Consider the following 72089-nt stretch of genomic DNA (forward strand, 5'->3'; position numbering starts at 1 on the left):
GAGGAAGGTGCAAAGGATTGAATTCAGGGGTGCTTTGCCACTGAACTACATCCCCAGATTCCTTTATTTTTATTTTGAGACAGGGTCTTGTTAAGTTGCCCAGGCTCACCTTGAACTTTCAATCCTCTAACTTCAGCCTCTTGAGAAGCAGTATTATAGGTGTTCATCACCATTATGGTTCGAAATCTAATTTTTGAATACAGAAGGAGAAGACTTCAGAAGATGATAAGCAAATATACTCAGCAACACATGGTTAAACCTGAACGGATTCCCATATCACAGATGTTGAATTGTATTTATCCAAATGATGAAACAGAGTTCTCTAATAGTAGTTACAGAGCAGGCTGTCTTTGTTTCCCAGTGCATATTATGACTTTTGCACATGCAAAACTTCCTTTAGTCCTCAAAATAACATTGATTGATGCTGTAATGTAAAAATTTCCATCCCACTTTTCAGATCAGGTAATGGAATTTCTGAGAAATATTTTAAAATGCCTGTCCTTGTGCCCTCCATTAGTAAGTAGCAGAGCCTTTGTCTGTCTGATGCCAAGGTCTCTCCTTAGCAACACAATATACTATGTATATAATACTCAACTTATGTATATGTCATCAAATCTCATAAAGAAATCTAAGCTACCAATATCATTCTCAATATTGTCAAAATCCACTTATATGCTCTATTGGCTTGTAAGTTGATTCCCTCATTGACAAGGGCCACCACTGCATGGTCAACACATATTCCTACTTCCATTATGTGTAATTTTATTCTACTGCATTTGTTCAAGAACCTCATTGAGACCTCCAGTGCATTGAGTGTAGCATGTTTTTTCTATCCATCAGCTGCTGCTATCTTCACTTCTTACTTAATAGGTTTTAATTCCCCTCATCCTTGGCCTCTTTTCTCTTGCTCCCCTGACATACCCAACACTGGAGCAACCAGTCATCCCATTTTCTATGCCTGAAGCTGAGCATTGCCAGAGAGTCAAAGCAGGCTGAGTGTTACCACTAGATATTCTTGACCTTCATATGCAAAAGGGACCACAACACACCCAGCTAATTATACATAGAACAGTTCCATAGCAATTTTGCTCTCATTTTTTGCAATAGTTTTTTTTTTTTACATTTTCTTGCATTCTCCATCTCCCTCTCTTATCTTTCCATTTACATTCAACTTACAAGTTTGCCATATACTTGAAGAAATTAGAAACCATCATACACTTGCCTCCTTGCTTTCTTATTCCTGTAGACAAGGCTATGCACATTTTTAGTATTTTTCTTTCACTTATGAAACACTAGATTAAGTTTACTTTCTCATGTGCTTTAGATGTAATGCTTTTCCTGCTTTACTATAATTTCTGATGGTGAGTTATTCTCTTTCTTCTGTATCATCACTTGCTCCCATTCTCATCTATATATGCTCTCCTATGGAAAGCAAGAAGGCTGAATTCTTGTCTTGTTCCAAGTTGCATCTCTAGTGCCTAAAGTCAGGCTACTCAAAGTGCAACTGGTTTTCAGCACATTGGCATAATTATGGAGCATTCAGAAATGCAGAATTAGTCCTTGTCCAATCCTAGCAAATTAATAAAATGCACAGGTAATATGTAGGTATTCACTAAATATTTGCAAAATGAATTAGTGCCCATATCTTTCCAATATTAAAACAAACAAATGATCTTCATGTCTTTTTCCCCCTTGATTGCCAAAGTCCTTAAAAGGGCTGGCCAGAAACTTTGCATCAATACTTCAATCCCTACCCATTATTCACTCTTTCCTTCACTCAGGTTCCCCCAACCCTCTTTAATGTGCAGACTTTCTTGTCACATGAGCATACTCTTTTTATGGCAGGGATACAAGAATCCCTTTACTGCTTTCTGCTTCTGGCCTGCTACAATTCATTCTGCAAAGAAAGTCCAGATTATTCTTATAAAAAGCATAAATTAGATCGTGCCATGCCTTTCACTTAAAGGTTATTCAGTGATTCCCCATTACAACTAGAAAAAAGTGCACACTTTTCAGTAAGATGTGCCTCTCCCCAGCTTTATGGGACCTACATGTGCTCTCACCTCTCCCTTCTCCCCACCTGGGCCACTCTGTTTTCCAGGTGTTCTTCACCTGAGCCAACCTCTATCCCAGAACTTGCACACCAGCTTCCCTCAATCAAAAAACGCTCTGGACCCAATATTTGTGCCTGAATTTTTTCTCAGTTTCTAACCTCAGTTAAGTAGTTACTTCCTCAAAGAGGCATATCTCTAGACTATATGTCCGAGTAGGGCTTCCCAAGCCACCTCCTTTACATGATCATTGCAGCAATCTTCTTTGTTCAATTTGTTTTCCAATGGGAGGTCTGTTCACTTTGTTTATTGCATATTGATTCAATCAGGCTGAAAGTTCCATGAGGATAGAGACCATAACTCTCTGCTCAGCATCTTAGTAGTAAGAGTATCTAGCAAATAGTAGGAGCTTAATAAATAGCTTTTACAGAGGGGAGAGGGGCAGAGGGAGTAAATTTATAGTTGTTATGGTTCCCTTAGATGTGATAGGATGTCTTTGCATGCTCTCATTCTCTGTCGTTTGCCTAAGAACAGATGACACTTGAAGGCAGGCACTGAATATTTTGATGGGTTTTGTTGTTTTCTCCATGTTGACCTTTGTCCCCTTGGGAGACAAAATGATCCATTCAAAACACACTCTGGATTTACAGAGTGACTTAAAGACTTGAAGTAAACTAGCTCAATTATTCATTCATTATTTTGTTCAGGGAGCTTTCTTTTGCCTTTCTGCTAGCTTTTCTTTTCATAATTCATGTTTTGCTACCCTATGCTTTCTCTCTGTTACCAACCTAGAAGATCTCCTCTCTCCTCCCCAGCCAGGTGGGTTATGCCTTCTTTTGTAGCTGAAAGCAATTCCTGATTGCCTCATAGAACCATCTCTTTATGTAAGACACCCCTTTTATTTCCTCTGAACTATCCCCCAGTCCACTGCCTCATGTGGGCTGTGCAGAGAGTGAAGTTTCTCTCTGTATGCAGGTAGAGCTCTCACTGTGCTTCGGGAACAAGAAGTCTATATGGGGACACAGTGAGTACTGTTCTGGTGAACTCATATATCATCGTTCATGGCTGAAACCACAACACATCATCATCCTGAAGCTGATTTTCTGCCTCAGGTGACACTGTTTGCACTACTGTGTGGGGTTTCAGCTCCTTTCTTTTCTTCAGAGCTCTCACCCTGTATGCATGTGTGAATGCTGCCTCTGGAAATATCTCTTCCACTTCACACACATGCACGTGCACACAGACACAGGAAAGTTCACCCTTTCTATGTCCTAGTGCGACGTTCTCACTCCAGCTGGTGTTAGAGCAGCACTGCCTTCCCTGCAGAACAAGCTGCAGATGGCACATACATACCAGCCTTCCAAGTCAACCTCTTGTACCACTGAAATATTTTTTTGCCATACACTCTCTAAGCAACTCTTATCCCTCACCATGCTTCTGCAGAGTCTTTCAGATATATTCTCTACCGATATCTTATCAGCAAATATTAGCTCTAGCAGAGTTATTACTCCAGTTGAATTTCCGACTATCTGAATCATAAAGTTTTCCCTTACATAATTTAAGGTCTTGTTGATGCTCTACAGTTGGCTCTATTTATAACTCAGGAAATAACTGAGGAGTTAAAGCCTCCCAGGAGAACAGCTTTTGCAATTTAGAATGCCTTGGGAGTTGATCTAAAAATATTTCATTTTGGCTTGCCTATTCTCCTTTCCTTTAAAAAAAATCATTTATTATTGCTCTATGAGTTTTCTAAAGCAAGATCTTCTTTCCATTTTTTGAACTGGCATTAATAACATATTTTGATAGATTGTATCAAGTAACATAGTAAGATTTGATATATTAAGATTCTTCTTAATGGAAATTCACTTAGGTCTTGATTTATGAAAAACAGCAAATAATAAGACAAAAAAACACTAAAGTGTGTTAGCAAAAGAAATTCAGAGAAATGCATTTCAAGACTTTCACATTTAACTCATCATCTTTATCAGTATTTCTTAAGTTCAAGACTCTATAGAAGTCCATTTTAAAGACAGGGACTGGAAATGGGAAGAGAGATGATATTTTCATAGATTCCTAGTCTAACATTTTAAAAATTTTATATACATAAAATCATAAAACTAGGTATCAATGCCTTAAACTCATAACCTGTGTGACTCAATTCTGAAAATATAAATTTTATACATATATAATCACTAAAATTTAATTTTGCAACTTTTATATAATGGACCAGATGATGTTTTATTGAAAATTAAATCTCAAGTGGCAGTGTGAACATAGCACTGACAACCATAGGCCATCGCTTTTTAATTTAGCACAGGCCATACTATTATTATGTCCTCCTTCCCTGTGGGCTCATTCCAGTTCTTTGGGGCCTTCATTACTATGGCAGATCCAGCATCATTCAGCATTCACTGGCAGGAACATACTACTGACACAGCAAGTCACCTCTATATTTTTTTTATTAGCCTGAGACAAATGAAAGGAGCCCCCTCCCCACCAAAGATAATGTGCATGAGTGCAAATTTGAATAGTTAAATCTAATTGTTGTTACAGAACTTCCAGAATATGCATGTATTACATGTTTTTAGATTATAATAGAGATGAAAGCATTACATTTAAAAAATAGAGATCTTTTGATCTTGTGAGTGTGTGTGTGTGTGTGTGTGTGTGTGTGTGTGTAGTGTAAAATTCACAGGCAGGCACATGTATAGTTATATTCTCCATTGTCTACTCAGGCAAAGGGTATGCACCATATTTTAGGTGTTATTCCAATAACAATGGCAGAAATATAAGTATATTTTCATGAATTGCCATTTTTCCAAAATATCAATTAACCATCCTTTCAACATTAACATCTACAAATTTATAAATACAGCAGGAGATGATTTGTCAGCTAGTTTAAAAGACCTGGTTCTCAGCTATACAAATTACCTAAGTGATCTGTGCATATGTGTGAGATGTGACACTTATTCTTAAGTTACATGTGATTTTCAGTCATTCATCTTACTGCATTCAGATTTAGGATTGTCCATATTCAGCATCTGGCACACAGGCCACAGCAGGGAATTTTCTGATCACTGTGTCCCAAATATGCTCACCGTCCGCCGAATAGCTCTCTCCATTCCTTATCCTGCTTTGTGTTCTATCAAGTGTCATTCTCTGAATGTTTCATTGTCTTTCAGTAGGTATAGATTCATGGGAAGGGAAATTGCTTGTTCCCTGCTATATTCTCAACTCCTAGAGAGTTCTATGGTATACATTAGGTGGTCACTAAACATCAGTTGAATGAATCATAGCACTTTTTCTGTTGCATTTTTGAGACAAAATACAAAAATAAAAACAAAAATTAAGGAAATTTTAAAAACTTAAATCTTTCTGATTTCTTTTCAAAGCAATTTATTATTTTAATCAAAATTTGAACTTGCCTCTTGTCTGATTTAAGAAGTGAGTAGTTCTCAAGAAAGCATCCCCAGATCAGCAGCATTAACATCAGCTGGGTACTTGTCAAACACGCAGATTATCAGATCTCCTCCAGCCCACTGACCAGAGACTCTGAGGGTTGGGCTCAGCACTCTGTGGTTTTGATGCACACCAAAGTTTGGCAACCACTGTTTTCTTTTTTCTTTTTTGGTACAGGGGATTAAACCAAGGGGCACTTAAACACTGAGCAACTGAGCCAAATCCTCAGCCCTTTTTAAAAAATTTTATTTAGATACAGGGTCTTGCTGAGTTGCTTAGTGGCTCACTGAGTTGTTGAGGCTAGCTTTGAACTTGTAATTCTCCTGTCTCAGCTTCCCAAGCCACTGAGATTACTGGAGTGCACCACCATGCCCAACATGTGTTAATACATGGATTTCCCCAACTGCATCTACTCCTTTAAAAGTAAAAAACAAACACAAAAACAAACAAAAAACAATAAATACAACAGAAAATAGCCCACATCTTAATTTCTTATTCACTATCCAGTGGAGTGCAAAATAACACTTTGCCTCTCTGATCCTTTAGATCTCTGCCTTTGGAAGTCTTTTAGGCTTTTCTTTGCTCTTCCAGACTCTTATTTCTACCGTTTACCTTCATGTGATTCCATGGGGTTTAAAAACTTGTGAAAGTCACTTCTAAATAGCTTTCCTTTTCTTGAGTTATTTTATTATTTTAATAAAAAATAAATAAGTATTAATAATTTGAGCAAAACTGAACGATACCAGTCGAATCCGGTTGGTCTTATTTCTTAGGTTCTCCTACCTGATAAGTACAGGAACTCCAATCCCAGGATGTTACAGAGGTTGAATCCCCTGCTATGATTGTATCTGCTACAATATTAAGATAATTACTGAATTATTCTGTGCCTCAGTTTCCTCATCTGTATTATATGGATGTTATAAAACATTTATCAATGGGTAGTTATGTGGAATGAGCAATTTGATATATGTAAAGTTCTTATAATTTTTCTCGGGGCAGTACAAGAAATATATAAGTTTAGCTGTTGTATGTAAGAGTTTTAATGAGTTTTATATTATAAAGGATCTGTAGATAGAGTTGGCTTTAAAAGTAAGGATTTAAAATCTCTGAAAGAGTTCTCAGGAGATCAGAAAGTTTTCATTAACCTTCTTCAACTTGCCTCTTGGCTGTCTTCCTTAATATCAAAAATGCCCCATATATGTTTCTTGTTAAAGGGAATGCAGGTTATTGCCCCAAACAGCAGGGAAAGAACAGGTTTAGAAGAACACTTAAGCAGACTTTTAAAGTCCTTCCCTGAGTTCCTTCTCCTGCTGTTCATAGGGCTATAGAAGAGTCCTATGGTGTAGAAGAAAACAAGAAGCTATGAAGCTACACTTTCTTCTCCAGCACAGAAACATCATGAGAACAGTAACTCTCCTCGGCCAACATGATTGTCCATAGGTTTTGTGAACTGTATAAAGTTAATGAACCATTTTTGCCCTATCACAGAGAGGACTACACAGCTACTCCTTTCTATTTCTCTCCATGTCCACTAATGAGGTCCAGGGTTAAGAGCTATTTAATTGGACCATGACCATTCATCTGGAGTATTTTATACTAAGGAGTACATAGCCATGCTGGGAGCTATGTGTCCAGGCTTACAGAGTGTGCTCGCCAGAGATAATATATTTGAACTGATATGTTCCAAAGCCATCATCCCCTTCTGGACCCCATTATAATTTGCATGTGCTCCATGTGCTCAATCTACAATTGTTCATTCTCTACAAAAGTATTGTAAGCTTTAAGGAAATGTATTTTAAGATCTGAAACTCTAAAATTGCTCTGCTTGAGACATTCCATAAGATTAGTTTTGAATTCTGCCTCTCCCTTCTAACAATTCCCACATTACAAAATGTCCAAGACACAATATTCCTTGAATTTTTTTTTGTCAAATCCATCATCTGCCTATTATGTACAGTATCACTTTTTTGTATTCATTTTAGTTATACATGACACTAGAGCCAATTTTGACATATTTATAAAAATTTGGGGTATATCTTATTCTAATTAGGATCCCAGTCTTATGAATATACGTCACTCTTGTGGGAGAGTCCTACAAAAGCAAGGCAGAGAAGCACCAAAGACAATGGTACAGCACATTATTGCATCAGCTCATTGCAAAGCCAGTGAATTCTCTGTCATCAAATTAGAACTCAGATATCAGAGATGTTGTCTTATTGAAGATGGATTTAACACATTAATATAAACAGTATTCTGATTTCCCCAATATTACTGAGTGCTTTGGGTTAAACAAGGTTTTCCAGGTGAATGAATGCTCAGTGTTTAAGTGCCCCTGATGTTTTATAGTTATTTAATAAGACCTGGGAAGGTATTATGAGTATACTTTTCAGATTTTAAGAAATTGAATGAATCCAATATTAGGTTCAAACCTGTTTACATATCAGGTATTTTCCAATTCATTGCTTTAAAAGAAATTGAAAGAGGAACTAATGGAGTTGTCAGCACTGAGATTATTAAAATAATTTTTGAAATTATATTCCTATGTGTTTTTTGGTATATATCTTGGGAGGTATCTGAAGAATTGAGTGTCATTGTTACACAAAATTTTAATTTCCATGTCTGTGCTTATGTGAAAAGGTTTCTTTAAAAGCAAAAAGAGAAATAGAATTTATCCTAAACTCCATCTCATTCTAGCAGTATGTGGTATTTTTATTAATGATATAAAAAGACTTATCAATGTAATTAAGAGCTATATTTACAGGAAAAATTAACTTTTATATGTCTGATTATTACTTAAAATGTGCAATATATTTTTGTTGCTTTATCTATTTTATGTTTGTAATCATAACTCATTTTAAAAGCAAATATTATAAATTGGAAGTTTATAGTCATATGATATAAAAGAAATTTAGATTTCAATCTCTATACTTTTTGTTGCAAATCAATATGATAGGTGATCAATAAAAGATTTTCAAGTATAAAATATATTCTGCAGGGAACATATAATGGAAATATAATTTTTTCTTAAGTTTAAAAGAAAATAATGCACATTTTATGACTTTTAAAGCAGAGCTTTTAGATGTATTTTGAAAGTGGATAATCATGAGTGTCAATCACTATGGTGTTTAAATTTCATTGAACACACAGATGTTCACACATGCACAAGGAATTCTGTGATTTTTTACATTTTAAAACGAACATATTCTCTACTGGCCAAGAAATAAATCCTTTGAAACTACAATTTAAATAAATTTTATGCCAATTTACACATGTGCAATGGGTTACATAGCTAACCAAAATAAAAATTTAAAAAATATTTGCACATGTATGGTACCTGAGACTGGCAGGTGACCCTCTTTCTTCCACTTGTATTATTCTTCCCTTACCCCTCTAAACCAGTGATTTACCCTTTAGGATAGGAAAGAATCATTCAATGGCACCTTAATTATCAGGTTCCAATAATGAATGCAACTGGACCTCCAAAACTCACCTCACTGATCGGAGAGACTTGCCTGGAAATGATTCAGAATTAGATCTGTAATTAGAGTTTCAATAGGAATATAAGCACATGAATGTACTTCAGGTGAAAAGCAAGCCAACACAAGCCCAATTTTTCATTCACTTCTAACGCTTGCCCATTCCTGGAATTCTACTATTAGAACTACATTCTTTTGGAGGAGGTATTGAAACAGAGATTTGGTCTTTATGAAAATATAAGCATCCTTAAGAAATCTTTTACATTAGTCTCTATTAATCATTGAAAACTGAGAAGGAATAATTTTATTCTTTTTTTTTCTAAGAAATGTTTTTGAAAGTGAGGAGCAAGGAAGATCCATTAGGATTTCAGTTTTTGTAAGGAAAATGGAAGATTGATAAAGAATAAAGAAAACTGAGCACAAAAATACACTAGGGCCCCAGGATATGGAGGTATACCTAAACCAGTGATTTATTTATTTATTTCTTTTTCTGTTTTTTTTTGTTGGTTGTTCAAAACGTTACATAGTTCTTGACAAATCATATTTCACAGTTTGATTCAAGTGGGTTATGAACTCCCATTTTTACCCCGTATACAGATTGCTGAATCACATCAGTTATACTTCCATTGATTTACACATTGCCATACTAGTGTCTGTTGTATTCTGCTGCCTTTCCTATCCTCTACTATCTCCCCTCCCCTCCCCTCCCTTCCCCTCTTCTCTCTCTACCCCCTCTACTGTAAATCATTTCTTCCACTTGTATTATTCTTCCCTTACCCCTCTAAACCAGTGATTTACCCTTTAGGATAGGAAAGAATCATTCAATGGCACCTTAATTATCAGGTTCCAATAATGAATGCAACTGGACCTCCAAAACTCACCTCACTGATCGGAGAGACTTGCCTGGAAATGATTCAGAATTAGATCTGTAATTAGAGTTTCAATAGGAATATAAGCACATGAATGTACTTCAGGTGAAAAGCAAGCCAACACAAGTTTTATACATGTGAATAAATGTCTATGAGAATATGTCCATGAAACAAGAACTTAAGGGCACTGCAAGTTGATTAGGAAGAAAAGACAAGCTTGATTTCTTTTGTGATCTTTGTATTATTATACACATATATTATTCACTTTATGTTGATCACATGTTTAAACATTCTTTTTATTTGTTTTTATGCTTTTATAGTATGGAAAAATAGAAAAAGGATTTAGTAAAGAACAGTTTTTCCTTACCACAGTATGAAGGCACCACCCCTATGAAAACCACTCCATCCCTACTTCACAGTCACCAGTACCTGCAGAGTGACAGGTGGGCTGGGATGAAGAGAACACTGGTAATTGGAGGCTAGCATTATTTTTATCTCTTTTACCAGTGAGGGAGAGGACCTTTCTTGACCCCTTCAAAAAAAGTTGTCTTTTTGGTTTTTCAAGACCCTGGGTCATTCAGGCAATGTCAGGTTGGTCTCTTTGCCAATGCCTGCTCTTTGGTGTTCTCCTATTTCTGAACCTTATCTGAAGGATCTCTGCTGTATATTGAGTGATAGATCAGATATAGTGAGTTAAGGCCTTTTTGTTCCCTGGAGTTCTCAGATTCCTTTCCGTGCTAGGTCATTATTGCTATTTGTCATTGCATATGCCTGTACAAAGCCACGGGTAGCAAGTAAGCACACCAGGGTCCTTCAGAGCATACCCACTTTTATAAAGGAGTCCATTTTCTCCTGTTTCTATTTTCATGTTCAAACTCCTATGGTACATCTGCAAATGTTCTTCCCCACCTGCAGGTACATTTATTTCTGCATGAGGGTTGATAGCCTGCAGGTCATACATATCAACAAGCAAACTCCATTTGCATATATAGCCTGGGCAGAGTCGGGGGTAGACTCTCCACTTTGAAAATAACATTCTTTTCATTCTTAACTGGGCAGAGGGAAAAGTATATAAAGGAAGGGGTGTGCTGTTGATAGTTTCTGTGTTCCCTGCCCTAAAATATGAGGCAATGATGACTTTTTCAGAAAATGTTGGCTTTTCCAAGGTGAATTTTACAATCTCTGTAATAAACTGTAGTTCACAGGCTTTGGGCAGCTTAGGGGTACAAGGAGATTATCAACACCTGGGAGGTCTGGAAGTAAATAAGTTCAAATTTTGATTAACTAAAAGTTAAGTATTTGCTTTGTGGATTATCTGTGACCTATTTGAAATACTGATCCACTTTTGCACCCCTGTGCCTCTGGGCCATTTCTCCCACAAGATGGTAAATGTGCTCAAGAAATATAAACTAATTTTCATATAAGCCTAAGGGGAAAATAAGAGGGAAACCAAATGCGAAATGAAGATATTCACATAATATGTTCCTACATCAAATAGAAATGATTTTGCATCATCAGTTCTTCAGAATGATTCAAACCTCTCTTACCTTATACTTAGGACTTTTCATATATAATTGATTGTTTCCTTGTAGCACTGTTATGTAGATTCATTTACTTCTTGAGATACACTACTATATTGATAATATAATTTCTTATCATCTCTCTCTTTCTCCTTTCTTCCTCTATCTTTCCCCATCCTATCCCCATGTCACTCACAGGTGTACCATAGATGATCTGGTCACTCGGGTGGCCTGGCTAAACTGCAGCACAATCCTCTATGCTTGCAATGACAAGTGGTCCATAGACCCTCGTGTGATCATCTTAGTCAACACACCGACCCAGTATAGCATCATGATCCAAAACGTGGATGTGTATGATGAAGGTCAGTATACCTGCTCTGTTCAGACAGACAATCATCCCAAAACTTCCCGGGTCCACCTCATAGTGCAAGGTAAGTCACACCTGGACCAAGGGCCGGCATTCTGTTCAGTGATGGCGGGGAAGAGGGATCTTAGTCTTTGTTCTGTAATGTTAAAAGGCACAAAAGTTTACTTTGTTGAATACATAGACTGAGCACTGAATATCCTTTGAAATTTTTTTAAATATATTTTGTCTCTAGTCCTTCTGTTCTCAGTAGTAAATTATTTTGTCTTTACCAGTTAAACCTCTTCAGTAACTTAGCATGCTAGAGATGGGGAATGATATATTCAATGATATATGAATGCAGTAGCACTCAAGACACTTTTTATTGCCTTTCGAGTATTGTTTTATAATAAAAGGCTAATGTTGATGTGAAATCATGTGACTTAATTTTTGCATAGCTGCTGGTTGTGCATATTCTGAGTTGGACTCTCATGCTGGTCAAAAAGTTTCTGCCTGGCATTGCTGCTATGTTTAAACTCTTTCATTTCTACAATGGAGCCTAGAGCCAAGAGGGGCATTAGTCAAATATCTCCATGTCAATGTTGGAAGCAAATACATGTAATTAAAAAAGATATAGGACATGGGTAGAATGGCTTAGCTTGTTCTCTTTTTTTAATTGATTTTTTTTTAAAATGACAGCGGAATGAATTACAATACAGTACAATTTTTCATACCTCTAGTTGTATATAAAGTATGTTGACACCAATTTGTGTCTTCATACATGTACTTTGGATAATGGTCTATCATATTCCACCATCCTTGCTAATCCCCTGCCCCTTCTCTCTTTCCCTCCCACCCTTCTGCCAGAGGGAGCATGGGAGGAATAGATGAATTCTCGTTCTCTCTTTAATTAATAATTAGTATAGATCAGGCACAGTATCATGTTTGCTTTTTAAAATAGTTTTAAATTTAAGTTACTCTTCGTAGCATAAAAACACAGAATTAAAGAAATGTCATAATCTCAGATATTAGGTACTACATATTAAGAATTAAAAATTCATTCAGGTAGAATTTGTGAGAATTTGAGAACCCTTTGGAGGCAAGGCAGCAATCAAAATGAACTTATTTTCAACTGATCCAATTGCCATCACTGTGCAAAACATTTTCTGAGATACTGTCTCATGGTAGGGATTAAGTTGCAAGCAGACAAATTCCATCATCTAGAGGGACATCCCTCCTCCACCAAAGGAGAGGTTTAGATGGACATTTCTCAGGGCATCCTTGGTTGACATCTTTGGGACATACGCTGAGCTCTTAAGATCTCCTTTTGTAATTTAGTTTTTAGCAACTTCCTTTTATAACATCACATCTGCCAACAAGTCAACAGGTTTTTTTTTCTTTAAGATTATGAGAGTGTACCACATCTTTGCTTAAAAATTTCTTCATCTCTACTTTTTTTTAATATTCTATTCATTTCAGTTGATTTCATGGCAAGTGATTGATTAGGTATTAGTATCTATTCACATTCAGTCACTTCCACAATTCAGAATGTCCATTTTTTTCTTTGAACAGAGCAACTCTTTGCTAGCACAGCATCCAGGTTTGCCTCTGTGGGCCATTTGTAATGGATGTGTTGGACCAGGGATCCGTTTGCTGCAACTTCTGTTCCCCAGCAGTCCCTGGTACAGCCCTATTGCCTGAAGCATGGCACCCATCCATCCTATGAGTCCTTTTCTCACCCCCACATGCTGTCAGATACAGACACTGCCATATGACAGATACTTCTAGGTGCTTCTTGTGCCCATTCTCCATACATGTCCCATCCAGGGGAATAGCTGGGCAATGATCACTTTTGGGGAGCTACAAGACTGCCTACTATCTGGAGATAAAGACAACAGTCACATCTGATACATCTCAAAGGATGGGGGAGGCACTTGGTGGGATAGTTGTAAGAGATGAACTGGAATGTCTGCAGAAAGTTTCTGAGAATGTAGGAAATGGGGGAGTTCTAGCTACTCCACCTAACACCTGGGCTTGGTTCCAGAGGAGCTGAGATTCTCAGCACTGGAAATGACATGTCAGTGGCACTTCTGTGTCCTGGACAACAAAGTCATCTTCACATTCAGGAAATGTGGCACTGAAATAAAAAATAACTGTCAGGCACTGTGGAGAAACAGACTCAAATAGAACAAAGCTATTGCTTTCCAAGGAATGAGACAGACTGTGTAAGCACATCAAAGTCAATACAGGCCATGAAGAGTTTGTGATGTTGGGCTTTGGGGGATGATGTTCTTTATAATGCACTTTGAGCAATTCTTTGGACAGGAATGAGGAAGCCTATGGTATCTCTCTGGAGGCCTCCCAGCCTCTGGTCAGAAAGAGTGTGAGGATGGAGGAGATTCAGGGCAGCAGTTTCTTCTAGCCCAAAGGTCAGCTCTTCACAGTCTTCACATTTCAGATTCAGCCCTCCTTGACTCTGGCCATATGAGGCAGCCTATGAATCACAAAAGCAAACATCGGGTGAGTAGAGGTGGAAGGGGAAGCTCTGCTCTTGGAACACTAGACAGATAGGTCTTTCTCTTTTCAAAGAGGAAACACCGAAGGAAATTGGGAGCTGTGCTCCCTTCTGTCTTGGTAGCACTGTGACAATGTGTTCTCACATTAGAAACCAGTTGAATTACAGAAATGGATGCAGAGACCCCACTGCTCCATGAGACAGAAGCCCAAGCATTCTCTTTCCTCCCAGGAGTTATCAGCTTTTGTCCAGTCTATAGATTAATTTTTTAGACTTAGTGTTAGTTCAGGTTAGATAAAGATAATGAAAGTTTCCTAATCCTCTTAAAGAAGATTTATCTGACTGAGTAGAAAGCTTTTGGAATACAATAAGGTGTGTATAAAACTGAGGCCTAATCTTGCCTTTAATTTCAAACTGCTGATGGATATTGATTTGCAATGAGAAAAACTGAAAAATTTCTGAGCTGCAACTTGTCTGTTTAAAAAAAATGTTTATTTATCTTCTGTCCATTTGAGAATGTTAATATCTCATAACTTCTGCCAACTAGGTGCCATTAGCACGAGGAGATAATTCCCACAGGACTCCCAGCTTTATTTTCTTTTTCCTTCCATGTGAGGAACTGAGAGATACTCTGTGGCTAACCTCAGTGCCTGTCCTTTACTGTATAAAGCAGCCTTTGCCACATATCTGATGAATTGATTTCTAAGTCCATCTCCTTGCAAGAAGCTGTCTTCATTAAAATCTGATCACTAACACCTGAGGTAATTTTGCTACTGAAAGGATCATTTCAAGTCACCATGTGAGCATGTGTGGTAATGAGATTAGAAGGCATACACAGGTGTTAAGTAAACCCAGAATAAGGGGAGTGCCACTGTGATCAGGCCATTCAGGATAGGAAAATCCACCTGGCATTTGTCTGGAATGAGCTGGAGGAACAAGGAACAGGTTACTCCCACCATCTAAATGCTGTGATGAGAGTGGACTGTGAGTCCACCTGTAGAAATAGAGAAGTGATGAAGAGATATTCTCCCAAGGAAATGGAGAACATTAATCTCAATGCCTTTAAAGAAGAAGGATTAAATGATATCACCCATATTTTTGAGTTTGGGGTAATGTTGGTGGTCTTGGTAGCAACTGGGGAGGTTGGATACTGTGCACTCAGAAAAGAACAGTCTTTGGCTCACTGGGTTTAGGGATAAAGAAAACACAGACATCACATTGGTACTGTGGAATAAGGACACAGGTTTAACTTAGGGGGTATTTAAGACTCAACATGAATTTACTAGTTTAAAAGTAGGTAAAGTTTCTGAGATCAGCTATTTCTAGAGAACAGCAAGAATCATAATTTATCATATCTATCCCCAAGATTTAGCATGCTGTGTGAGGCAGTATAGGCACTCAGCAAATGTTTGTTTGTAAGGTCAGCAGAAGAATGGATTGATTCTGCCACTGTGATAGCACACTGGCATGGTGATCATGACACCTCTGCAAGAAGGCAGGGGTGGGGGTGAGTCTGATATTGTCCCCATGACTTGGTGTAGACAGCAATGGGGAAAGTTCCTTGGAGGGAAGGAGGTCTTGAATGTGATGCATAAGGAGGTCTTTTATAGCAGGGATAACATGAAACCCATGCATTTATTTAGCACTTATAAAGACAGTCACAATCTCTGTCTCATTTGATCCTCACAACAAGCCCTGGGAGGTTGGAGTGTATTGAATGTTCTCTCCATTTGAAAATTAGATAACCACAGCTCACAGAGGTTAGGAGACCCTCTAGGGCCCCTAGTGAGAAGTAGCAGAGAAAGGTCTTGAACCACAGCCATATGACTCCAAGGTTAGTGTCTCTCCAGCACACACCAATGCCCTCCTCCTTCTGCTCCAGATTGATAGAAATTTCCCAGGTTTTCTGTGAATTCTTTTCTTTCTCTTTTTTTGGCTATTGACATTGCATTGTGCCAACAGAAATTAAGGACAAAGCTACAAAGTTCAACAAAGGGAATTAACCATGAGGGTGGGACTCCAAACCTACCATAAATGGTATAGCAAGGCTGAGAGCAAGGAAGAAGAAGATAATTAATTTTCTAGTAGCTCAAGCCTCCAGGGATACACATTTTAAATGTTTCCACTTTATCCTGTGTAAGTACTGAAAACCCTGGCTCCTTTGAGGATCTAGAATCTAATTGTCATTCTAATCATCATTACTTCTTCAGCCTTCTGAAACTACACAGAGATCTATGCCTGCCCGTGGTGTGTTGCTGTTGCTAGTGTTTGTTAGGGAGGGCTGGATGCAACAGGAAGGCCAAGTCTATCTTTGTTCCTCTAATGTTGATATTCTCAATCTTCTCTCTTGGCTAGGTTAGAAATCTATTTACTGTGAGCTCTTTTTTTTCATGGAATGGACACCTTTTATGAAGTCCAATTTTATTCAGAGGGTTAAAAATGATGCATTATTATGAATTCTCACATATAAGACTCCACAGCAAGCTTATGCACTTTCCATATATATGGAAGACTTTGGGTCTTTAGAGTCGGTTCATGGGGAAACTGGGTGTTACGCCAAGTTTAGTTTAATACGTTAAGAAGTCTGATTTCCCAACCAGCCCAAACCTAGATTTCCCTGAGTTCCAGCCAAGTTCTGCATAGTCACATTAAGTATAATAAGCCTTATCTTAGATAAGGCTTACATCTAACCTTACATCTTGCATCCTTACATCTAGCCTACAAAATATACATCATCTTCACATCTTTCAAAAACAGAAACTGAGGCTTAGAAAGATTGAAAACTTAGCTAGAGGTAATGAAACTACTAAGTACTTTAAATTCACTTCACTCCACTTATCCAGTTAAGTTTTTGTTACTAGGAAAAAAGCTATCAAACTACAACAGTCAATAAGGCACTTTACATGCATTATCCCTTTGGATTATTTTTCACAAAAGCCCTGGAAGACAGAGCAGGAAGTCACCAGGTCATAAGACAAAAAATTGAGATGCAGAGAGTTGAAAATGATTTGGAAGAATCAGACTGGCTAGAAAGTAGCCAACCATCTTTTCAATGCCAGTTGTTTTTACTCTATATCCAAGCATTATGTTTTGCCTGTACCATACTACTAATTCAGAGCTAAGTAGATTGACAGGCAAATGTTCCCCTATGTAGGAAAAAACAAAACAAAAAAGTTCTAGATTGCTACAGAGAAGAGGGGATATCAAGGAGACAGTTCTGGAGTGGGGGCAGTGGGAGCCTGCAGTGTTTATAGTAGGGTGAGGGAGACAGAAACACAGGGCTTTTCTTTAGGGAATTAACTATTTTTCAACTTTTCTTTTGTAACAAGTCTTCTCTCTCTCTCTCTCTCTCTCTCTCTCTCTCTCTCTCTCTCTCTCTCTCTCTCTCTGCCTCCCTCCCTCCCTCCCTCCCTTTCTTTGCCAGTTATTCAGTTATTTCCACTTCTCCCAAATATTAGAGAGTCATTTAAATTAACATGTGTAATTATGAGCTTAAAGAAAAGCAAGCAGTCAACCTGAAATAAATTTAATTTATTCAGCCTCTATTTTATATTATAATCACACTTGTTCTTCACAGAGGCAGGTTAGAAGAGTGGAAGAGAACATGTCTGGGCGTGAGGACACTCACTCCACAGCCTGAGCTCAACTTTGAGCATCTCAAGCCTGTGTCTTCAGGACATTGCTTTGCTAGGCTTCTTTTCCTGGGATGAAGAATAGAATTTAATATAATTGGTTTTATTTATGTGCATATGTGCATTCTTTAATCCTGTGTGTATGTGTGTGTATTTCCATTTGGAAAAAAAATATTTTGACAAGGGTCTCTAAGCTGCAAATTCAATATATATGTATGTACAAATAAAACATTATGCAAGCAAAATAATTAAAGAACTTATCTAGGTTTCATTTCCATGATTTTCAAATGTAAGGGCTGAATTTATGGTATGGAAGTTCTTTCTAGGTATACCATTTTATTTATTTTAAACATAAATTGTATTAGAAATTTTATGTGACCAGGATCTTCTACCGTTTATATCTTCTACCTTTACCCTCTGGCAGAGCAATGAGAAAGTTGATCTTAATCTCTTTCCTATTTGTGTTTTCTCTAGGGTTCCTAGGATTTGCTGATACTGCTAGTTAGAGGTGACTGAGCATTCTTGGCTTTTTTGGTTAGTGAAGTTGGAAAAATAAGACATCTGTCCTTCCCAGTTCCTCTCTTACATTTATAAGCTCCACAACTTACATCAAATGTTTTTACTTGTGTGTGTGGGAGGGTGGAGGGTGGGGGGTGTATTGTGTGTGTGTGTGTGTGTGTGTGTGTGTGTGTGTGTGTATGTGTTTGTCTACTTATTCATCCATCCATCCATCCATCCATCCATCCATCCATCCATCCATCCCTCCACCCTTTATTAAAGGGTTAGTGTAACTAAGGAAGCAACTACAACATATAAGGACTCAAAAATGCCCTGTTGTCTTCAGAATACCCTCTGCATCCTATAAGAAAAGATATCTTGAGAATCTTTTTTCACAAGAAGAGCATCCCCCTGCAGGCTCCCTCCATGCCTGTCCTGTTCTCCTACCCTCAGGTAGAATGAGACCCTCAGTCTAGTACTCTGGACAACCATCTATACCTGTTCTCACATCATATTACTCAGCTGTTACCTAAATTTGACACCTCCTGTAGCCAGCACAGAATTGATGTTTGCTGCCACCAAATCTCCTGGGTAGCAATACCTTTCGTGATATGTTGTATAGTTGGTGACAACATAGTTCAAAACACATTTCTAAAAAAAGATGATTTATCCTTTTATCAGTCATCTTCTCTCATTATTGTAAGGAGAAATGTGAGACTGTTCTGCTCTGCTTAGGCGCTAAGCCCACACCTACATGCATGTGCGTGTGCATGCGTTTGTGCGCGCACACACACAGACACACACATATTCAGGTTTTCACAGGCCTCCTGGCTATTTCTTCTGTAGCTTCTTGAATTTCATCCCACCTTCCACTAAACATGTAGGTTCAGCCTCCAGCTATAAAAGAAATGGGGGGACATGCTCATTTTATAACATTTATATTCTATTGATTGTAAGACTAATAAGAGATGATATTTTCCAAGGTGAACAACACCAAAACAAAATTTAGTGTGGGATAAATTCCTTTCCATGGCTGACAATGACTGGTTCTAAATGCCAAGAGGAGAGCCCTTCTGTTTGAGAGTCCTGGCTTGGAAAGTGTGTGGGCTTGATTTGAGCAAAAGCAGAAATTCTCTTCAACCTGATCCAAGAAGGTGCTGCCAGTGATTTAGTGATACATATACAAGCCAAAAAGAGAAGTGTCAAGGCCTGGGCTTGTCATCTGCCTTCTTTGCAATACAATTAAATAAACAGAATACTAATAATAAAGCTTGTTCTCAAAATCATCACTGATCTGGAGATGAAGGAAAAATTAAAATGCCTGTTGCAGTTCTGCTCAATTTACATGGTGATCTGAGCTTATTTCCTAAGAAGCCAGTCTACCGGTAGGTCTGGTAAATACAGCAATCTGATTTCACATGTTCCTGTTGCTGAGAGCAAAGGAGCAATTTTACCTTAGAAGAAGGGTAAATTAGTAAATGTCTACAAAGTCTTCTAATGTTTAGATGAAAGTTCAGCATGACTCTCATATCATAACATATGTATCATTGTACCATCAATAGTAACATATGACTATAATAACAGTCACATAGTATACTTCACCATTCACAAGTTTGGTTGGTCATAGTTTAATATCAAGACTAATGGAATCCAGAGTAGTAATGTTTACCTACATATAGCAAGTATACACATATTTGGGAAATTTGACATTTATGCTTAAACATAGTGTCTTAGCAACAATAACTGTCCATAATTCTTGTTCCTATTTTGGTTCTTCACAAGCATATTGAAACCCCTTTGGCTATTCTTTCACTAATAATTCTCCTCTCTAGGTAGAGAAATTGAAGAGCAATGGAAGTGAAGTAAGATTATCATAGGAAAAGTATTCAAGGATTTATTTTTTAATAGTCACAAATTATGGTAATCATTTTAGAGATATTACCCAATTCCATTTTCAGGGTTTATTTGCTTTACTGTACTGGGGATCAATCTCAGGGCTTTCTTCAGCTAGGAGCTAACTCCCAGGACCCAATCATATTTTCAAGTTAATCACCAGAAGTTGGGATTCTTTTCCCTAATTTTCTCCACTCATCTCTTTCCCTCCCCTTCCCTCCCTTCTTCCCCTTCCCCTCCTCCTCCTCCTCCTTATTCTTCTTCTTCCTCCTCCTCCTCTTCTTCTTCTTTCTCTCCTCCTCCTTCTTTTCTTCTTCTTCTTCCTCTCCTCCTCCTCTTCTTCTTCTTCTTTCTCTCCTCCTCCTTCTTTTCTTCTTTTTCTTCCTCCTCCTCCTCCTCCTCTTCTTCTTCTTCTTTCTCTCCTCCTCCTTCTTTTCTTCTTCTTCTTCCTCCTCCTCCTCTCTCTCTCTGTGCCAAGGATGGAATCCTGCAGCACTTTACCACAGTCCCCCCCAACACTTTTTAAAATTAGTGCTTGTTACATATTTGTACATGCACACAATATCACAATATAATTTGGTCAATATCACTCCCCAGCAATTACACACTCACCCCTCCTCTCACCCACTAATCTCTGTTATTCATTTTACTGATCTTCCTTTGATTTTCATGAGATCCCATACACACAACTTTCTTTTTCTTTTTCCTCTCTAGCTTATACAAATAAGAGAAAATATAGCAACCTTGACATTGTGATTTTGACTTATTTCATTTAACATAATGATCTTATATACCATATGTTTTCCTGAAAATAACATAATTTCCTTTTCCTTATGGTCAAATAAAACTCCATTGTGTATATACCACATTTTCTTTATCCATTCATCTATTGGTGAACACCTAGACTGATTTCATGATTTGGCTATTATGAATTGTGCTGTAATCAACATGGGTATATATGTATCATTGTAGTGTGATGCTGAGTTTTTTTTTAATCTTTTCTTTTCCTTTCTTTTTTCTTAAGACAGCATTTTGCTAAGTTGCTGAGACTGGTCTCAAAATTGTGATGCTCCTGCCTCAGCTTTTAATTCAGTGTGGATTATGGGCATGCACCACTGCACTTGGTCATTTTCTTTATTTTTTGAATTAGGGAACTGAGGCTCAGAAAGACTAAGGAAATTGTTCTAGGCCACCAGGTTATAAGTAGAGGGCTTGATCCCAACTCAGTCTACAATGAAAGCCTGCCCTCAGCCCTTTTGCTTCCATTCCATACCTTTAAATGAACAGATTCAGAGTGACACATAGGTAAGCACTCCTTGTCAGGTTATCTCTGCATAATAAACGTCTGTCTAGTTTCTTTGCATTGTGGTGCACATACTTCTAATCCCTGTGACTCAGGAGGCTGAAGCAGAAGGATTACAAGTGCAAGACCAATCTCAACACCTTAGAGAGGCCCTGAGGACTTAGGGATGTTGCTTAGGGGTTAAGCAACCTGGGTTCAATCTCTGATACAAAAAAAAAAAATATCTGTCCACCTTAAATTTTTTACTCTCCTTCCATTTTATTTATCTGAGTAATTATACATTTTTTCTTATAGTTAATATCAGCTCTGGATCTACATTCCCAGTCCTTAATTTCTTCCCAAATTCTATTATCTTATTTCTAATTCTGTCCTGAGCTCCTCAATCTGTATATCACAGTGTTATCTTAACATGTTCCACACTGAATTTGTCTTCTTTACTCCAACCTGTTTCCTCCTGTTTTAAATCACGTTCCAATTCATGGAAACACCATCCTCATGTAAAACCCAGGCTTAAGCTCTGATTCTTCTTTTTCTTTTGCTTCTCGGTTAAAGCAGATGCCATGTCCAATAAAATCATTCTCTTCCTTTCTGTTCGCACGACCACTATCATCAAGTGCAGGATCTCATTCTCTACTGTCTTTTCACTGTCACAACCTAATTGACACCCAATCCTCAGTCTCTCTCTCCTATAATTCATTTTAACAACGTTGCTAAAGTATTACTGAGGCATACATCTGATCGTGTCTCCTCTCCTCATGATTTTTAAAACATATTTCTTATTTTTTAATTGACACAGTAATTGTACATATTTATGGGGTGCAGTGTGACATTTCAGTATATGTAAACAATGTGTAATGATCAGATCAATGTAATTGGCATATCCATCACCTCTGACATTTATCATTTCTTTGTGTTAGGAACATTCAAAATCCTTTTGACTAGCTATTCTAGAATATGCAATTAATTGTTAGTGACTCTCTTTTGATAATAAAATTGTCAAAACCTCTTAGATCATCTTTCCAGGCACTGAAAAACCCAGGGCCAATCCTGCTCTTTCAATCTTGGTTTGTGTTTCTCCATTTTTGCATGCCATACAACATATAGTTGCATTTATAAGAATACAGCCCCTCATATCCAATATCCTGGATTATTTTCTATTTCTTACACAATTCATCTGTCTTGAATATTCTTCTTTTCTCTGGATTTCCAATTCTACCTAAGGCAGCACTGCTCAATAGAGTTTTCTGTCACGATGAATATACTCTAAATTTGTGGCTTTTCTGAGATTGAATTATAGCTAGTACAAATGAGGGACTGAATTATCAGTTTTGTTTAAGTTTAATTAATTTGAAATAGTCACATGTGGCTAGTGGCTATTGCATTGCACAACACAGTTACTGAGCTGCTAAACCACTCAAGCTGCTAAGTTTCTTTGAAATTCCACTTGCTGTTTTACCTCCTTACTGCTTTCTAATACCTTTAGCAGCAGCAGCTTCCTTGCCACAGCCACCACCACTATTGCTGCTGCTGCTACTTCTTTTTCTTTTTTGAAAATTTCAGTTATTGCTCGGTCTAACTTTCTTTTCCCTCTAGATTACAACTTTCTTGAAGGCAAAAACCAGAGATGGCTCCATAATTTTTCATAAGGCACAACTCAGGGACAGCAATCTGAATTAGCATGGCCACAAAAATAGCTCTTTAAGACGTTTACATTACATTTTGCAAATCTAGAACAATAATACCAATATGCCATAAATATATTTTTATTAATATTTTCTACAAAAATCAAGAAAAAAAATGTCAACCATTCTTAGGAGATAAAAAGCATCTCAAAGACAGACTTTACTGGGAGAAATAGTGGAGATAAATGGAGACCATACCACAAAAAGTAACATACAGCTTGGATTTATTTCCTTTGCTTCCCTGTGCTTAGGATAGATTGCTGTACACTCTAGGCATCAAAAATATATCTGTTGAATACAGAAGTTCTTAGTGAAACCTGTAAAACGAGACTATAATTTAGACCTTCTGGGGAAGAGTTCCTTCAGTGGTGTTGGAAATCAACTCAAACTAGGTGCTCCCAATGTAGCCTGGGCAGGTGAGTTGGAAGTGCAGGAACCCAGGCTGTTGCAATCAACTTAATGGGATGGATTATGTGCTCCGATTGGCCAGCGAGCAGACATTAATGACCAGTTAGCAACTGTGTTCAGGTCAATTAATTTATATTTGTATTTTGCAAACTAAAAGTTGCCCTGTTAGATTATTGATTCTTTGTTCCTGTATTCAATTTGTTTTTAATTGCACCATTGCTGGGCCAAGCCCTCCCTCCTGGAAAACTGGCAATAAATCTGCCACCATCTCAACAATCAACAATAAATGTGTCTCTTCATGTCATTATTAATATGTCTCTTGGATTGATTCATTACCACGGTTAACAGTTTATAAGAGCTGGATGGCATACTGCCAGGAGGATTCCGTTTCCCAAAGGCTATTTTGTCATGATGGGGTTGATGTTCTCAGGCCAGAATGTATCAGAAAGAAGGTGTCTAGGATTCAATGTAATATTGCTGGGATTCCAGCTACCTAATCTTCTTTTTATCATAAACAGCTTTAGAAGAAGATAGTGTTGAAATACAGGTTTTATCCTCTCCCAATTCTTCTTCTTTTTTCTCACTTTTCTTTTCCTTTTTAAAGTCTTAATTCCTTTTTAATTTCTGTTCAGATAGATTCTTCCCCTTCAAAGACAACAGAACAGCTACTTGTTGGTGATCTACAGTCACCAGGCAAGTGAGCCATGCATCCTCTGAGAGTTGGAGTTTTATAATGGGATTTTTGTTAGTTGAAAGCAGAGGGGAATTCCTTTTGCTTGATGTATGAATGGTGATTAATAAAGCTACAGATATACAGCCCTCAAGATTCCACCTAAATTGTGGTTAGTACTTGGAAAGAATAAGCTTTATAGAGATAATCATGAACTGTGTAATTGTTACTGGCTCTTTTTAGTTATTAGAATTTTTTAAGGGGGGAGAACAGATTGTAAATAAATTCATAGGCTGGTAGAAGAGATCCTCTGTGTTCCAGAAATGTCAAAGGGTAAATTTAAATGGAACTAAGTTTTGTCTGAAAACCCCTCTGTGGCCTGGGATCTGATCTCAGTGTGGAATGTGTATCATCTCCAAAGCACAAATTGTTTGAGGACAAAATGTCTGGTCTTCAGTGACAAAGTTAATGTTCATTTTTTTTTTTTTTTTTTTTTTTTTTTACCCAGGATAGAGATTTTGTACTCAATCTATTATTAGCAAAACATCCACAGTCCTTGGCACATAGCTCTCCAAAAAGTTAACACTGAGCTTGTTCAATAGAGATGTGCGGGGGGGGGGGGGAGTTTGACGCTGGATTCTACTGTTGATAAGAGTGTAAAGAGCCCAAGGATGCAGAGCAGGGAGGGTTGGGATTGGAAGATATAGCAAGGAAGGAGGAGAGTAATGAGATGGAAGAAGATCTTCAAGATGCCTGCAGAAAGCCGCAGAGCTACAAATGGAGGATGAGACTGAAAATGAATAGGGCCAAGAAAGGAAGAGAATGTTAACAGAAGGGGAAAGAAAAGACAGGGGCAGTTAGCACATGGCCTGCTGTTCCCTGGTCACCTCCCTGAATGGAGGAAGAGAAACTATTCCCCCATCAAGAGACAAAGAAGACAACTTTGAGCCAAAAAAGAAATAAACACTGAGTCTTTTATCAAAGCTTTCTACAGAGGTTTTATTTTCCTTAGGAACCATCCTTCCATCTTAGCATCAGTATGACCTTATGTTATGAAAAAAAAAAGTAGAGACCTTTGCATTAGCACATGTTTTAGGGTCCACTACTACATCCTAAATGGAATCTCTTTATTTGGAATTAATTCCCCTTATCTGACATTACATCAAAAATAAAATAAGATTCAAACCTCTTTCTCGGTTTTAAAAGGAAAAAAAGAAAAAAGCTCTGGCCACAGCACACACATCCCCAAGTGCCCACTTTAAACACCCCATCCATGTGAGTGTTGAATGACAAGCCCTGAGCCCTGACCATGGCTAATCCAAAGCACCAACAACTATTAACAGAATCAGAGAAGGCAAAATAGCTACTTGAGGAATAAAGCTTCCCAGTCCTTGGTTCTGCAACAGCAGAGTAGAAAGTGAGGGGACAAGAAAATCAAAGTCCCTTTTTAAAAAAAATTATCACACATAGAGGCAAAATGTCCCCAAAGCAGGAAAGAAAGTGGAAAACACACCAAATCAATCACCTTAAAAATAAGGCTTAAAATCTTCTACTGCATAAGATGTAGGTAGGGAGGGAAGAATGGCCCCAACAGCTTGAAAATGTTTTATTAAACTGCATGCTGACTGCCACAGCACATACAGGAAAATGCAATTAAGGTCAGAACATTAAAAAGACGCCCAAGGATAGCTCTGAGAAAGTCCAGGGGGCAATCAGCAGGAGCCCAGGCAACTTTCAAAGGAAACTCACTTTGAAAAAGTGCCAGGCAGGAGGTAGAAGTACCTCACACCCAAAAGCCCTGCAGAGAGATGCTGCCAGAAGAGGTAGCCATGGAAGCTGTAAGAAGGGAGAAGAGTCTGAGGTGAGAAGGTCCTCTGATGGGATGTGAGTGGGCTCTGGTCAGCAACAGAAATCTTGTTCTGTGCATTTCAGCTGCATTGGCTTTGACTCCTGTTTTGGCTAATATGTCCCCAATAAATACACATTTGGGAGTTTATAATATGTCAAATCCAAAGGTGCTTCACCATCATACAGGGCACAGTTAGCTGAGTCAGGCAGTCTTAGTTGTCTCTGAGACAAAGGCCCACCATGCACCTCCACCCTTTACTATCTGGGTGATGCCTGCAGACTGTGAATTGGCCGATGTGGAGCTGACAAGGTGGCTGCTCAGTGAAGGGACCAATGAACGGCTTGTTTTCCCATTATAAGGTTCAGAACAGAGGGTCAATGTGCCATTCAGATGTCATCCTGTTCCTGGTCTTCACCAATGTGCCCAGATGGTCATGGGGGGCCTAAGGTCATGTGGCCATGTTATAGTTGGGACCTTGGTTATCTTCCAAACGGCCATGTGAAAATGGCTTAGTGTCCAGCCAGGTGCTCTTGGGAGGTAGTGGAAACTTTAAAAGGTGGGACCTAGTGTAAGGTTTTGGGTCACTGGGGTATGTCCTCAAAGGGGATTGAGGAATCCCATTCTTCTCATTTTACTCTTACCTTCTGGTCATGAGGTGGGTAGCTTTTGATCTGCTACATGCTTCCTCTACAGTGTGTTGTTTAGACACAGGCCAAGAACAACAAGGTCACTGGCTCACAACTGGACCTCTAAAACCGTGGGCCAAAATAACACTTCATAAGTTGATTATTTCAGGTGTATTTCAGGTGTTTGTTTTATTGACTGAAAAGTGAGGATCCCAGATCATTCCCTCTCTCTGACCTTCATGGTATCTCAGTGACACACTTCTGGCTGCCTAGTGCAGGATCCTGCTTTTATCAATATCTGAACATGCTCTTTGAGCTCAGGCTTTCAAAGTTCCAAAATCCTAGCAATGAATGACTCTGTCATACCATACTGTAACCTCAGTGATACTTGTGTGACTTCCCCTCCAACATACAAACTTCACAAAGATGGTGACAAAGTCATTACCTCCATGTAGACCAAAATGTTTACCCCACTGGGCATGGTGGCACACACCTGTGATACCAGTGGCTAGGGAGGAGGAGGAGGTAGGAGGAGGAAGTAGGAGGATCAGGAGTTCAAAGCCAACCTCAGCAATTTATTGAGGCACTTATCAACTAAGTGAGAACCTGTCTCTAAATAAAATACAAAATAGGGTTGGGGATGTGGCTCAGTGGTTGAGTGCTCCAGAGTTCAATCCCCAGTACCCCTCTCCCTGCGAAAGAATGGTTAACCTCCAATGTATTCCTAGGATTAACATGTATTAGATGCACAAAAATGCTTATTAAATCAGCCTGGCAAGTATTCAATACATGTTTAGTTATAAATGGGATAAAAATATTATTTAAAAATGGAAGCAAATTGATTTAGACACATATATACCTGCAAAAATAATGTAGAATCACCTATTATATAGCTGGTACTGTAAAGTGTTGCTGGTGTTACCTTAGAATCCTTTCTTACTAAACTGTGAGCCAATTCTATTTTTTGTTTTCTTTTAATTGACACATAATTATTCTACATATTTTTGGTGTACAGTAATGCTTCAATATATATGTAGTGATTAAATCAAGGTGATTAATAATTCATCACCTCATATACTCACCACCTTTGCTTTAAGGGAAAAGTATTCAAAACCCCTTCTAGTTGTTTTGAAATATATAATACATTATTGATAACTATTGTCACCCTCCAACGCAGTAAAACAGCAGAACTTATTTATCCTCTCTACCCATACCATTGTACCATTGGTCTCTCCATTCACTCTTCTCTTCCTAAGACCCTGGCAACCATTATTCTACTCTCAACTTGTATGAGAGATCAACTTTTTACAATTCTACACATGAGTGAGATCATACAGTTTTTGTCTTTCCATGTCTGGCTTATTTCACTTAACATAATTCTTGATTCATGAGTGGTAAAGACATACTCTTGTGCTAATTCTAGTACTCCCAATTCTTTCTTCCATCCAGCAAGCCAGCCACCAGCATTTACAATCCCACCCACACTGCTCATTGCATTTTGCTAGAGATGATGTGCTAATCACTGGGGTTTTCAGTGCTCAGGTTTTAGGATATCCATCCATTTTTCATCCTTTTCACTTTCTGCTACAGAAGTCTGTGGGTACACTGGCAGGAAAGTTCTGCCAGAATGAACAGATTCTTTTAAGGTTTAGCAGAAACATCAAATATCAAGTCCTTATTGTGGCTGTAGCAAGAGTGGTTTTATAGACTTCTCTAACTTTAGGAAGGGGAACCAATATCTGGATATTATGCAATGTGTAACATGCTCCCATTGCTCTCAAAAACTATTGCCTTGCAGTGATTTTCTGTCTCATGTGAGTAAATGGTCCCCAGGCTCCAGCCACTGCGGATAAAAAGAAGTGAGCCAGGTTGGGAGGGCTTTGCTTTTTATTCATGTCTTGCTTATTTACACAAGGATTCTGTTTACCTGTTCTTCCCTACTTTATCACTCTCTACAGTTACCTGACCCCGTCTCTTCTCCTACCAGTTTCTTTATCCTTCTCCCTCTAAATGGGCAATGCTCAACTTTTACAACAAGGAAGGCCTTTTTGGAAGGCCTGAGGGCCAGCCTACTTTGCCAAAGCATTTGCATATATTTACATTTAGTTGGCCTGTAAACATGATGATTATGCAAAGTTCTGCTCTTAGTAGTGAAAATAATCTGTTTGGATTCAGGAACAACTTTCAAGTTCCATACAACAGAACTAGGTAGAAGGGCTGTAATGATTGCTTTTCCAGAGTGGAATGACTGAGCATGATTTATGTTAATGAGTGATGGGCCCAGGTGTCAGAGGGATAGCTCCAAGTTAGAAAGTCATCCAGCTGGGCTTCTGCCTTGCTGGCTCTCACATCTCCCCAAGTGTCACCTTGCACATAGTTAGGTGAAAAGTTGGGATGCTGCTTCTCAGTTTTGATAGCATGCCCTCTGGCAAGCTACTGGAGCTTTCTCCTCAGTGAATCAGTTTCCTAGGTACCTCAGCTCTCTTTTAGTAAATTCAGTACATCTCTTTGCTAAAATGGGTCTCAGACCAGCAGCTAGGCTTCTGTTTCCTTCTGTGTTGAAAAGGTACTCTTACCAGCAATGCAGTGTCCTGAAGTGGCATCATTTTGCCAGCATCCTCTAAATGCAAGAGTCCAGAGCTCCCTTTGTAGAAAATAATCACACAGTTAGGAGATGTGTTGTGAGTCAAAATATCTAGAAAATGACTCCAATATTCATTGCTTGTGCTAACTTAGAACAAAGAATAACTTTCCAATATCTATTTCATACTGTATAAGATGAAGGTGTAGTGGTTTCTGAAATTTATTCCTGGTCTGAAGTTCTAGATTTTTATTCTTAAGAGTAGATATTTTCTTGTACATTATTTTTCAACAAGTGGAAAGATAATAAACATTGCATTTATAAATATAAAAGTATACATGATATGAAGATTAATTTCACAGTTTATCCATTATCTCATTTGTTTATTCACCAAATGTTTATTAATATCTATTATGTGGCCAGGTGTGGTGGCACACATCTGTAATCCCCATGACTTGTGAGGCTGAGGAAGAAGGATCACAAGTTTGAGGCCAGCCTCAGCAACTTAGCAAGACTATAAGTAACCTAGTGAGACACTGTCTCAAAGCAAAAAAATAGTACTGGGGATGTGTCTCAGTGGCTAAGCACCCCTGGGTTCAATCCCTGGTACCAAAAAAACAAAAAAAGTACTATATGAAAATATATTCATTGAGAATTCATTGATCATCATCCCTGCATTAGGCTCTTTACTACATACCAAGGGTAACCTAAAGAACCATCATCTTCCTTCATAGGATTTTTTCTAAACCTTCTCACACTGTATGTTAAGCACTTGGAGGACAGATTGGTTGTGTCCACCCAAGCCCCTGAAGTGTGCCATATGGATAATAGCTGGAAATAATGTTTCCTTAATATAATTAAATTGAATCCCACTATAATGTTTGCCCTTATTTTTATATTTTTAATGGGAAGCAAGGAGATTGGCAAAGGAGAAGGTAATCACAATTATTGAGTTTTCTTTTTCATTAAGAGTGAAAAACACTTTTATGTTCAGAAATGCTGTTGCAGATGAATGACTGGACTATTAGCACAGCTTTACCCTAAACATCCTAAAAAAATTCTGGGCAGTTCTATTCTAACTGGCTACCCAGACACTTCTTAAGAAATCAATTAAATTAGCTATTTATTTATGCTGTTAGAAACTGTGGGGTGTATGAAGAAAAGTCCAAGGAGATTTTCATTCTTGAGAGGGGATAAATCAAATATTCAAAAAATAATTAAGAAAATTTCTTCAACTGAAAAACAAGTCAAATACACTATGAAATGCCCATGTCTATTTGCTTTCCAGAGGCTGATTTGATAATTTCTCTTGAGTGTCTAAGGAGTACCTCAAGTCAACACCTCCAGAACTGAGCTCAAATCTGGATTATACCCAGTGTTCCTTTCCCAGTGATTAGAAACTCAATGTATCTAGGAACACGAGTCAGAAGCATGAGCATTTTCCTGGACATCAACATTCCTTTTAGTCCCTTTAGCCAATCACAGTCTTCTCAGCCTGCCATAACAGAACACCACAGGATGGGTGGCTTAAACAGCATTAATTTTCTCACTGTCTGGAGGCTGGTAGTCCATGATGAAGATCCTGGCAGTTTCTAGTGAAAGCATGTTCTCTGGCCTTGTCATCAATGACTGCTTTTTGTGTCTTCACATGGCCTTTTCTCTGTGCATGCAGAAATAGAGATCTGTGTGTTTCCTTCCTCTTCATAGAAAAACACTATTCCTATAAAATTAGGGAACTTATGCTATGACCACATTTGACCTCCATTACCTCCTCTAAGGCTCCATTGCTAAATACCATCACATTAGGGGTTAGGGCTTCCATATATGAATTTTGGGCAACACAATTCACTCCATAACAGATACCATGTAAAGTAAATCAAATGTTTGACAGCTCAAGATCTTAGCGGCTTAATGCAATTAAGCTCTACTGCTTGTTCATATGATGGGACCATAGGTGCAGAGAAAAAAGGGACAGACAGGCTCCATGGGGTCATTCAGAAATGAATGTTCAAGGAGGCTCTGCCATCTTCAAAACATGATGACATGGTAACAATATCAACTTCGGTCATAGACAGCAAGCAGGCCAACTGAAAGTAGATAAAGCCTGAAGAAAAAAGGTAGTGATTTTTTTGGAGGGAAGAGATTTTATTTGCTTCTTTGTTTTATTATGGGCCAGGTTTCTAGCCGAAGGAGCAGGCCACTACATTCCTTTGATTTAACTCCCCAACAGTCTGGAACATAGTCCAGCTATATATATGCACGAGAAGAAAAGACTAAGGGAATAAGGATTGAACCCAGGGGCAAATAACCACTGAGCCACATCCCCAGTTATATATATATATATATATATATATATATATATATAAATTATTATTATTATTTTTGATAAAAGTTCTCACTAAGTTGCTAGACCCTTGCTAGGTTGCTGAGGTTGGCTTTGAACTCGAGATCCTCCTGTCACACCATTCTAAGCCACTGGGATTACCTTCATGTGCCACCAAGATTACCTTCATGTAGCCAGCAAGATTAAGATTCTGGTGAATAATTTGTCTATTGCTGTCATACTAAATACTATTCTTTAAAAATATTTTACAAATCTTTAAAAATTTCCCATACCTTTCTAACTTTACTACTCAACAGTCTGGTATAGGAAACAATTGTCACTCATGTGAATTACTTCAAAACCTATTTAAAGTGTTTTTTTTTTGTTGTTGTTTTTAGTGAAACAGTTTGCTAATTTAACCATTTCTAAGTGTACAATTTCATGTCATTAAGTATATTCACTGTATTGGGCAACCATCCCCACTATTCATCCCTAGAACTTTCCCATCATCTCAACCTCTATACCCATTAAACAATAACTCCCCACCTTTTCCTTGCTCCATCCCCTATTAATGATTTCACATCTTAGCAACCTCGAATTACCCCTGCAAACAGGTTGGTATCCTTAAAAAGTCTAACGATTTAACCATGTTGCATGTGCACCCCCTCCCTACACACAGAAAGAACTTTGTCTAGAACTTATTGCTTCTAGTAAGACTATGATCTCCCTTATGATGGCCTTCACTCATCAGAGCTGTGACTCACAGCTGGCTATCTGGCTGGTACAAAGGAAACAGCCCTTACATATTTTGCACTCCTCTCAGCCCAAATAGTCCTTTTTCAGAGCACCATGATTCTTAAGTCCTCTCCTTCTTCAATGTCTACATGTTGTTGTTTCCCTTCAATGTTTTTCCAACTCCATTCATCTAGTTAACTATTGATATTTTTCAAAAGCCGATTCTGATAGGCTTCCCTCTTTATTTTTCAAAGCACTTTTTCTATTATTGCCTATGTTTTCCTAATTTTTGGACAAATGTCTCTCTGTACTGGACTCAACTTTCATAAATTCAGAGGCTGAGCTGTTTATGTTCCTTGTGTTATTCCTAGGACCAAACCTATCACCTAGTGTTTATTAGACACTTGATGAATAAATAATGACAGAACTGATGAATGCTAACAGCACCGGCAAAGGGTTGCAATCAGAGCTATACAGAAGATGGCTTGGAAGAAAAGAATATGAAAACAACAGTAAAAATAGCCTAAAACAAAGAGAACTAGGCTCCCATCTGAGTGAAGCAGCGTAATTAGTTTGTCATTTTATTATTTATTCATTGGGCATCAAGTCCATTTAATATGTCACCTATAAAATATCTTACTGATAATGGAATAATAGAATATCATTGATGAAAATAGTGTCTTAATTTTAGAACATGCTTTTCTTTAAAAGAAAGATCAAGAAAAACCAATATGAATGGTAAACACTAGATAAGAAATTCCATATGATAGCATACTTGTTATTACTTTTCCCTTAATAAGGTATTGCTGACATTTCTACTATGTCCTTGAGAGCTTTAACAAGAAAATGAACCTGAGTATGAGCCACAGAGTAATGCATTGTAATTCACAAGTATAAAAGTCAGACTAGAACATGGTCACTTAAACTCTCAGGTAAGTTGTTTTTCTCACTCAGTCCTGGTAATGAAGTTAACACACTGGTTCTTCTCTAGAAGTGCTAACCTCCTCTCTTACCTAACACATGTCTAAAATTTAAAAAGACTGACAATACTCTCTTGATGGATAGATCGGTAATATTGACCAAATCTATTTAAGATCTTTTTTTTAATTTTTATTTTTTTAGTCATACATGACAGTAGAGTGCATTTTGATATATAATACATACATGGAAAGTACATACATCAATCATATTGTCTATTCTATTCTGCTGCCCTTCCTATCCTCCCTACTCCTCCCCTCCTCTCCCATCCTTTTCTGTTTAAGATCTTAAGAAATGTTTTAACAAAGTATCTTCATTCTAATAAATAGATCCTGAAGGAATAATTAGATGCTGATGTTAAATTGGGAGAAAAATCCCAGGGCAGAGAGAAAGAAGAAGAGGATGAGAAGCAACACACAATGATACCTTCTTGATGCTGCAGAGCAACAGTGGACCACGAGGAGACTCAGCAGGCAACTTGGCAAGCATTTCTTCTCAGCCATGCAGGAAGTCTACAAACAGGCTGTAAAGAAAGAGTGTGCCTTGAAACCATCCATTGTCAGGAAGGATGGAGAGAAAATTTGTTGACCTTGTTCCCTCATTGCATCCCATGTCTTCCTTTGGTGTAAGTTTTCTGCATAGATTGTGACTGCTTTAGACTTAACAGGGACAGTACATGGCCCATGCCGCAACCATTATTGAAGCCAGATTACATGCCCTGAAGTATTGCATTTCATCTGAGCTTGGACATAGCAGAGGATGATTTCATCTGAGGGCTCCGCTGATCACTTCAGATGATGGAGTTACAAGGTCAAGCACAGAACTGTCCAGTTTCAGTGGCAGAGGACACTAAACAAACAGTCACAGGTTCAGGAGTCAGGGAAACCAGATGAGTTTAAGGACCCACTTAAGATAAGTGTGATACACAATAGTTTGGAATATTGGCATATTTAATATAGTTAGCTTTAAAATTCTAACCTTCTTTCTTACCTACCAGATGGTTCAAATTTAAAAAGACTGACAATACTGTTTTGGTGATAATGTATCAACTGAAATATTCAAACATTGCTGCTGGGAATTGGCTCAACTATCTTAGAAAACTCTTGGATTATTTCTATTAAATCTAAAGTCTTCACCTGTTTCATATCTCCAAATTTAACTTCCATGTATTTTCTCAAGAAAAATTACTATATGTATATTTATAAGAAAATATAAACACAAATGTTTATGGTACCTTTATTTAAAATAGCCCCAAACTGGAAACCAGCTAAAGTCCATCATAAAAGAATAGGAATAAATAGATTAAGGGACATGCATAATGGAAAACAGTGACAAAGAACACCATTATGTTATTACGTGTTTGTTATTATCAAACACATAATAACATAATAACATGGAATAATAGAAAATGTATTAAGTTGAGTGAAAGAAGACAGAGTACATTTATATGATACTGTTTATATGAAATTCAAGAGGGTCAGAATTGGGGTAATCTCTTGGGAAAATATTAAATAGCAAAGGACAAAATGGAAGCTTCTAGAATGATGGAATGTTTTTATATCTTAATCCATGTGGTAGTTAGGTGAGTGAATACCCATGTAGAAGTTCATCTTATTGCACATTTAAAATCTGCCTCTTTTTCAGGATGCAATTTTGGTGTTCAATTACACACAAACAAAAACCTAACTACTCCCTAAGATTTTATGAAGTAAATATTAAGGTTGTCATGGAAACATGTGAATGAAAGCATCACAGTTTTGGGATTTGTCCATTGAGCTATTATGTTTAGGAATCATGGAATCAGTTTCCCCTCTATGGAATCTGTAGAAACTACAAGAACGGAACTGGTTTTCAATTACTAGAAAAGAGACCAGTCATTGTCTCCTCCCATCTCTAAGCCCTGACAGTTGCAATTAAAATAATTGATTATCAAACAAAGAACAAATGTTTAGGCCAAACACAAGCTGCCAACTGAATTCCATAGATTGCTAAACAATATGTGACTTTTTTACACCAAGAAAAACGATGAGGGGGGAAAAAACTCACAAAGAAATCATAGAAAGATAACATAGCTTCCAGTCCAGCAGTAAAGATCAAAATTCAAGTCCATCCAGTCACGAGAGAAAAATCTCAGGGAGAATAACAATGATCAGAGGGGAAAGGCATCCTCAAAAGAGGAGTCAAACAACAAAGACAAGCAAAGAAAGAAGGCCTATTACAAAAGAGCCAAACATGAAAAGAGGAGAGAGAAGCGTGGAAATCTATAAAAAGGCCACTGAAAAAGTGAAATGCACCAAAAAAAAAAAAAAAAGGGGAAGGACTTGAGATGAAAAATAAAAATAAAAAAAGATTAAAAGGAAGGGGTGAAATAGCAGAGAGAGAGGAACTAACCAATTGCTCTGAGGAAAAACACAGCTTTGCTAGAAAATTGATGTTTTCGCAGCGGCAGGAGGCGCCATCCTCTTTGTTGGCCTTGGCTAGCCATTCCTGACAACTCAGTAACCACACAGGACCCCAAATGGAGAGGAAGCCCCAAGGAGACAATGAATGTGCTTTTTGGATTTTATGGTCCTCGAAGGAATACTAGGGTGCCAGGAAGACAGCTCTCTCTCTGGCCAAGGTAGCATGTTTGGGTTTGCAGGCTATTATGTCTCTGTCTTCTGTGGATCCTGTTTGAAAGCATTAATCAGTTTTAATCGACATGAGAAAAATATCTTCCTTCAGTGGACCAAGTGAAGGATTTGGAGTTGGAAACCTGGGTTTGATATCTAGTTCTTTTGCTTGTTGTGTACCCTTAGGCATCTCAATTTCTCTGAGCCTCAATTTCCTCAACTCTAAATTAGAAATAATCTCTGGCAATCATGCCAAGGAGATAATATTCAACAAACATTTCTTTCACAGAAAAGTACTACATGAAATTTAGCAATTATTATCATCAGTTTTTGTTATTGTAGGTTGTTGCAGACCTTGGGTCCATTGCTAATAAAGTTAAAGGAGAAGAGCACATATGTTCTGATTGGATGTGTTGGGCTTAATGTTTGCTTCACTAGGAAAAGGTTGCCTCTCTCTCAGAGTGGTAAAACCCCCGAGACAGTGTGCATAAACCCAACTTTATTGAGAAGTGTGACTACCTAGGAAACATGAAATATCCTGGGCGCTAAGCTTCATTTCTCCTAAAAAACTTGAAATGACTCTTTCATTGCCCATAGCTGTGCCTATCCAGTGCATTTGGAAGAACTGAAATGTTAAAAATAACAACAAAACCCAGAGTTGATTAATTATTGTAGAAGCCGTTTTTCGGGGGTGTGGGGGAGAGGTAAAAAGTTGTTGTCCTATTATATTTCTGGAAAAAAATATGAGAATTTTATTGCTTCTACAAATTGCTCCCTGGAAAGTACTTTCATTTTCTAATTGTTCATAAATTTACTGACAGGTGGTTACACAGTAGGTATAACATCGTTATTTTCATTTTATTATATACACTGTTTTAACAAGAAAATCTGGAAGGGCTGGATATCATATATCATCTGATGTACCCTGAAAATGTGTGGGTGGGCAGGCACAGCCCAAGGCTGCTACTTTCCCAAGAATGCCTAGGTCTGGCTTCCTTCACATAGGGTCAATCTGGACAGCTGTGCCTGGTTGGAATACATTAAGATGATGACAGTAAAAATAAATTGCTTTCCTATGGTTACTTTTTTTGCTTAAAAAATAAGACTCAAGAATCTCTTTCACTTGTACTGAAAGATCTGTCAGAATTGTTCCTTACTAGGGACAGAACAAATTTTGTACAGGTACACTAAATACTTGATATTTGATGACCACTAGAGGTCATTACTAGTGGTCACTTGATGACCCCTAGTTGAATTGCTCTTTTCAGACTAACATTTAGACTTTTAAATCTGAAATTAAGGCAGTTAGTCTAGGAATTATTTTAACATAATTTAGCTATATCTTCAGTTCTTAGCATTCCTTCTAGATCATAATAGATACTCAGGAAATATTTGCAGTTTACTGTCCCAACAATTATTTATCATTTATTTGCAGAGCTTAATATATTAATTAATAAAACTATCCTGTCATGGAAAACATAACTATGTGATTTACCTAAAGACAACTACAGGCAAATGAGTTCATTCACCAGGTTTAAGTGCTTATGAGAATTGAGGAGGGGGAAAGAGCATGTTTAATTGGCTTCTAAATCCACTCCTACAGAAATTGCTCATATCAAGGTTACCATTAGCATCCAAGTGACTGATATTATTTCTTCTTATAATTCATCTCTCAATACACTTTAAAGCTATTTGTTGTTCTTTCCCCATGGAAATATTATCTTTCCTTGATTCTATAACTCCATGCACTCCACAGTCTGTGTGCATCTCTCCACTACTTCTCATTCTCTTTCAATTATATTTTTTCCTATGTTCAACCTTGGATGATAGGTGTCTTCAAAATTTCAACCATGATTTCCCCTGCTTTCTATATGCACATGTTCATGTTGACCTCCTCAGTCCAAACCCTAGTCATCACTACAACAGCCTGGACACATTTCCTGAGCTCCTGAGCAGTTGTCTACTAGTCACAACACCTGAGTATCCTACAAGAGGCTTTGACCCAACATGTCCAAAGTGAATCTCTTAGTTCTCTATACCTACTCTTGGGCGCTTTCTTTTCTGTTCTCTATTATCAAACAAACCACTATTAGAATTTCCAGGTTTAGCAATGAAAACAACAACAAAAACAAAACACCAGAGTATCCATGGAATTTGAATTTTCTAGATTCAATATTTAAATCCAAATTTAATTAAAGCTGCTATTTTTTAGCTTGGAACCAAATACTCTAGCCAGTTACCAAAGCCAACTTAGACCCTTCTGTCTCTTTTTTCGTATAAGCGCAATATGTTTTTTAAGTCTTCTACTTTTAATTACCTGAATACTTTCCTTTATATGCAAAATTATGGCTTTAATATAAGTCTTAGGCTTCTCATCTGGACTCCTCTATGTGCCTCCTGGGTTTTTGTTGTTGTTTGCCTTTTGTTTTCTGATGATTTTTCTTCTGCTTCACCTTCCTTTTGTCTGTGTGGCACAAGATAGCAAGTGACCTTTGAATGTCAGGTTATGTAATACGAAAAGTGACTCACAACAGTGCACTGCCAGAGGATTTGCACAGAGTGGTGGCATGCTTGTGCTGGGAGGGCTGTGGCCATGCCTGCCAATGTCTTTCATGATTCCTAATTTTCTTGGGTCTTAGGAGTTTTGCAGGCCCTGACTAACATGAAATGTTATGATTAGAGCTGTTAGAGCAAGCTTCTCTGCATGTCGACCTCATCTCTATGGCAGCATTTGTTGTACTGTATTTTATTTTTATGATTAAATGCCTGTTACCAGTTAAATTTTTAGGAAACTGAATTTCTCCTATGAGTAAAGCTCCAGGCCACATGTAGTCCCACTCTTCAAGGTGCACACTGCACTTGGTATAAATAAAACAAATAACCATTAATAGATAAAACACCTCAGGTAATATTAATAGATGCTTGAAGAGAGTACAGTGGGATGTAGCAGAGGAAGTTGTCATGCCTCTGTGGGGACAACTGGAAACATTTTATAAAAGTCTATAAGATTCTGGAAGGATGATTAGGAGCAAACCCAACTGGCAAGGGAGAGCGGGGTTTGCAGGCATGCATCTGTGAGCAGCACAGCCTATTCAAGATTCTCTGGGAGTGGGGAGGACTGGAACACAGAAGGGCAGATAAAGGTGGGCAAAAAGGAAAAAGTAAGATACTATGAGAAACTATATATGAAGATAAGAAATTTGGCGACCAGCAAAAGATTTTAAACTGGGAGAAAAATGTGATTAATGTGACTAGATTTTGATTTAAAAAATACACATATCTTAATATGAATGCAGATAATGTGCACAAAGGATGAGGGAAGGAGCTGGTAAAAATATGAAAAATCAGCTTATCTATATGAATAGGCCTTCCTCTTGGACATAGTGATTCAATCGGGGCATCTTGATGTGGCTAAATAAATGGCTCTACCATAATAAGAAGCAGAAGCAGTTCTATAATTCAAGCAAACTGTTCATTGATCTTTGGTATAGATTGAAAAAAAATTAAAATGTACTTACTACTCAAGCTTCCTGGGTTTTGGACTATATACGCTTTCAGATTTATTCTTTTGCTGAAAATACCTCTTGAATATAGAACATTTTAAAAAGAAGTTTCTAAATATATATATGTGTGTATATATATATGCACACACATATGTATGACTTTTTTTAAATGACCTTTTTTGCAATATAGTCAAATGATGAAACATCACATCTGCCAACACTGAAAGGCTATAAATAGAGAATGAAATATAAATCTAGAGAGAAAAACATGCAGATCCATTATATATCTATTGCAATTAGAAGAGTATTTTGGTTACAGACTAGAGGGAAATGCTTATTAAATTGCTTCAAAAACTTAGGAACAGGAGATATAAGATAGATAATGGCCTAGAGGTCACCTGAGAGGACCCTGAGGTCACCATATTCTTTAGTTTATGACATGTCAACTTTTGTCTGTGGAAGTTTGTTCCAGTTAAAGTCAAACAGTTAAGAAAGCTGGAAAAAAATATTGATTGCAAATGTTAAAAAGGGAGTTAATATTATGATTCTGTAAGTAAGCTATAATTATTGATTTAAAGAAAATAAAAGCACTAGTAGATTAAGGAAATAAGAAATCAATACGTATTTCAAATAAAGATATAAAAATTATTAATCCAATATATTTGCAAAATAATATAATTTACTTAAGTATGAATATACTACACATTAAAATGTCACTTTCCAATTACTATGTTGGCATTTAAAAAATAGAACATTTAGTAGTGGGAAGCTGTAGTTAGAAAAGACACTGCCATGCATTTTTGGCATGGCATAAGTTATTTGAGAAAGCAATTTGCAGTATATACCCAGGGCTTTTGAAATGTTCTGATCTCTGAAGCCAGTGATGATAATCTGCTAAATTTTTATAAGGAACAATTAAAATTTAGCATTTCACATATAAAAAATGTTCTTCACATTGTTTTTTATGACACTAAATAATAATAATAAATCCTGTTCTAGTTTGGAAAGAAATGGTGGCTAACTGTACTGCCATTAAAATTGCAAAGAACATTTGGTAAGATGAAAGAATGTGTATGTTACAATGATAAGTTAAAAGAGCAGGACACAAATTGTGTGTGTGTGTGTGTATTCTCATAGTTGAGAGAGCAAATACCACCAGCACCTGTTAGAATAGCTAAAACTAAAAAAACTGTTGAAATAAAGTATAAACGACAGGCAAAGTAATTGTGATTCTTGCAGGTGGGCGTGAAAAACAGCAATGTTTTTTAAAACATTTGGTAGTTTTTACTAAATCTCAACATGCATTGCTATCATGATTCAGCAATTATATGCCTTGGTATTTACATAAGACAAATGAAAACATATGTCCACAAAGAGACTTGTACAATATGTTTATAACAAATTCATTCATTAAAGCCAAAAAGAGAGGAAACAACCTGGTATACATGAAGGCATTGGTAAAATAAATTGTTATATATTCATAAAATGAAATACTATTCAGGAAAATAATTAAAACACGACTGTGTAAGCATTGCAAAAAATTTTAGAAACATTATCGTAATTTATAAAACTTGATACAATGCATATATGCTATATAAAACCATATACATAAAGCTTAAAATTAGGCAAAATGAATATATGGGGATAGAAATCAAAATGCTAGCTGCTTCTGAAGGAAAGTTTTAAGAGATTGCTCTAAGGAAATATTCTTTCTGGTTTTGGGTATTGGTTTATTGAGTACATAAATACTTCAAATATCATCAAATTATACACTTAACATCTGTGGTATGTAAATTTTATTTCAAGAAAAAAAATCCAAATGAATTAAGAAGTGGGTTAAACACTTAAATGTTAAAAAAATGAAAGCAACCTCATATGAAGTAAGGTATAATTCATGTACATATACATAAGTTTTTAGCATATATTTATCCATAGGTTTTGGGAAATTTATTTTTTAAACCAAGATAAGCATCCTGAAACTAATTTAGCAACAAAAATATATTTATTTTTAACTCTGCTTATTAAAAACTACTATAATAAGATAAAAATTTTACCAAAATTTCAGTAGATTAGCAATATGAGGAAATATATTTAAAAGTAGAAAACAGGTGGCACACACCTGTGGTTCCAATGATTTGGGAGGCTGAGGTGGAAGGATTGTTCCACCTCAAGTTCAAGGCCAGCCTTAGCAAATGAATAAGATCATGTCTACAAATAAAATAAAACAAAACAAAACAAATATTCTAGTGATTGGTGACTTAACTCAGTAACTCAGTGGCTTTAATTCCCAGTACCTGAATAAATACATAAGTAAAATCAGAAGATATAATATTTTAAAATGCTATGTGGAATGTATCATGAAATATTTGTTAAAAACACATGTCAAATTAGTAACTCTTTTGTTGTTTTTACCTTAAACAATCAAAACTTTGAAAAGTTTTTAGAAGGCTATTGAATTGTATGTAAGTTTTGTCTATATATTCAGATTACTAATAAAGCACATAGTTGGAAATGAAAATTTAGCAGTCATACTGACCTGGCTGTAAACGTGTTTTCTGCCTGAATGAGTCCCTTCTGTAAATGTTCCTAGGAGAGAGAATCAGCATGGTTGTGCCACATGAAGAATTAGGCAGTATCTTGTTAAGTCTTCAGACATCCTTGTTCTAGTACCCTTTTTCAGAGCAAGTGACAGAGTAGTAGCATGCGGAGAGTCAGGGAGGAGATTGAAATTTGCAGAACTACAATCAAATCATTATCTGACATTTATGTAATATTTTATGATTTAAGCATTTCATTTGCATTCATTAACTCATTAGACCTTCACAAGCCTGTGACATAGAAGAGCAGGCAATACTATTTCCAGGCTAAAGATGATAAAATTTATATTCATAAAAGTAAAGTAATTTTTGTAAGGTCAGATATCTTTTAAGTTATGGAACTGAGACTTGAACTAAGGTCTGTCTTTCTCTAGTAGCTATATTACTTTCAGTATTTCATCCTCTTTCTACTATGACATAAGGTAGCCTCAAAAGAGTCTCTTCCTAAATGGTTCCATGATATTTATCCTGAATGTTTATTTTTTTCTATTCTTTTTGTTTGTTTCCCCACCTTCAGCAAGGCTAGGTAATCACTTTCTCTCTCTTTGATATGTGAAGTGTATATCTCCCCTGTCATATCCGCCTCTCAGTTGTCACGTAGCCAAACTGTGCAAATTTGATCATCTCCACATCTCCGTGTAAGTCATTGCCTTCAGCATAGCTGTTGTTCAAAGCTGGATTCATTCCAACTCTTTAGATGGGCAGGGAGGAGTTTCTTCACCAGAGAACATAAAGAAGCATGATGGCTCAGCCTTTTCCATACATCTACGACATACCTAACTAATGATGTTCTTGCCATGTTGTAAAAAAAAAAAAAAAAATCAGGATGTCAGATCTATTCCCTGGGTGCCTTCATGACAAGTGATAGAGTTATTCAGTAACCAGGATTATACCAGATCTGGGTTCTGAACAGAATGACTAAAGAACCTAAGGAAATAAATTTTGACTTAAAGGTGGTCCTTGTCTATTCAGAAAATATGTGCAAACATACCAGAATGTTTTTTGCTGAAAACAACAAAACACACAATGGTTAAAGTTTGAAGGGCAATCAGTAATATCTCTTTGTACTGCTCAAGTTCAGAACAGCCTAAGAGATATAAATGGAGAAAATAGAGATAAAAATTGCACCTTCATTTCTGATAAGAATAAAAAAAGTGGACTATGGTTTGTATCTTCAGGCATATGGGCTTTCCAATATTGAATGTCAGAATCAGATACCCATACCTCTGGTCACAAGAAGAGCTAGGAGAGTTCAGGCACCCAAGGGAGGCTGGTTTCTGCCATCATGCAGCACAGGTCCAAGGTTTGTTTATGGACCAAGAGCAAGAAAGGGATTTATGCATGTTGCTATTCCATCCAAGATCACTCATCAAATTAAGATATTTCTCCTCTCCTAATGATGAGGGATGTAAATGAAGCTAGAGCAGAGTGGGAGTTGTAAGACAGTAAATGAAGATGATGAGAAAAGCCCATAGTATTGCTTGGTAGTTTCTCTCAAGTAAAAAAAAAAAAAAAGATAGCATCAATATTTCCTACCAACACCAATTAAAAGGGGCTTTAAAATGAAGATACTACTTCAAATTTAGGAGAAGGGTGGAAGTCAGGACTGCAATTATAGTTCTGAGACTTAAATTCTTTCTTGTTTTCTAAGCATGTGTGTTGAACCATAAGAATAAGATAGTAGCAGCTGTTTCAGGCAAACATGTGGACATGATAATATTTAGGAGAATAATAAATGAAAGGGAGACTTTCTCCCATGCCTCTTTTTCTTAGGGAGAGAAAGCATCTTCAGTTATCTGCCATGCTAATTAAAATTTGATGATCTATCTATATCCCACCTTCAAGGCAGCCTCAGAAAAATGAGTCCCTGGTGTTTGAGCTCTTTAGAAGAAACTGGCCTCTGTTGTCTAGAAAGAAAATTGCTATTGGTGGTGGGAATAGCTATTGAAAAGAGAAGTGATAATATCTGCTGTGATTATATATGAAAGTTTTTCAAAAACATCTACATGAATGAAATAGCTCACTATAGCAAACTATAGACCAGAACCTCTAATAATGTCATACATTTTTTAGTTCTCCTTATTCTGTCCAAAATAAAATGAAGTAAAAGAAGACTTTAACTTAAATATTATTGTCATACCTAAGCCCAAGTTTCAATAGTTTTTGCTTTGTGAATAGGGTCATCAATTTAACAGATATATGGTATATTAGTTATGGACCTTGATGACTATTTAGTCCTGTTTATTCATCTCTGAAGATGTCCAACCCAGTTCTTAGAGAGTGAAATAGCTGTTTTCCACTATCGCCCAATTTGTTAGTGAGGATTCACTAAGCCCATACACTCAGGATCAGAACCCAAGATTCTAAGTCAACTTTATCTGCAAGCTAAGACCTTCCTACTCCTTTACTGCATACATGATCATCTGTAAACAAGCTTAGTTTCAGAAAGTAACATTTTCCAAAAGATCACAGTGGTATAAGATATGTGCAATTGTATTTGGCCATCCAACATTATTTTTTTACTGGGAGAAAGAAACACAGCATATGGTAGTCCTTTTGGATCATTTTGAGATCTAGAATGGTGACAAGCAATTATTTAGAGGTCCCCCTTCTTGGAAACAGTTGAGTACACTGTGAATATTTAAATTCCTCAGTCTGAAACTATGGGATCAGTTCATTTTTCAAATAAAATAGAGGTCTTCTGCCATTGCATAATGAAAATTGGAATAGATATGAAAAGTCTTAAAGGACACTTAATTTATTTCTAATCTGCTTTCTCTTATCCCTTGTTCTTGAGGCAAAAACAAAAAAACAAAACAACAACAAAAAAACCCAAAACTCAAAAAGAATAAAAACATATTCAAATGCTGATAAGGCTTAGGAATGATTGATGGCTTATTTAAAAAGTCCTCTTTGAAGCAAATAAATTGGGGGGAAAAAGACTCATTTTTTTCCCAATACATTTTGTCATGATTTTTTTCCCTTTCTAAAATGGAGCTATATTTAGAGATAAAAGAAAAGAATTCATAATGCATGCCTTGCCCAGCAGAGAAATTTGACAGAAAATAAAATTTGTTGACCAAACTCTTACTGTCAAACATAACTTAATGTATTACTTGATAAAATCAACTTCAAGGAAGATCTCAGATTGTGCTGTCAACAAAATTGATTTTATCAAACAAGATAATCTTTGCCATCAACAAGCAGTACTTTCTTAAAACTTAACATTTTTTCGAGTCACTCTAGTCCACTGCCTTTGAGTCTTATCTGGGTGAAAATTTCAAGCCTATGAGATACATTCAACTGTCCCTTTAATGATGTGCCTGTTTCCTCCCTATTTCAGCATTTTTCCTAATCCTTAATTCTTAAGCCTGATTATCAAGACCTGTCAACCTCACTTTTTTATGTTGACCTCTCCCAGAGCCAGGGAAATATCTGGACTCATGCCAACCAACCTCTAAGTGTATATCAAATTATTCCTGCTGACAAGGCTGGTCAGGACTCGGAAATCTCCATCTTTTGGTGGCTTCAGTTACTACCTTTGAATTTCAGCTTCAAAGAAAAAAATATTAGTCCATGGAATAAGTAGTTGCCCTTGTTCAGCAAGATTCTGTCCTTTGTATTTGCTGCAAGCTTACTCTGAAAGTTCTCATTTCTGCATGTTACTGGCTCTAGAGTGGCATCTTAGATTTTGGCGTTTGCTCTAACTTCTGTTCATTGATTTAAGCTCTACCATAAATAGAAAGATATGTAAATATTAGGTCTATTATTTTTTCATATTTCCACAGACATTCATTAAATGCTTTTGAGGTCCCAAGAAAGCACCAGGAGTGCACAGGACAGTTAGGCATTGGCCATATGGAAGTTGCTTGAGTCTAGATTCATTTCTACTAATGGATTATATACCCATGTTTAAAGCCAGGTTCTTCAGGGTCCATGAATCACCTCTTCTGCCATATCCTACTATCTGTTGATTGCTTTTTGGAATGGCCTCTATCTTCAGGAGATTTCTAATCTGGATCTGGTATATGGGGCAGTATTTTGGAGAAGCTGCTTGTGCCCCATCCTCATCATTGCATTGAAGTTGGAGAAGGACTTTGGCGCTAATAGTATCTCACTCTAAACTGAAGAGTGGCCTGAAGAACAATAAGTCTCTACCTTCATTTTTTATAAGGGATTCTGGGAAGAATAAGGTTTAGACAGCAACTGTGATCACTTTCTTTCAAAAACCTCAGTAGCTATAGAGTATAGTGTTTGATCTGGGATGGATGATACTCAGTTCCTCAGAAAACATTTATAGGGTATCTTCCATTGGTCTTATATGAACTGGAAATACAGAAACAAATGTAACAAAATTTCTATTTTAAGTTTTTAACAATGTTGTAAGGTAGATTGACACATATAGTTATATTGTCACATTTAAGGGGCTACAAATGTTATTCACAAGAGTTTCTTGGTCAGTACAAAGTCTTACAAAGGGTGGAGAATATAAGAGGCACTCAAGTTATAAGCCATTTATTTCATATTGTAGAAATATAAATATCAGATTGATTAGATCTCATGAAAATTGCTTGCATCCACATTCACCCACAGAGATGGACATATTTGTGTTCTAAGCCAGGTTCCTTTCAGCATCCATATGTCACCTGCTCAACCGCATCCTACCATCAGTTGAGTCCCATTTAGGATAGACTTGTGGGGCTAATACACAAACTACATAATAATCATGTACTAATACTGTGTTCAGGCTCCTACATTTAATATATATATAATGGAATTAACTCTGCTGGCAATATAAAGAGAAGTCATGTTCTGTAGCTTTAAGACACTATATTTGAGTAGTCAAGCTATGGATTTTTCTTATCAATATGTGCATTCTTAAGCAAGTATGTATGTATAAAATCTTAACCATATAATGGCTGGGTGAATTTTGTTTTGCTGCTTAGGATATTTGTGTCCATGGATATTTCATATAAAATTTTTGTTTGTTCTTCATCTCCAATTTTGAAACACATTTTGAGCTGGGCATGGTGGTGCATGCCTATAATCCTAGAGAAGGATGTTGAGGTAGGAGGATCACAAGTGCAAAGCCAACCCTAGTAACTTTGTGAGCCCTAAACAACTTAGTGAGACCCTCTCTCAAAATTAAAAAAAAAAAGTGCTGGAATGTAGCTCAGTGGTTAAGCACCAGAACAACCAACCAAACAACAAAAACAAAACCCCCACACTTCAAGCCATGCCTCCAAAGAGGAAGAATGAGAGAAGAAGTGTAACAAAACATTTTTAATGAGTACAGGTAGCATTACTCTGAGCTGATATCTCAGAAACAATGTTATGTGTAATCTCTACCCAAATTGGTGTTAAGAGAACCAGGTAAACATAAGCAGACCACTTCTTCAAGTGGAATTTATATTCATTGACTCTTCCTCTCACTTAAATTAGCCTTTATACCAATTTGTATTGTGGCTTTTGCACTCACTAATCCACTTTTCCCCCCCATCTTTCTTTATCTTTGGTTATTCACTTTCTGCCCACAACTAAAATGTACCTTTTTCTATAGGTTCTTCCTAAAACTAATAAAAACCCATGTCCATTGATTTCCTGCTAAGAAATTTAGGAGGTACTTTTCATGTATTGCTTCATTCAACTCCTGCATTTTAGGACAAAACCATTATTAGCTCTGTTTTACAGGAGAACAAACCAAGGTTTGGAGAAAAGCAGTTTCCCCAGGATTCCTCAACTAATGAATGGCAGAGTAAGGACTTATTTAAGTTCTGATGGATCTTGTAATTTATGTTCTCTTCTTTCTTCTGTTATAATGATTGTCTCAGAGACCACAAATGCCACATTTGTAAATCCTTTGCAGGAGTCATTATTCCTCTTGCCCTTTAAAAATTTTAATTTTGTCTTATCTTCTCTGCTGTGTCCTATACCTTAAGCACATCTAAAATAAATTTAAAAGTTGATGAATTAAAAGGTAATCATCTTGAGGCTCAAAAACTGTTTTGCCAATTTTAAAATTCATTATAGAATCTAAGTGTTCTTGACGAAAATATATGTGCATTATTTATATGTGTGATAAATGTGTCAAGTTTTAATATTAATTAGATGCTACACCTAATTAGTCCCCTGGCAATAAAAGCTGTCAAACACTCAGTATGGTGGTGAACATTAGGAAGTACTTGTTAAAGTAATCAGTGTTAAAACAGTTGGTGATAAAAATGTAAAGTTCAGTATATTATTAGACTTATGAAAATGTCCAATAAGCAAATATTAATGAAAATGGATAGTTTCCATATGCATACATTTTCTCAGATATGACTTCTAGCTTTTAAGATCTCTAATAAAACTTTATTGGGGAAAATGCCTATTTTATTATCAATGCCAACTCTCAAGACTTTACCTTTGAAAGCGTTCGAGAGCATGATTTGTTTCCTTCTACACTGTTCAAATAAATTGATTCATGTGTAAGGCTTTTCTGTATTTTTCAAGATTCATCATTTTGGGTAGTGTACATGGTATATGTATATAGGTAGTATATTTGGGGTTTTATAGGTCGTGTATGACCACTCCCTCTCAAGCCTGATTAAAAACTCCTTATTTTGCTTTATCTTTCAACATGAACTTTATCTTTCAATTCCTCACTAAGATAGGTTATGCCAGGAAGTGATAGAAACAGCCAACATTTCAATATCTAGTTCCTTGACTTTCTTTAGAGTATTTTTACCATTCAGCAGAGGAGTATCTCAAGAGAGTTGTCTTATAGGTGAATAATTACATGTATGGAATCAATTAGATAGTTTTGTTTTGTAGGCATGTTTGAGTTTTTGCAGTTCTTGCAACAATCTGAAAATGTAGCTGTCTTTGAGATTTGCTGGAATCGATTCAGTGTTCAATGAGGATGTCCTAGTTCAGATTCTTGAACAATGAGTTCCTACTTTTGTAAAAGGGTGTGTATCTGTATGTAAACTGGGAAAATTTTATCAGGGTGCAAGTTTGTTATTTTTATCAGGAGCAAAATTATGATATATTTTGTTTTTTCTCCAGGGTAAGAGCTATCAGTCAGTCAGGAGACCTAGATATGGATGAAGCGGGAAATCCCTTCAGAGCCATAGCCCAACCCATGCCATTTTCTTTGCATAAAAAAGGGATTTTTTCACCGTTTTTTCAATCCATTCTGCCCCATCTAATTTTAAATCACCTTTTAGTAATATGATATTGTCTGGGAATAAGCCTCTAAACACATTTCTTAGTCACAGATTACCTCTGACCATCTTCACATTGGCTATCTAGATAAAATGAGGTTGTGAGTGTGAATACTATGTGAAACTGCTTTTAGAGCTTTGATGGTACTCTAGAGGTAGAATTTCCTGCTCACAGAATAAAGAATTGAAGAATGAACACAGCAATCTTAGCATCTATCAAGATTGTTCAGGCCCTATGCAAATATGTGGTTGTTTGGTCTGTGAGTGAGAAATTCTTTGGGCCCATTCCATTTTGATTTCCTATGGTCTCTGTACCTTCCAGGGCACCATATGTTTCTGGTTTAACCTTATTTGGCTTCTGAAGCTTCTGCTTCTGCTGTGACTACTCATTGCCAATTTGATCCAATTTCATCTTACTTGCTTTGTCTTCTGCCCTTGCCTATTATCAACTCCCAGCTTCCACTTCTGTTATACTCTCTTCTCCCAAATTCTCCAATTCTGATAAATAATTGAATTAGCACATTGAAAAGATCCTTGGGATAAAATGAGTCTCAGAGTATCCTACTGATATAAAACTTGAGAAAAATAAGATGAGTTATGATTGGCTCAGTTTGCTACTTGGGGACAAAGTTGTAAGTAGTATTCATTTTATTGTCTGGTTAACATCAGTTGTTTACACAATGAGAATAAGTGTATGTTCATTGCTCAGTACCAAGAAAATTCTCTTAGAAACTGTCACCAAAACTTTCAGTTCCAAGGGACAGAAAAAGACTTTGTAATGTGGATAGTGCATAGAATAAGATAATGTTTTCCTCAATCATTCTTGATGAAATGAAAGTCCATTTAATAAGTGCTTCTGTAGCCTTTGGCAAATAATGAGCAGCTAGTTGCTGTTAATGGTGTCCAAGGCCAGAAGCCAAACTCTAGGGTGCCTTAACAGACCAGATCCAGCTAGTTACCGCCAAAACACAATGGAAAAAATAATGGTGATGTAAAAAGGAATTTATTGAGTATAGCCATTCTGGGAAGAATTAGAGGACAAGCATCCTCAGCCCTGACTTTGACAAGTTAACAAGACATTTAGGTTCATCTAGGAAAAGGAACAAAAATGGGGAGTCAAGAAATACACAAGGCCAAACAGTCTTGGTCAAAATGGTCTGGTTAATCTTTGTCTGAGCATAGCCTTATAAGAACATTCCCTGGAAAGAGTCACAAGATGTTTATCAATGAGATGTGTTGTTTCTGGAATCCAAGGTGACTGGAGAAGAGAATAACAGAGAAAACAAAAAATCAGAAAGGCAAGGTAGAGTTCCTTCATGTTTAGGACAATGACTAGTCTTCTAGACATTGCTCTGATGGTCTGGAATATGCCATTGTAAAGCTGTTGGTTGACAATCTATTGTTTATGATGTTCCAGAAAATCTTGCCTCAGCCTTGAAGAGGAAAGATTAATATATATATATATATATATATATATATATATATATATATATATACACACACTCCTAAAATAATTAACATGTATGCAAGCAGAATTGAGAAGGAATTTGACTCAAAATTTAGTGTAGCAAAAAGAGACAGGTGCCATTTCAAGGCAGAAATGCCATGTTGTTGTTTTTTTCCATTTTTAGTTATCCATTGCACATCTGTGGGCCCAAATGAAGAGTCAGTTTGTAAGTCCTTATTCCATTACCATTCCTGTTAATAGCTATAGAGATTCTTACAGGAAATAATTATACAATTTTTGGCAGTACAAATTGAGCCCCACAGTCAGAAGCTTGGGCTGCAAGTTTGCTTCTTCCAAGAATGGAGCCTATGCATAAACAGGAATTCTATTTTCCATATCCTATCTTTAAAACACTTAGAAGTTGAACTGCAATCCTGAGCAATGGCTGCTCTCCCCTCCTCAGTGAACAGATAAGCAGTTGTGACCAGTGTGGGTTTATACTGCTCTTGTGCAAGGCAATGAAGCAAGATATCTAAAAAAACATTGGCCAGCCTTCAAGCTCTCAGGTTTCCAAAGAGCCTGCTTAGAACAAGAACTACTGTCAACCTTGATTTCTATTCATTTCCCAACATCATATACTCCTGGATGAACTGAAAACTTCAATGAACAAGAAAGGAATCCATTTTTCCAGGCAGTGGATAGATATTGAACTAATACTTTCTCTCTCTCTCAGGGCTGTTTATGGGAATGTACAAGAACTAGTATTAGCCATGGTACTGAAGTAAAGTGTCTAAAGAGTCTTCAGATGAATCCAGACAAATGACTTACTAGCCTCTTTGCCCCTGTGTTCCATTCCTCCTTTCCTTATCAAAAGGTGTATGTCGTACCCTGACCTATCTCTGTATAGCCTCTCTTTTTTTTTCTAATCTCATGTTCTACCACAACCTTGAATATACTTTATGCTAATGATTCTAGTATGTAAGGTACCTCCTCAGAAAAGAATACCTTCCCCTGGCCATGAATAGGCTATTGTCCCTATGGGTTGTCCCCTCCCACTCTATGGTAAATCGGCTTCAACCTTGAGCAGGATGACCAATTCCCAAGATATGCTAGGTTTTCCCATCCTGAGAAGCCTCTCAGTCCTGGGAAGCAGGAAAGTTGATCACCATAACCTTAGTTACTTCTTGTTCTTCCAGTTACATTATGTTTGGATCCATAGAGACCTTGAATTCACTCATAATACTAACCAATCATTCTCTGCTTCAAAATGTATTCCTCCCCTTTCTCTCCATTTACTTCCAATTAGAACATAAATAATCTGAGGAAATTTGTTCTTTCATTAATGTAATTCATATTTTAAGTGCCTAGGGCATGCTTGTCTTTGGTGAAATACAAAATTTGTATTTTGTACAGCTTGATCTCAAATAACTTAAAAACTAAAATTGAGGAGAGAATAAGAAAGAAACTGACCACATCCCATGCTTGTTGACTGTCCATGGCATGAGAATATTGTGGACATTTGAAGGACATGACTATGTCTGGTTACCATGGGAAGCTCTGAGAAGAAAAAGGCATTTGAGCTGAATGACAGTGTATTCAGATTTGGGAAATAAGTGCTGGTGGTGGAAGTAAATTCTGGGAGAAGAGATCAGTGGACTCAGAGTATCAAGGTCAAGAGTCTCTCCTTACTTGTTTTATGGCCACTCTGGATTTAAATATAGGGCCTTAAATGACTAAGTTATATTTGTCAAGTTAAAATGAACACACAACATCATTAGAATCACAACTACCCCTATTAAAACCTATCCTAGCTTCAAATTTTACATGAAAATCAAATGAGCAAGGTCTTCAAAGAATTCTAGAGAAATGCCATAGAGTTCTCCTAACTAAAATTAGAACCTAATTTTCAAATGATTTCTTAGCCATGCAGCTTGAACTAGAATAAATCTTGAATACCTGAAATGAACAGACCAAAGAGAGAGAAAGAAGCCATACCTCGCTGTGGGACTTCAACTTGGAAATCTCCCCTGAGGTACAGATGAGATCAGAGAACAAAGCCATAGGGAAGACAGAAAAACCACTTTGCATACAAAGTGATCAAACCCACTTTAATTTTAGTTAAAAGTAACTGGAAAGGGATTTCTAACCAGATATCTATTTTATAGCAGTTTGACTCCTTCTTCAGTGCATTTTCCAGAGTGATTTTACCGACTTCAAGGAACATCTAAGAAATCCTCCCTTTGATTTATATTTTACTGTGTCTTATTATGTAAAGGAGAGTTGAAAATCTGATCATTGGTATACTTGAGTTAGTTTATAATGACTTGGGTGGTAGTAGAAATATTATATTTAAAAAGTGTTATGTATATTAACTGATACTCATGCACATGCATGGTTACTTGATTCATATAGAGCTAATTTATAAAAAAAATCCTTGCTAAATTTATTTGAAAAATGTTAACCTAACCTGAATTTGTAAGGAGGAAAAACAAATGTTTGCATGGTAGAGACTACAAAACCAGGCAATGTCAGTATAGGAGAAGAGTAATTTTCGGATATCATTTTCCACTTATTTTTATTCACCCAAAGTAGAGTTAGCATATTCCAATCTCCCTGTGCTATGTCAGAGACCATAGATATAGCTATGGATTAGATGGTTCCCACACATCAAATACTTGAGGGCAGGTATTTTAATCAGTTTTTTTTTTCTGCTGTGACCAAAAGAACTGACAGGAATAATGTAGACAAGGAAAAGCTCATGGTTTCAGAGCTCCCAATCTATACATAGCCAGTTCCATTGTTCTGGGCCTGAGGTGAGGCAGAACATCATGGTAGAAGAGTGTGATGGAAGAAAGCAGTTCAGGACATGATGTTCAGAAAACAGAGAAAGTTCTGCTCACCAGAACAAAATATATACCCCAAAGGCATACCCCGCCAGTAACCCACACACTCCTGTCACACCTTACCTGCCTATAGTTACCACCCCAATTATCCCATTTGGGGATTAATTAACTGATTTATTTAAGACTCGTAACCCAGTCATTTCTTTCTTTCTTTCTTTCTTTCTTTCTTTCTTTCTTTCTTTCTTTCTTTCTTTCTTTCTTTCTTTCTTTCTTTCTTTCTTTCTTTTTTTTGCAGGAGGCCATATACAATTTTATTTATTTATTTATTTATGAAAGCAAAATGCATTATAATTCTTATTACACATATGGAGCACAATTTTTCATATCTTTGGTTGTATACAAAATATATTCACATCAATTCTTGTCTTCATACATGTTTTTTGGATGATAATGATCATCACATCCCACCATAATTAATAACCCCATGCTCCTTCCCTTCCCCTCTGTCCTTTCTAGAGTTTGTCTCTTCCTCCCATGCTCCATCTCCCTGTCCCACTAAGAATCAGTCACCTTATATCAAGGAAAACATTCAGCATTTGGATTTTTTGGATTGGCTAACTTCACTTAGCATTGTCTTCTCTACTCCATTCATTTACCTACAAATGCCATGATTTTATTCTCTTTTACTGCTGAGTAATATTCCATTGTGTATATATGCCTTTTTTTCTTTTATTCATTCATCTATTGAAGGGAATCTAGGTTGGTTTCATAGTTTAGCTATTGTGAATTGTGCTGCTATAAACATTGATGTGGCTGTGTCCCTGTAGTATGCTGTTTTTAAGTCTTTTGGGTGTAGACTGAGGAGAGGGATAGCTGGGTCAAATGATGGTTCCATTCCCAATTTTCCAAGAAATCTCCATACTGTTTTTCATATTGGATGCACAAATTGGCAGTACCACCAGCAGTGTATGAGTAGACCTTTTTTCCCACATTCTCGCTAACACTTAATTTTTTCATCTTCATAATAGCTGTCATTCTGACTGGAGTGAGATGAAATCTTAGAGTGGTTTTGATTTGCATTTCTCTAATTGCTAGTGATAATGAGCATTTTTTCATATATTTGTTGATTGATTGTACATCATTTTCTGAGAGGTGTCTATTCAGGTCCTTGACCCATTTATTGATTGGGTTATTTGGTTATTTGGTGCTTAGCTTTTTGAGTTCTTTATATACCCTAGAGATTAGTGCTCTATCTGATGTGTGGAGGGGTAAAGATTTCCCCCCAAGATGTAGGCTCCCTATTCACCTCACAGATTGTTTCTTTTGTTGAAAAGAAACTTTTTAGTTTGAGTCTATCCCATTTATTGATTCTTGATTTTAATTCTTGAGCCAAAGGAGTCTTATTAAGGAAGTTGGGGCCTAATCTCACATGATGTAGATTAGGGCCTACTTTTTCTTCTGTTAGATGCAGGGTCTCTAGTTTTATTCCTATGTCCTTGATCCATTTTGAGTTGAGTTCTGTGCATGGTGAGAGATAGGGGTTTAAGTTCATTTTGTTGTGTATCAATTTCCAGTTTTCCCAGCACCATTTGTTGAAGAGGCTATCTTTTCTCTAATACATGTTCTTGGAAACTTTGTCTAACATAGGTTAATTGTAGTTTTGTGGGTTAGTCTCTGTGTCTTCGATTCTGTACCATTGATTTATTCAGTCTGTTTGGGTACCAATGCCATGCTGCTTTTGTTACTAATGCTCTGTAGTATAGTTTAAGGTCTGGTATAGTGATGACATCAACTTCACTCTTCCTGCTAAGGATTGCTTTAGCTATTCTGGGTCTCTTATTTTTACAGATGAATTTCATGATTGATTTTTCTATTTCATTGGGGAATACAATTGGGATTTTTATTGGAATTGCATTAAATCTGCATAGTGCTTTTGGAAGTATGGTCATTTTGATAATATTAATTCTGCCTATCCAAGAGCAAGGTAGATTTTTTTATTTTTTAAGGTCTTCTTTGATTTATTTCTTTAGGGTTCTGTAATTTTCATTATGTATACCTTTCACCTCTTTCATTAAGTTGATTCCCAAGATTTGTTATTTTTTTTGAAGCTATTGAAAATGGGCTAGTTTTCCTTTCTGATGATTTGTCACTGATATACAGAAATGCCTTTGATTTATGTAACCTAGTCATTTCATTTTTAAATTTCTTACATCATCTTATGCATGAGCTTTTTGGGCACACATCATATCTAAACCATAATATCAAGTGACATACAAACAACTGCAATGATGAAGTAATAACACAGATGTGGGTTGCTACTGTAAATAGAGGAAGGTTTCCTAAATGAATGACATTCTACTGGTTCTTTAGAGAAAGAACAGAAATTAAGTCACAGTGCTAGTGCGGAGGTGGAGTGTGGTAGTAAAGGTGTGCTAGACATACCACTCTGTACAAGAGTGTGGGGTATAAATATTAACATACTGGTGAACAAATTGTGGATTGTTTAGCAGAGAAACAGATAAGGCTAAAAATGTCAACTGGAGTCTTCCATGAATACCTTGCAAAGGAGGCAGTGAGGCTTGGTGGAAATAACCAGAGTTTAGATAATATGAGTCAAATATTCACTGTAAGGTGTTTGACACATTACCAAAACTTTCTGATTCTCAGTTCCATTGAACTGTATATGAAAATAATCACACAACTTGTTTTATTATGTCATTGGGGAAAATTCCTGACACAAGATATGCGGTCTTAAAAGTTAGTTCCAATTGGCATTCCCTCCTTTGAATGCCATGCATGTGAAAGATCAGATGATTATTCTTCGTTCAAGAGGAGATGGCACCAGTGAGGATCCTAAATCAAAGAAGCATTGGGGTTAATTCTGGGCTTATTAAAAATATCATTCTCTTGTATGAAAGAAGTCCTCCATTATAGTGAGACAGTAACAGAGAAATCAGTTATAAGCCTTTTGCCATGTTACAAGGAGAATTAAGGGCTTAAATTAGGGTGATTTTAGTGGTAATGGTAAGAAATAAATAGATTCCAGACATGTTAGAATTTGTGACAAAATTAAGATCTATAATATAAGGAAAGGAATCAAAATTGATATGATTATTCTACAGTGATCAGAGAATTCCTTTAACTCTCTAAAGAAATCTTGCATATTTATTTGGAATACCCAGATGGCATCTAAGCACCAACAGCTCTTAGTCTGTTTTCCAAAATATGCCCACTGGTAAAAGCAAGTCTACTCCCTAGAGACTCTAGTCCTCTATTATTGTCATTGATTAGTTCTATTGCAAAGTATATTTGCAAAGAGCAACACAGTCACTTTTATTAATTCTTCTCTACCTCAAGACACCAAGTTAGATTTCCCAGTGTCATCAGCAAAGCTGGGACTAACACCCTGGAGTCTGGGTTCAACTAGCTAACCTCTTGTCTATTACACTGGCTTTACTGAAGGAAGTACTGTAAAGCCTCACTTAATTAAACTCAAGGAAACAAGCTTCAATGGCAGGGTTTGAACAGCCTCCTGTGTTCAAAGAAATAAAAATAGCATAACAGGATAAATCCTTTATCCCTGAACTGGTGGTCAGAATGAGAAAAAAAAGATAAATACTATTGTATCTCTGAGAACAATGTGTTTCTGAACGTTTAAGAAATTGGCTACTAACTAAATGCACAGATCTCCAATTGCCAATAGAAATAAAACATACAGAATTTATTTGGGTACATGCTTCATGTCAGGCACTCTTGTCTATGTTTTATGTGTACTGGTTTATTTAATTATTCCTGTAAATGTTCTTTTTGCCTTTCTGGCATTGCCATCAATGGTGTTGGTTTACATAAAAAGAAACTGAATCTTAGAAAGATTAGTGAAATTACACAAAATCACACGATGAATGAACTAATAGAGGCAGAGCTGGAACCCAAATCTGATGGTAGAATCCATACCCTAATCACTATGTGACATACTTCAATGTAGGAAATCAGGGATTTTGAGTCTCTGTCTCTATTCTTTCTGGGATTCAAATACACAGTGTGGACTTCTAGTACCAATTCTTTATGATGAATACTAGACAAATAACACTAGGATGCAGGAATCAAGGTCCTGACTAAAATCAGTTTGGCTCAAACAGTATTTATTGTATACTTCCTGCTATTTGCCCAAAGTAGTGACTGGCTCTTAAGAAAAGAAGCTCATTGGAAAACATCATGGCCTCAATATTTGTTCTTAAACATCATATACTTCAGATGTGGATTAATCCATTCAGGCCCCACCAGAATCCCATAATGCCCTTACAGATGGGGTGCTTCTTCACCCTAGTGAACATTCTCCTCCCTGGCAAGAACACAAAGGTTAAGGGGGCTAATTGATGTTTAAGATTTTTAATTCCTAATCATTTCTTAATTTCAAAAATAATAATGAAAACAAAATATTAGTAGTTATAGGAGATTAGTAATAATAATAGTAATTGTTAGGTGTCCCAGTATTTGTTGGATATCTACCACTGAATCTCAGTGGTAACTTCCTTCACTTACTTGAATAGTGATATGATTAAAATTCAGATCAGTCTGAAAACAAAATTTTAACACAAGCCAAGCAGTAACCTCTTTCTTCCAAGTTATATTACTCTTACTTATGGAATTAAAACCTAATAGACAGAAACTCCTGGGAAGCAATTTTGATATGTGGTTGTCCAAATTGACTATAAGAGCATTAACTAAAATAATAGGTGTGTGTGGTGGGAACTGCTCACATTTTTTTTAATCAATTCTAGTCCAAAGGCCAAGAGATTTTTTCTTATTTTACTTCCAGATTTTTTCTCAATTGTAGTTCTTAATGTATTTTTACAGCTTCTTTTTCTTTAGCTCCTAAGTTCAGGAGCATGTCCTGTTTGGATTCTGAATGGAGTTATAGTTCCATAACTTTGGAACTGTTGGGAGGGAGAAAGGCTAGGAATATATTTTCAGTGTAGCTTTACTTTGTGTGGACACAGAAGGAGGGCTGGGTGATGGTGGTGGGTCTCCTGAGGTCAACTGTTCTGGGAAAAGCCTAATATTCCTTGCCTTTTCCCTCAAATTATAAAGCCAAGTCACTCAGACATTATCCCGCAAAAGAAGTTGCTCAGACAAATGTAGGGGAAGCAGGCAGCTGAGGTCTAAAAAGAGCAGGGGAGAGGTCAAGGAAGTCAGAGTCTGTCTGGGTGGTTTGGGACAGCTGCCATTATCTGAACAGGAAGAGTGTCTCCCCAACAGGCAGTTTATGAGGCTGCTAATTGCCCATTTCTATATATATATATCCGGCTTAAGCAAGGGCAACTCTGTCCAGAGAGAAACCCAAAGAGCTGAAGATGGATTTAAGAAGGCACAATAGATCCATAAAAGGAGATGAATAAATAAAGACATTAACTTTTAATGTAAATAGGACTGAAGCATTCTTATTACCTTATTTCTTGAAGATATAAGAGGAAATTCCTTCTGCCAATTTGAACAACTTTAGAGTGTACTCGAGAGCACTTGGGAAGAAGAAAAGGGACCCAAGCACCAGATAATATGTGCTTACAGGTGTCAAGGGTAGCTCTAAAGTACTCACAGAACTGAAAAATTATGCTTTGGCTCAGATAGCTGTGAATATACCCAAAGATGAAAGGGAGCTGGTCACTGACAAGCATGAACTTGGCTCCATTCATTCATTCACTCATTCATGCATCCACTCAATCAATATAGGGTGAACTCTCACTGTGCATTGGGTGCTAATTATGCTTTTTAGATGGGAGATGGACTCCCATAGTTGTTGCTATGAAATAGTTCATGGTCTAAACCAAGGATGCAAAGCAGGTCCTTGAGGGCATTGATTAAAGGTGAGGGTGTCCAGGAAAATTCTTCGCATTCCTTGGAGCTAGACTGAATTTTATCTGTGATATAAGAAAAATCCCCTGGTTATCAGTGAATATTGCCAAGTCATTGTGAACAAATAGTTTAGGGCCTCCAATATACTGGCACTATTACAGGTACTTTTGTATGCATTATGTCTAAACCACGAAAGGTTACTAACATAGATATTATTAGACTTATTTTCTAGAGAAAATATTTAAGCTCAGAGAAGCACAATGCCTGACCAGAGACTCACAACTAGTGTGTGATTATACTACAACATTCTTCATTTTAAATGCTTCCTTCCCACCATTCTAACCCTTCTACATGCCAAAACCAGATTAACTTTTACTAAAAGTTGCTTCTTATAATAGTAAACTGTCTTCAAAATGTCCTTTTGAATAAAATCCAAGTTCCTTAGCTCAGAATTCAAAGCTCCCACAGCCTTTGGTTCTGTTTGCAGTTTGGTCTTGCATTCTGTCAGTGTCTTAATATACCCTCCACATCAATTAAATCAGCCTACTTGTCATGTCTGAAAACTTCGTTAATTTTCCCACATCCATATTAATTAAAAAGGCTGTTGTTCCTGATTAAATGTAGGAGGCATAGAAGAAGAAGATGACAAAGTTGATTTTGCATTTTCAAGGCTGAGTGATTTAGAATGTTGGTTCCATGAAACAAAACACAAAGCCTTGAGGAGGAGGTTTTGGGGAAAAGGGTAAATTCTGTTTTGATGACTTGTTTTAATTGAAGGTAGAATATTCTGATGGAGAACCGCCTGGCCTCTGGTTAGAAATGGATCAATGTTCAGAAGGAAGGTTGGAGCTAGAGATGCTGATTTTGGAAGCCATCAAAAAGGAAATGATTGCTGAAGTTATGGAATGAAGGAGGAGGCCCAGGAGAAGAAAGTGGCATGAAAACAGAGAGCCCCAGATTGAATCTTCAGGGAAGCTCAAGGATCTGCTATTGGAAAGTATAGATATAGAAGAAATGGAAGGAGAGCCCAGAGAAAAAGCATAGATTTCTTCTCACATATTATTAGGAAAACAAACACAAAGAAGCAAGGGAATAATTTAATTTCCTAACTAAGACTCCTTAATTTGCTCTATTACTTTTAGGGACCTTTCCTTTAGTGTTTAGTACAGTCACGGAGCCCAATATATTACATGCATTCAGGCTCCTGCTCATCTTCATACTGTGGATTATACGTTCCTAAAGGATATTTGGAAATGTTTGATAATAAGTATAGAGTATAAACCAGGGCTTCAGGTAGGGAGTCTATAACCATGATAAGACAAAGTCCTTGCCTTGGTGGAGTTTGCTTTCTGGTGGACGACTTCACTTTGTAAGTTCAATGATGGGGCTAGCACAAAGTGGCACATGCTTTAAGTGAACTCTATCAGGGAAGGATCTGGAGCAGGAGCTTACAGGATAAAAGATCACACTGAAAAGTCTGGGATATAATATGATTAAAATAGTTAGAAAGACATGATCAAATTAAAACATAATAAAAGCAGATATATGAGAGTATCTTCAAACAGTTTTCTATTGCTGGAGTACAGTATACCAGGCAGGAATGATCTTAGCCATGCAAGAGATTAGAGTAAAAATCAGAGGCCATTTATATACCATGCTAAGTTCTGATTTTATCCTTCATATGACAAGAAACCACAGAAAGATTTTAAGCTGGGCAAATATATAGTTCAAATGATATTTCAGAAATATCCCCTGGCAGAAGGAGAATGAATTGAAGAATGCAGAAATGGCAAGGTAGTTTAGGAAGCTGTTATAGTCATCCAAGTGAAGAATGATAAGGATTTGAATCAGAAGAATGATTGCATAGATACCGAATAATATATGTATTCACAAATCCCTTTAAAAAAGTAAAATAGCTATTGAAGATGAAATTGCTTGGACTGGTGGTAAAATGGAAGTGGAGGAAGATGGCAAGGAGCCATAGAAACTACCTACAGGTCCATCTTGGGTGATAGAGAAGATTGTAGCAGTAGCAACTGAGGTATGAGCATTTGAGTAAGAATTGGTTTAAAGGAAAAAGTTAGATCCGTTTGTGATGTGTTTTATTTGGGATTCCTATGATGCACCACTAGGAGATGCCTGGCAGACATACAAATAAACAAATGTAAATCTTTGTGAAGTTTAGGCTGGGCCTATAGACTTAGAAAACCCACTGACTTCTAATCAACCCCCAACATATCTGGGGCAACCAGAGGAAGAACAGATTGGAATGACAGTAGAGGAGAGGCTGTCAGAAAGACTGGATTTTCCACAAGTTTCATAGAAGGGAGGAGACCACAGAATTCCAAGGAGAGGACACTGATCCACAATTCCTTTATAAAAGACTATGTTAAGGAATCTAAAAAGTCAGTAATCCTTCTGATGTATATTTTCACCCTCTAAGTTTCAGCACTGTGCTGTGGGTTTAGTTAACTGAAGCAAGCTCTACCTCATAGCAGTTTGGCCTCATTGTGCACCACCCCCTGGCCCCTGATCCTTTTCACTGTATTTCTGGACCCTGGAAACTTCAAGGTTGATTTATATATGAATGTGGACTGGATTTAAGATATATGGCACAAAGCACCTTTTCTTAAGGAATTTGATGACAATGCATAGGTCTTCATTCACAAGACAAATCTGAGCAAATTTGGAATGGAATGGTGAAATATGTTAAAAATAAGACACTGGGACCACATACAAAGGAACAAGAAGGCATTGCCAAAATTTTCTCATAGCAATTATTGATCCAGATGACTTGGAATGTGTGAGAAGCTATCTCTTATTTTCTGACACTCAGAAACAAAGAAATTCTTTTGTAGTAGTAAAATCCAGGTTGTAATTACGTTTGCTGCATAAATTAACCTAGAAGACCAAGCTATTTCTAGAATTTTGAAGGGGAAGAATTAAACATGTACTTCATAGTAAGTGTAATATAAAAATCTATAGGTTCAGGGAGGATTTCTCTTTTTATTTCTTTGGAAACAACACAGCTCATAGGTGAGAATATATGGTATAGATGTTAATTGCCTTTCTGCCAGAGCTACATTTTTATCCTCCTCCCTTTCTCCTCCAATATTAATTATCAGGACTAAAAATAGTCCATTGTGGGATCTGAGAGCCTCTGGGAGGTTTCTACAGAAATGTGACATCTGTGCAGGAGGCTCTGCTGGGATATGTGTTTCTGTGAAGCTGTCTCCTATTTGTGAATTCAGTAAACACTCGCATAGTGCATGCCAAAGTGTCTGTCTCTCACAATGGCTGTGAGTGGCAGCCGTGAGAACACAGTCTTTCTGAGAAGACATGACTCATAGTGCCTGGAGGGAATAGAGAATGCATGGAATATTTATGATTAAGAGCATTAATGACAATAGGGAAATATTGGTACAATAGAATGTCACAATGTAACCATTGTGTGTACCCGAAATACATTGGACTCTGGTAGTTTCTCTTTCTATGTATAAATACAAACAGATATTCACCCAATTCATACCCCATTTGAAGAAAATATTACTATATTTGGAAACTTAAATGTAGAAATATTAGAAAGTTGAATGTATCTATGGTTAGGTAATATGGAATTAGATGGGAACTATGAAGATCTTTATGGATCAATCAATACATATCTACTAGAATTAGAGACTCATGGCTTTGTATGAACTCTACTCTTACAACACAATTAATGCTGATTGTCATTCTCTTCTTGGTAAAGTTTAGTTTCATCAGATGTTTTCCAGTTGTCTTTTTGGAGAGGATGATGATTTTGGCTGTTGTAAACTGGAGAGAAGTAGGGAGGATTGCTTTGTAGCATGGATATTGTGGCTACATTTCCTAACTAAGAAGCATGTTTTGACAAATGAATTTATTTATAAGGTAAGTTTGATTACTACAAAACCGAGCAGTTCTAGGAAGAACTGAGATTGTGTAGTAATGTTAACTATGGGGTTGTTTCCTTAAAAAAAAAATAAGGGTACTTTAGAGATAGTTGTTGGTGCTGCAGAATTTTTCGTTTATATTTTTAACCCCAAATGGTCATTTCACAATCAGTTTCTCTGAGCAACTTGCCAGTAAGTGTGGGTGAACAGAGTAGCCCCAGAGAAGAGAATGGAAAAGAACAGAGAACCCCAGAATGAATCTTCCTTCATCCCCTCAAGCACGTTTTCTTTGTGTATATTAGATACTTATAACTGGAAAACAAATTTGATTAATGTAAACTACTTGATTCCACACAAAAATGATGACTTTTCACTGGGAATTATGAAGTATGTTATACATTAAAGAGTTTTGGAATTTACCTATTGTGGGAAAAAATATCTACTCTTATAGTTTCTCACTTAACAGTGTATGAATTATCCCCTTTGAATTATAAATAAATTTTTGGCTCAAATTATTTTCTTGTTGTCATGCACAGTATATCAGGGTTGCTGACATTTTTTTGTCAGTTGGTGTGCATACAAGTTGAAATGCTCTTTATTTTTAGCCTCAGGAAAACAATTTGGAAGATGAATTTGCTGCAATAAAAGACTTCTTCCTACAGTCCATTTCATATCAAATAAATGACAGCCACTCATCATCTCAAATAATGAGAGAGAACCCTCCACCTGGAGAGGCTGGAATGCCTTACTATGGCCTTCTGTCCTTCCACATTTATGCATATGTGAGAACTGTTTCCATAATGTCAACACGTTGTCATTTGCAGAATCTTCTTCTTTGTAAATATCTCAAATTAAATACTGAATCAAAAACGTTTGTTTAAACAGCTCCCACCCCCACAACATGAGTGTCTCCTTTGGTCTCTAGGACAATTAAACTTGTCAGATGCTTTCATAGAACAGAGCATCATTGGACATTTTTTCCTTATTCTTCAGGTTTACCAGCCTAAGTTGTAGATGTATCTAGATTCAATCAAGGTATCTCTGAGGCTGCTGCAGGAGAAGTCAGGTATAGCAGTTCAGGGGGGAGCCTAAAATGAGCCTACCATACTCCTTTTCTGAAGTTTGAATTTGAATGTGACAACTTTCCTTTTATTTATCATGTTGTGTCTGGAGAACTCAGTAACATTTCATTTGGACATAGACAATGATTATTCAGTCATATAAGTTTAAGATATTATCCATAAATATTTAGAAAACAAATTGAATAGGGATGTTAGGATATGCCATGGCTCAGTTTTGCTATGGATAAGTGGAGCAGGTAGAAAGGATGAAGTAGATCAATATGCTGTTATATAGGGGAAGAGTAATAGTGTTAAGTTTTAAAAAGACAAGTGACAAAATACCATGTATTGCCTTATCCCATTAGTGTAACAATACATACAAATCAACATGGTAGACTTCTTTATGTACAAGTAGGTGTAGGCACTTGGGGGACTTCCTGCAAGTTGACTTTTTGGTAATGGAATAAGTAGAGTCCACCAAAGCCTAGTAGAGAAAGTGAAATGTGAGCCCGCTACTATGGGTTTTATTTCTGGGTCAGAGACCTTTGTTTTGTGCTTGGCTTAGGTTTTTATTTTATATCTGCTGACAAGTGGTAAAATTGATCACAGAGCAGGTAAAGTTCCCCTGCTTAAAAGTTACGACTGAGCTAAGAATAAAGAATAACTACCCCAATAAAAGCCAAGTTGTATTAAAGAGAAGCTTGTGAAAAATTGGCTTTCATATCCAATGGAGGGAAAAAAAAGACAGAAGGAAGGGGAAAGAATAAAGGAGGAAGGGAAAGAGAAAGGAAAGGGAGGGCAGAAGAGAGGGAGAGAGGCAGGCAAGAAACTAGAAAATCCACACAAATATTGACTGAACTATGGGGAAAAGAATAATAAGTGACTCAAACTTCAATTTATAAAAGAGGATCAATCAGGGAGTTATTTGTATTAAATTCGGAGGCAAGCCATTCTCATTGCACTTCTCTCTATGGCCTCTCTAATAAACAAATTATAGTGCAAATGTATTTTTTGGCACACGAAACATTATGAACCAACTTATTCTTGATTAATATTACAACGTGTTGATGAAATTTTCTAAGCACTGCTAAGAGCTAAAAGGAGAGCATTTTTTTCTTAAATAAAATGTGTTGATACTAGTTTTTATGGTGACTATTAGTTGCATATTCAATTTCATGTTCAGAGAGATTGTGTGCTGGAAAATTATTTTAATAATCAGAAATACTGAGCATCAACATGTCTTCTTTGCCTCTTCTTTGATTTTCTTCTATTTTGACAAGCTTTTCGATAGCCAATTATATTTTAGGACTAAGAGACAAGAATAGGTAGATAGATTGATGTGTGTGTGTGTGTGTGTGTGTGTGTGTGTGTGTGTGTGTGTGAGAGAGAGAGAGAGAGAGAGAGAGAGAGAGAGAGAGAGAGAGAGAGAGAGAGAGAGAGAGAGAGAGACTGGGATTGAACTGGCTTTGCACATGGTAAGCCAGATTCCTACCACTGAGCCACACCACTGACAGAGAACATTTTTAAAACATTGTTTCTAACTTCAATAAACAGTCCAATAGGTGAAAAAGATACACATATCAAAAATGAGAATAAATACAATAGAAAAGAGGTCAGTGCACAGTGATATGAGAATAGAAGAAAACAAGACTGCAGATTCCATGTGGGCAAAAGCTAGGTTAAGTATCCTTCTATTTCATCAACTGATAGTTTGGATCTTAATTTTTTCCCTATGGCCCACATAGTCCCCAGGGTGGTGTGACCTTTAAGAAGTGGGACCTAGGATGTGGTTCCTAAGTCATTGGGACTGTGAGTGATGAGGGATCCTCTCTCTCTCTCTCTCTCTCTCTCTCTCTCTCTCTCTCTCTCTCTCTCTCTCTCTCTCTTCCTTGTGATGTGCTGCTTCATCATCAAAGAAACAGGGCCAATCAATTATGGACTGAGACCTTCAGAATTGGGAAAAAAATTGAAATTTTCTCTTTATAATTTAATTATCTCAAGTATGCTGTCACTGTGATTGAAAGTTGACTAACAAGGCTGGAGTTGTGGCTCAGCAGTAGAACACTTGCCCAGCATGTGTGAGGCACTGGGTTTGATTCCAGCACCACATACAAATAAATAAATAAAATAAACATCCATCAACATCTAAAACATTTTTTTAAAAAAGAAAGTTGACTAACACAAAGTTCCAATCATGGTTTCTGATACCTGGGATGTGTTTATTAATTATATGTTGAGTAAGACAGTGGATAAAGCTATGAATGAAGTAAGAGTTGTTCCAGGAATCTTCATGGAAGATATAGCATCTGATTTTAGTCAGGAAAGAAAAGGAGAAAGAAGTAAAATGTTTAAAAAGCAAGTAAAAATTCCAAGTGGAATTTGAGTGATTGGAAAAAGCTTAAGGAAAATGTATGGAACAAAATTACACAACATTTAAAGGAATACCTTTAATACGGTAAAGTAACACACATATGTAAATGTTGCTTGCTTATATATATATATATACATTATTGTTTTATGTTTTATCCAAATATTACATATACTGTATATGGAAATTCAAAATTTCTGGAGTCATGAAGCCATTGGTTCTGTAGGGTTAACTGTGGTGGAGCCCTGCTTCCCATCTTCTCTGCTAACAGCCCTTGCCATCTCTATTGTCGCTGTGTTCTGTGTAAATCTTGTGCTTCTCAGGCTTTGCTGTTCATCATTTATTTCACTAGTTATTGTCAATACTTACCACAAAACCCTTTCGGCGCTTAAAGTACCAATCGGAATCTGATCTTGTCTTTTTACTTTTTCCCTTGGTTCTGATAAAATGTGGGGCTATTCCAAGGCTTGTTAGCAGGAAGGAATTAAGAATAAGAGGCCAGTAGGATCTTTTGAATAATCATAGGCCAGGCATATGTAAGTCAACCATATGATAAAAGCCTTTAGAGATAGGTTAAATATAGTCTCTTCTCAATGCCTTTATGTTATCTTCTTTCGTTTCAGCTTTATTCAAATTTAACAATGAGAAAATGTTCCTCCATTATTTAATATCTTTGCATATGGCATGTTATGAAAAGAAATAGTAATAATAAGTTGAAATCAAGCTGTTTTAAAGCTAAAGTGTCTGGGAAAAGTTGCTAAAAGAATAGAGAGAATAACAGTTTAGACTTCATAGACTAAGTAGCATGTTCTTTCTTTCTCTTTCTTTGATTTTATGTATTATCACACTCTTTGAGTAGACATGTCTGTGTGTGTTCTATATTTAGCCAAAAGGATGGTGTCTCAATAAATACTACATGCTGTCTACACAGATCCCATATAATAGAGAAGAAGCACAGGTAGAGTGGAGGGAGTGTGATACAGCTCCTGGAGGTTCAAGTGATTCAGGGAAGTATGCTGTAGATGGCTATGTGGGCAAAACCATCAGCCCTGCTACCTGGGAGGAAGGATTACAGCCTCCAGAATCCTCTTAAGCAATCTAGTCCATTTGCAGCACAGCTGTCTCAATGGGAAGCCAATTCCTGTGGACCCTTTTGCTATATTTTTAAACCAAAGGCCATTTTCACATCTTCTGTGAAAGACAGATATAGTGCTTAGGATTTAAGAGTAAGGGAGATAGTTTTCCCAAGACTGGAAGCTCTGTTCAGTATGGGAAATGTATCTGCTAATCACAGAAGCAAGATAGGTTCCTCCCTGCCTCCTGTACCCCAAATCATGTGTGTCTCTCTCCAGAGACCAAGCATAACTCCACTGATGAGTGAATCCTTAGAGGTTTTCACTATGAGCCTGGAGGACTGTAGTAGCTGGTAGGTAAGGAAAGCCACTCCATATCTTTGTCATTTTCTCTTTTCTTATGCTTCTTTGCTTACTGGCCTCAACACAAAAGTTAAAAGATAATTTTCTTTCATAGAATAACTGTCATTCAGAAACAAAGCTGGAAGGCAGAATCCAACTGGCAGTTTTGTTGAAAAAAATGAAAAAAAAAAGAGGGAGACACAAGGAAACAAAGATATAGACAGTGACAGACATAAATCTGCTCAAAACCATCTGGCCTTTTAGGCATTTTTGCTTGATAATTTAGCTAGATGACATCATCATTGTCATCATCATCACTACTAAATTTTCCTGATTACATAACTCTGTAATAGGCCTTGTCACAATCATTTTCTCATTCAACATGCAAAAAGACACTCTTATAGACACAATATTATTAACTTCAGTAATACATATGTAGAAATCCATTGTTTGGGAAGTTAAATTCCTTGATTATTGTCACACAGCCAACAAGTGGTTGAGTCAGGACCATATCCAATGCTAAGTGATTTGAAACTACTTCTCTTAACTTTGTTATTGTAGCATTTACCCATTGAAACTGTGGCCAACAACAATAGAGGGTAAGTAGCTGTTAGGAAAAGCAATATTTGACCTGCAGCCAAATCTAATTCAGGCACATGCTGTCCATGTGTCTTAGTACATTTTAATGCTGCTGTAACAGACTACCACAGATTGGTTTATTTATAATGAACAAAAATTTTTTTTTGGCTTACTCTTCTGGAGGCTGGGAAGGCCAAGATTGCAGGGCCACATTGGAGCCTGGTTGCTGCATCATAGCACATGGTAGAAGGCAAGATGAGCATGGGATCAAACTTGCAGGCACAAAACCTTTTAAAATACGCATTAATCCATTCATGGGTCTGGAGCCCTGTCATACACTCTCCATTAGGGGGACTACCCATCATTGTTGCACTGAGGATCAAGTTTCCAGCATGTGATTTTTTTTAGGACACATTCAAACCATAGTAGTATGGCTTATAATAGAATCATCTTTTGTCATTCCCAAGGAGAAACAACAGAGGCACTGGTTAGGTGTGGTGAGCCGTTCCTGCGGACTGTGGTCGCCATTACATGATGGCGCTGGCTCCGTTGTGGTCTGTGAAGGACAACTCCATATCAAAGAGAGTTGGCGTGTTCCCAGCTCCTTATCAGAGAAAGTTGGCGTGTCATTTTCTAGCACCCTGTGAGAAGGGTACACGTGGCAGCTTTGCATTGGGGTTCGCGGTGCTTTATTAAGGCTGGGAGGGGCATCCAAAGTTTAGTAGAAGTAGTAGTAGAAGAATTATTAGAAGAATATCAAGGGCCTGAATAAACTGCTGAAAGAAGATTCCTGAGTCGCGTCTTCCTTGCGGGCAAGGGGGGTCGTGACAGTTAGGCATAGCCCAAGAGAGGAAGCCAATTCAAAGTTCCTCTGGCTGCTGCCTGTGATCCATCCTGTTGATGCCTGAAGCCCTAACAGCCTAAGTGCTGGTGTTAATTTCCTCCAAGACCTTTAAACATCATAGAAGGGAATTTCTGTTTTATTATGGATGCACAGGTCCTAATTCTTTGGGGTTTGGGGAGTTCTGTGGAGTCTCTGAAATAAATGAATGCCCCATCTCCTCTAAAGTCCTGAACCTTTTCAGTACTATAGTTGATTGTCTGTGGGCAGTTGCTGGAGCTGAAATAGGTTTCAGAATCTTCAGAGTTTTCATTAATGGAATTCTGCAATTCAGCAAAAGAAAAAAGAAGTAGAAGGGTTGTGGTACAGACAGGTGTTAGAGAGAACCATCTGCTTGTTAATAACTTACCCATAGATTTTCATGCATCAGGACAGGGGAACATTTATTATGTGATGCTAGGACCATTCCATTCTACTATCAATTTTGTAGAAATATTATTACTTGCACAGTCTGCCATATTTTTTAATTTACTTTTAAAAATCTTCCTCTCCTTGGATACTTTTCTCGTATGCTCCCCACCCCCTCCTGCTCCTCTTTCCTTATGTGACTATTCTTTCTCAACCTTGCTATAAACCACAAGACTAAAATCAAAGTCATCACCAACAGGAATAGTACCCAAGTTTAGATGAAACTCAGATCATATTTACTGAAAGTGGTATTTTCCAATGCAGGTCAAAACATATTCAAACATTTTCAAGAAAATGTTTTAAATATGGATTTAATTTTATATGATAGATGCACATTTGAAAAAGAGCAAAAGAAAGCTCTGAACCAGGGGCTGGAAAACATGGGAAATAAAAAATGCCAGTTATATCTGGATTTGCCATGGACATGGGTTTTATCTATAAAATGAGGGCATTGTACTAGATTGATGAACAGATTTACTCATTTTTCCAAAAACATTTGTACCTATTATGGATATGGTGATAAAACTGGATATTCACCCCTAACCCACAGAATCTCTTGAGGCAAACCAGACCATCCCTTTGGAAATGTACACTATTTTTCTCTGTTCCTGAGTGTGTGATATTGATTCCATAACTTACATTCATTAAATTTCCTGAAATGAATAGAGTACTCACTATTTGACAAAGAACTTCATGAATTAGAAATTTGCAGATATGAAAATTTTTACAAAAAAATTTTATAAACTGAATGCAAATGATCATTTTAAATTACATAAGCCTGTGTCTCATTGTATTCTAAATATGCAAATATTACTACTCAATCATGTCATTATTATAGCTGTTGCTGTATTCTCAATATTTTCTCCTATGCATATATTTCAAGGAGTTTAGAAATTCAACAAGACATGAGAGCTGAAATATCCCATATCTATTCCAAGACTGGATGTAATCACTTAAAAATATTTTTGGCAATTATATAAGTAAAAACTGTTGTTATTTTAGTATCATTTAACTTTCATTTATTTTAGTATTTATGACCTTAAATGTTGTCTCTTTAATATGCCTTTTTATGTTAATGGTAAAAAATATCTATCTCTTCTCAGATAAAATTGTACTTATTCATATAATTCTTGGTATATTAACATTTTTGTTTCTTTCCAGGAAAGTGAGACATTATAGGATTATAATAAAGAGCATAGGTTGGGGCACCCATCCCTTCTCTTTCTCTCATTAATTGTGTGGCATTAATAATGTTTGTTAATCTCTCTAAGCTTGCAGAGGCAGAGTGTAATACAACTTTCTTCTTGATTGTTATGAGAAAATTTAATGAGAAAATATATTTACACACTTGGTGTACTCTTTCACACTAGCAAATCCTCTTAAAATGATAATCATTATGATCATATTTTTTTTCCTTCAATCTAATGAATTTTTCTTTCCTCTTGAATTTGTTTTTCAGAGTTCTAGGACAAACATCATTAATTAACCAATTAGTTATTTTAGCCATTTCTTAATTGATTGTTTATTCAATGAGTCCTAGAAGTCATCTTTTTTTTCTCTTACCCAAGCCTCTAACACTACCACCTGACCTATAAATAGTCCCATTGGCTATACCTCTGAATGTTATCTGGAATCCCACCATTTCTCTCCAGGGTCTATTATAACCATTATCTCTTCCCCTGATCTCCTCAATCTTCTGCCTGGCTTCACTTTTTCTACACCTCTCCTTAAAGCCCCACCACAGTCCATTCTGAATACTACAAGCAGTGCCTGGGACCTCTCCCACAATACCTCTCCACGATACTCTGGTTGATATAAATATAAACCAGGCTATATTATTTTGATCATTAACTGCTACCTCATGGCATTTAGAATAAAATGTGTATTCCATGTCATGGTCTACAAGATTCTGAATGATAAGCTTCTGCCTACCTTCTATCATTTATTTTTCTACTGAGCACTTCCAAAATTTCAT

At 36.8% G+C, this 72089-nt stretch overlaps 1 long non-coding RNA gene across 1 annotated transcript; it reads right to left on the reverse strand.

Moving 5' to 3' along the window:
• Positions 1–13568: 13568 nt before the first annotated feature.
• Positions 13569–38482, reverse strand: LOC144369901 (uncharacterized). Its single transcript, XR_013429742.1, has 3 exons — positions 38341–38482; positions 33838–33934; positions 13569–14212 (listed from the first exon to the last, which is right to left on the reverse strand). It is a non-coding gene; the product is annotated as an uncharacterized LOC144369901 (long non-coding RNA).
• Between the last annotated feature and the right edge of the window lie 33607 nt (positions 38483–72089).

This window comes from Ictidomys tridecemlineatus, chromosome 13 (assembly GCF_052094955.1).
Source record: "Ictidomys tridecemlineatus isolate mIctTri1 chromosome 13, mIctTri1.hap1, whole genome shotgun sequence".
Taxonomy (NCBI): Eukaryota; Metazoa; Chordata; class Mammalia; order Rodentia; family Sciuridae; genus Ictidomys; species Ictidomys tridecemlineatus.